This window comes from Seriola dumerili, unplaced genomic scaffold (genome assembly GCF_002260705.1).
Source record: "Seriola dumerili isolate Sdu_G_001 unplaced genomic scaffold, Sdu_1.0 BDQW01000533.1, whole genome shotgun sequence".
Lineage (NCBI taxonomy): Eukaryota > Metazoa > Chordata > Actinopteri > Carangiformes > Carangidae > Seriola > Seriola dumerili.
In genome coordinates, this window is record NW_019174788.1 from 1799250 (window position 1) to 1871338 (window position 72089).

A 72089-nucleotide genomic window follows, 5' to 3' on the forward strand; every position below is an offset into this window, starting at 1 on the left:
GAAACGTTATGACCATAATCAGCTTCTTCTGCTCTGTCAGTGTTCCCCTTTTTACTGACTGGTGAACAAACACACACACTATTGTCTATAGGGAGCTTATATAATCAAGAGGAACAGGGGCTGCTGATATGAGCTCAACAAATGGTGACAGTGTGGTGTTTATGAGCCAAAGGGTTTTGGATCTAATCCAATGGGTTGTTTGTGGTACAAAAGCAATTGTAATTGTTATGCCATCATAGCATGCAATGTGTCTGGATCTACTGGTGATCGAGCTGTTTGTGTTCTAGTTGATGTCACTGGACACACAGTAAAGTGATAGCTGCTGTCTCTTTCTCTTTACACTAGTAAGTAATCTCTTCATCATGGGCACATAGTCATAGACGATAGACAGACATGTATAAACCTACACTAAAGCAGAAGCTCTCCAACTAAAGCACCAACAATAACTGAGCTGACCTTTTCTATGTGCATCCCCATGAAGATGAGAGGGGTATTTGTTGTTAGTGACAAGGTCACTTTAGGCAATGACGTTGAAAGGCATTTTTGTAACAGGAGAGGCATACATTTTTGCTCTCCTTTTATCCACAGACGACTAATGCACTTTAACAAGAGTAATTACAACCTCAGTGACGGGATATTTTAAGTGTGAATGCTTTCCTTTGTCTTCGTTTGTTATTAGATCTATATTTACAGTATGCTTTATTTTTATACAGTTCATAACAAAACAACACTGCTCATTTGGAAAGGATGAATACAAAAATCTCAAATTTTGAGTGTCGGAACTGTATATTTACCCAGGTGTGTATTACACACCCCCAACTGCCGTTGCTGCTACCACTTAGCCTCAGGCATTACTTTCAACAAGCCATCTTACACATGGCAATGCAAATTGACATGACTTCTCGTTTTCTTTTGTTTTGTAAGCTGGAAAATTTCCCCATTTCACAGCACTCAGAGGACAACTTCTGCTTTTTCCGTCTTACTTTTCTTTTTTTCCTTTGTACAGGTTCCCTCTGAGTGTATGCTGAGGGGCTTTGGCCGTTGAATAATGTAGTGTGGAGCCTGCGGCAGGGCAGTATCGCTCAAGTACAGCCCATAGACACATACACACAGGGACAGAAACACTCACAGCATGCATATGAACAGAAACATGCACACACATGTGCTCCCACACATGCGGACACTTTCGTAAGAGATGATACTGCCACTGTGTGCAGGAGAATGGAGGCTGTGCATTTGTGTTTATAAACAACAGGCTTCCTCAAAATAATAACTTGGTTTAACCAGCAGGAGGAAACAAAAAAGAGGAAACCTCTGAGAGGCACTGGATGATCTGTCCTCATTGTTGCATGTAAACAACTTGTACTAAGAATAATCCTATACCTGTGAGCTTTTATTTAACAAGAAAAAATGGATTCTAACACTGTTGTTGTTAAACTGTTCTGTTATTTTGTAGTTTTGTTTGCTAAACCTTCCCAGAGGCCACTCTTCAGTCTAACATGAAGATAAGTTTGAGTGTGCGTCCACTGAGGATGTTCTATATGAATTTCATAGTGCACCTATTTTCTCTCTCTCACTCTCTCTCTCTCTCGCTCTCTTGCTCTCTCGCTTCTTTTTTTAGCAAAGAAGAGATGTGACCTCTAAGATCAACTGAACTAAGCTTCATGGGATAATTGCTTATTTTCATTGTCCCTAAGGATAAAAATTGGTCCACTTCTGTTCATTCAGCGATGAAGATTGCAGACCCACAGGTTAGACTAATTCAATAACTCACTGCAGCAGAGGGCTGGTGAAAATGAAGGCAAACTTGACTTAAGACTATTAGAAAATTGATTCATATTAGATCTCACTGCAATTATTTGGGAGCACTGGTGTGCCTGCTGTGCGAATTTTTTTTTTCTTGTCTTCTGTGACACTGCAACTGGACAGGACTACTGTATGTGAGGTGTAAGAGGACCGCCAAATATCCTCCATAGTATAGACTACTCTTACATTACTGTTACTTCACTTAAAGCTAGTTAAGCCGTTACGCAAGTTGTTACACATGGTTGTGGTGGAAAAGCTGGTAGTGGAATCATATTTAATGTTAAATCATGGTTTCCATGTCTGTCACTGTGAGGGTCCCTGTGATGTAAATTTCTGACTGCACATGTGCTAGTGTTTCGTGTACCGTGTATTTCCCATTCTTGGTCCTAATCTTGTTAAGCAGTCACACACGGTTTCACACAGCTTTTTCATGCCGCTCAACCAAATCTCAGTGTGCCCAGCTCCTAATATTTGCATAACAGTAGTGGACTAACTCTAATCCTCATTTTCTTTTGCCAGTTTTCTGAAAATTCGTTTTAAAATTTAACCTAATTTCCTCTGGAAGTGTGACTTTATGCCTTTGAAAAAACAGTCTCAACTCAAGGCCCTTTTAGTGTTCCGGAGCTTTCAATCATATCACATGATCTTTGTTAGCAGATGGACTTTACCGAGTTGATATGTTTTAAGGACTTCAATGACTATATTCATGTTGGCTTAAAAGTTGTGACTTGAAGTTCATTCTTGAACTTGAGATTGTTTTTTCAGCTGTTGTTTCCAAGCTCAGGGAGTTTTGAGTTGAACTTAATGCTTGCTAACGTAATACTAAACTAATGCCGTTTTGAATTTGACAGCTTATTATGAGAGCTGTTGTTGCTTAAAATGTTTGCGTTAGTGCAGTCCCATTTGCTGCTGTTCGTATTTGTCTGGCAAACCACTGGTTGACTGAAACACCTCCAGTTCACTGAGCTTGACATTTCAACTATCCACACTGCAATAACACTGCTAACCGCAGAGGAATTCATCTGCAACTTTACACAACCTTGTCTACGTTTATTTAGTGCCTTGCTCCACCCATTAATGTGTGTCTCAGCAACGTTTTTGTAGATACTGTTCGTGAATGCATGGTGCTCACAGCGATTGCCAGTGGCCCACAGGAAGTACTTGAATCAATGTAATATGTCATTGTGCTCAGAATAACTAGCCTGCCATACATTTCTGTTTTTAATAAATAATAAATGTCTTCTGTCAGCTGAAAAAATAAATTAGCTGTGATCAATCTGGACAGATTGCATATATTATGTATATATTTAGGCAGGAGCTGTAAACACTACATAAGACTCAAGGATGATGCTCTCTGATGGTAAAATTTGGCTTTATTACAAAGCAACCTCAGTTGTTTCATGTAGTTTGGGGTGTCAAGTGTCTTTTTTCTGATACCAGTGCAGTGACTTGCCATTTTGTCTCATTTCAAGATAATTTCTGAAAAATGCCTGAAATGAGATACACACTGCACAAAATTATGAATGAATTATATCAACACAGTGGCAGGAATTTTCTCTTGTTTTAATCAAAATCAGGGTTTTTAGTGTTGTAAAATTAAAGATGAAAGCTCTAAAGCTACTGCTAAGTAAAACTGATTACGCTGGTTCTTTTTAGTCAGGACACACAGAAGCAGTGTTGTCCCAAAGGGACACTGGCTGCCTGTTTACACTCCCAAAGTATGAAAAATACTGTATGGTGTTGGTGGTAAAAATAATTGAGTCCTCCCTAACAAACACCTTTCATGTGTCACTAACTGTAGTGCTGGGTCACTTACTACAGGGAATCCTCTAAACTGTTATTGTAATTTGAGGCCCACAGATTTGAGTTTTGTTGGTTTATTAAAATGAAGGATCATGCAATAATCTGTTTTTTTCTTATCGTCAACAAATCCCATTTGAAGACCTAAGCCAGCAACGTGTTGGATTGTTTCGCAATACATTTCGACTTCAATAACAAGTCTGTGGCACTCAGACCCAAACCCATTCGTTCCGTTTGAGGATGTAAGGCATTAAAAAGCAGGTTAGTTGTATTTTTTTAAAATGGCTAGGTGATTTCTTAAATCCCCTGGATACTGTAGGTTTTAGCAAATGTTATTCAAAAAGTAGTAAATATTTATTGGGAACTTTCAGCAGTGGATTTGTACACTATATGTATCACATAGGATGACATTGATTATAGTATATTATTATAGTTGGGTGGATTTTCTTCTTATGTGATTGTTAGTGATGAGAAAAATATGTAACATTACCAGACTTATCCTTTAAGAATAGCGTGTACTGTCAGGGAAAAGGGGATATTGCTCTGCTACTGTGTCCTGCTGTATGTCAGTAGTCATGTTTGTACCTGGAAGTGAAGGTCTTCTTCTTGATCTGCGAGGACAGTTGCATGCTGTGAGACATCTGGGACGACTGCTCCTCCTGCTCTCGCCGCATCACCATCCTGGTTTCCATAGTAACCCCCCAACCGGCACCTGTGGAAGGAGGGGAAGCTAGGAGTGGAGGATGCAGAGGTATGTAGGAGGCAGTGTGATACAGAGTCTATGAGAGTCAGTCAGACACTGATCACTCTGTAGCCCCGGCCACAAGCATAAAGACATTATCTTACTAAGCAGTCGACAGACACTCGTATCCGGAGCAACTGAAAGCTGTATGTTTCATATTGAGTGCAGATGAGTTGCCAAATTAATGGCCACTTTACACTGAAGATGCTTAGGCCTTGGTAAGAGGCACAACTATTTATTTTGTGCTTTGTATTCAGAAAAGAACTTAGAGCTACATTTCTGCTTCTTTGCTCAGTTGAGAAGGCTAAGTAATGACTGTTCCACATCGTCAGGGTGCAGAATTGTAAAATCATTCTCCAGCCTCATCTCCAGAGAATTACAATTGAGCCAAAGGGTGTACTAAGTGTATGCAAAGTGTTAACTGCGCCATTTTGCTCTCTGGTAAATTAGTGCTATCTAAAGGGACACCAGTCTTCTCATATCTAAAGAGTCTTGGGACTAGCAATTGAAGTGCATATAAAGGCAGAGCAGGGTCCCATTAAAACAAAACAAACAAATATAATGTTTCTGAATCAATTTCATTCAGTATTACATCCTGGATCAAAAAAATCACGCATCAAACTTATGTCAGCCTCCTGATTTCCATTTGCAAAGTGCCAAACACACCTGCCACAAGTGGTAGGTCACTTATGCACTTTATAGAGAAAAATTGGCAAAATTCAATAGTCAACATTAAAAAACAAAACAAAAAACAGATGCAGTCTTTTACAACAAATTATTTTCATTGTTAACTGATTATCTTCTCAAGTAATCAATTTTTGTTTTTGTCTATAAAAGTTTAAAAAAAATAGTGAAAATTGCAATCCCATTTTCCAAGATCCCATGGTGACATCTTCATGTCTGGTTTTGTCCGACCAACACTCCAAAACTAAAAGATATTCAGTTTACTATCATAAAAGACCAGCAAGTATTTGAATTTGAGAAGCTTCAATCAGTATATATTTTTTTGACTTTCAATTATCAGAATTGTTGCCGATTAATTTTTGATTGATTGACTAATTCTCAGCTTTAATATTATCCCACAATGTCACCTCCTTTTATGTCAGCAGCCATTCTTTTTGCACAGATGACTTTTTCACATTTAGGATGTGTATGCTATTTCAGTATGAAGTGGCTCAAGTCATATTACCTACTTTGTGTTTATGTCATGGTTTTTTTTTCTTTGGAGTCTAGTATGGTCTTCGGTGCAGGTGTGGAGATAAGGCGTGTTTTCAGTCTCACGTTAAATGAATCACCCTTTTGTGAGCCACTGAAGTACTAATAATTCATCAGTTGAGGTCCGCCATGCTGCTGCCCACACCCTGCCCATCATTAATCATGTGGCTGCTCTGGGGAAGTGAATGCAGAATGCGCCCAACAAACAGAATCAGGTCACACCTGAGTGATAGCTTCATTCACCCACTCCCAATAGCAACCACCTGTGTTAGCGCCACAAACAAGTGTAATGTGTTATTCCTTCTCATCTCCTTCAATTACATTGTGGAAAACAACAGCAAGTTAGCTTAACAGGCTAGTGGGCCAGCTGATTCCTCTGTTGCTTTTTTTTTTCTTCTTTTTTTTTTTTTGGCTCAATGTTGTGCAAGGGGAGAGGTTTGTTTGAATACTGTTAGTAGAAGGTCGAAAACTGGCACATTAAAATTGATCAGTCTCCATGGGTATAGGCCAGATCCTGGGCCCCTGCAGGGAGGAGAGCAAAAGCAAAGCAGTGTTCTTTTCTACACATGGTGTAGCTTTCAGTCTCTGGAGTGAAGTGAGAGCTCAGTCTATTGGTCTGTGATATTTAAAAAAAAAAAAAAAAAACACAGTATCAACAGAAGAAAGGAGAAAAAATATTTACTGTTCTACTCATTGAAGGGGAAAACATTGTCTGAACATGACATGAGCTTGCTTCTTGCCGTCCCCAGAGGGTAATTAAAAGCCACATCCACTGAGGCCATCAAAGGACCGAGAGCATTAAGAAGTTGAGCTAGCTGGCGAAACAATGAGAAATGAAGCATCTCTGACAACACAAAGACAGACAAATAATTCACAGTATCATGTCGATGTACTGTAGTGGCAAAGTGTGTGTATTTTATCCAAGCTTAGTGTTGTGGTTTTGTATTTCATTGAGGGTTATCTCGTTCTTTAATGCCTCAGTAACTTGTAAGTGATGAAAGGCAACAAAAAGCTGTATGCCATTTGTGCTAGATCTAGATAAAGACTGAGTAAAGTAAATCCCACTCACGCTTTCTTTAAAGAAGCAACTGAAGTCCTCTGCGGGTCAAAGATCTGTAGGGCGGAAATATCCCACTTCCTTTTCTGTCTGCCTGTCTATCTCTCTCCTTGAAGATATTGTTCAGTCTCTCCTCTCTGTATTACCTGTCACTGTCTGTCTCTCTGTCTGCGTCTACCTCTCTCTCTCCATGTCTCTCTTAATGAAGCCATGAGGGTGACCCTGAACACAAAGTGTCCTTCAGTGCCAAGTATGTGGAAATCACTGCTCTCTCATTCTTAAGTTGGTAAATATAGACCAATGACACCTCCCCTGTGTGTGTGTGCGCACACACACACACACTCACACACACACATTCAACACCACACTCGGTCCTACAGTCCTACACGGAGCGACATAACCACCACAGGCACACACACACACACACAGACACAGATCATTGCCATCAGCAAGATCGATTTACAGACAGCTCCACAGACAAGCAGCTCGGAGGATAACACAATAGCTCCCTGTACAGTGAGGGAGACTGGAGCGAGTGGCCTCCACAGCTGAAAGGAACAGCTGGAAGAATAACTGGCTGCGGTGGAACTACACATGTCGGCTCAATAACTGTCACCAAAAGAAATATATATTTATGTCAGCCCTCTGCACTATCCCACCTGGGTACAAATGTTAAAAAATTAAAGGCTGAAAAGTGACAAGTGGGAAGACGGAGGAGAGAGAGGGCTGAAGAGAGAGAGAGGGAAGATGCAGAGAGAAAAGAAGAAAGAGATGAAGATAATGGAAAACAAATGGAAAGAAGCAAGTCAGCTGTTCAGTAGATGTAGGAGATATTTTGAGAGTGAGACTCAAACCATCTGGTTCCCCCTCATTAAAAGTCTGACCCTTGACTCTGTTTTTAAAAGGCAAGAGGTTAATAATGGTTGAGGCAACACCTGAGACTTCCTGTCTTTCATTCTACTTCCATTTTTTTCATTTTCCTCTCTCCTCCTTTACCTTCTGCCCTCCTATACCTTATCCATCATTTCAATGTGGCTCCTCTATGCAACATGATCTGTTCCTAATGCTATCTTTGGTATAAATATATTGTTATATAATTTATATATAGATATGCTGTTTTAAGGCCATGCTAGCGGCATAGCTTTAGGCATAGCAGTGTAGGTCTTTCATCCAGACTTAAATATCTCAACGGTTATTGGGTGGATTGTAGTGAAAATTTCCGCAGATATTCATGGTCCCCAGAGGTTGAATCTCTCTCACTTTGGTGATTGACTTTTCCTCTAGCAACACAATGATGTTGAATTGTGGTTTTGGGTGAAATGTCTGAACAGATATTGAATGTGTTTTTGTCCAATTGTCATGATACATGTATATTATTTTATATAAATATATATATATATATATATATATAGATATATATACATTGAACTCTGGTCATCCTCAGGCGTTTCCTCTAATGCCAACATCAGGTCAAAATTTCAATTTATCCAACACTTTGACCAAATGCCTGCAAAATTAATAACACTCCCATCAGCCTCAGCTGTGCTACTTAATGATAGTATGCTAACACACTAAACTAAGATGGTGAACAAGGTAAACATTACAAATACTTGACATCAGTATGGTAGTATTGTCACTGTGAGCATGTTTGCACGCTCCTATGTAAGTGAGTGCAGTACTTTTTGTGTCTAATTTACATATAATGCTCCGGTTTTTATATCCTCCACTTCACTTTATATTGCTGCTTAATTACTGTNTATATATATATATACATACATATATATACATACATTGAACTCTGGTCATCCTCAGGCGTTTCCTCTAATGCCAACATCAGGTCAAAATTTCAATTTATTCAACACTTTGACCAAATGCCTGCAAAATTAATAACACTCCCATCAGCCTCAGCTGTGCTACTTAATGATAGTATGCTAACACACTAAACTAAGATGGTGAACAAGGTAAACATTACAAATACTTGACATCAGTATGGTAGTATTGTCACTGTGAGCATGTTTGCACGCTCCTATGTAAGTGAGTGCAGTACTTTTTGTGTCTAATCTACATATAATGCTCCGGTTTTTATATCCTCCACTTCACTTTATATTGCTGCTTAATTACTGTACATTGGCTCAGGGTATAGTGTAGTGTTTCTCAGTATTGATTTCATTAGTTGTTGTTGTAGTAGTTGTATTTGATTTGACTGGAACTGTTCTTTGTACCATCACATTTTTTCGTATACCCCTTGTTCTTGTTCCCCCATCTCCTTTTACAGTGATCTTTGATTAGTTCTTTGAAATTGTACTCTTTTCTGTCTCACAGGGTGCTCAGTCTGGCAGAGTTCATTAGAGCTGTGTGTGTTTAGGCGAAATCTATTCAGTCCCCCTGAAAAGTTTTCTTTTTACAGCAAACAAAAACTTAATAATATAATATCACTGTGGTTTTGGTTGCATGATTTTGAGTTTGTGTGCTGAAAGGTTGTTTTTTTATTCTTTAGTAATTTTAAGGAAGCCCACATTTTATTATAATTACATGTTGTCATGGTTGCATGATTTTATCTGTGTGTGTGTGTGTGTGTGTGTGTGTGTGTGTGTGTGTGTGTGTGTGTGTGTGTGTGTGTGTGTGTGTGTGTGTGTGTGTGTGTGTGTCCCCAGTAGTGCTGCCTGACTGGGACTAGAAGCACACAGGGGCTGCAAGGAAATGGGCATCATTCAAGGCCACAGCATTGTATGGAAGGATGGGGGGTTATTTATAAGCCTTTAGTGGCCACACCTGCCTCTGGAATATCAGAACACAATACAAGCTAGTGTTGCCAGGCCTTCTCTTCTCATCATACACCAGCAGTGACTGTCAGACTAAGAATAACTACTGGGACAAAGCAGCTGAGGTCCACCTTTTATTAGTTCCTCTTCATTTGGAAGACTCCTCAGTTTGCCAGTCCCCCAGAAACATTTCATGTCATACTGTCCTTTTATTTCCTACAGTGGAAGGCGGGATCACTGTTGTGTTCTCTTGAAAGCTCTGAGAGAATAGAACGTTTTTAACACTTTTACCCTGTAGTTTCTGAAGTACTGCTATGCTTCAACCAGTGGCCCTTCTTCCAGTTTAGCACCTGATTTATTTAGACCACATATGCAAATCAATTTCCCAGAGCACCTGAAGCAGAAAATATGTAATGAGTTTGTACATGTACCAGGTGCAACATGTATGGCAAGCCAACAAGGAATAAATATTTGCTGCGCACCCAGAGCAACTCATCTTGTTTTATCAATCATTAATGCTTATTCACAATTCATGCTCGCTCTGTGCTTTTACTTGCATAAATTATGATTTAAAGCAGCAGAGTCAGTGTGACTGTGTGGCAGACATTTGTTCCTTGTTGGATGTTCCTGCATTTTATGTGCACCTCACAGATGCAAAGTATATCATACCTTTAATATATGGTTCACTGTGGAGACTGTGATATCCCAGCTGTATTTGATGCCGCATTCAAGCCGCTTTGCAGGACACGAGTGACCAAGGGTAGAACAAGATCAACCATAGACAATCTGTAGCTGATTGTATTGCTTTTAATATAACTGCTAATTTAGATTTGTTTAATCTTGAGCTGTTGACATCTGTTGGTTTAATGCAGTGTTTGCAGGCAGTCTTGTCAGTTTAGTGAGAGCAAGTTGTGATGATAAATGTTAGATCTCATAGCATTTAAAATCCCCACACATCTTATGTGTTATTATGACTTGGAGGTATGTCTTTTTTTTTCATCAGTTTGCAGCTCATGCTTACAGTAAATCTGGAATGACGTGAGCTAGAGGCCAGCAAATGAAGGGACACCATCAGATATTTCTTTATTGTAGACATCTTCATGTTTTGACAATCACTATGATTTACATATGTAATAATATATGTCTCAGTTTTTAATCTGTCATTTCTATCAAGCATGCCCTCTGACATTTTAGTTTCTCTCATGTCATCTTCCCTACCTATTGTGCCTTTGAGCAAATAGCACAGCAGCCATGGAGCTCTTAGACTGGCATTATACTGTATATACTATGTGCAATAAAACATTTTTCGCCTAGGAGAAAAGTCTATGCAGTATTGGCATTCTCAGACTGGACACTCCTCTCAGTGGTCATCAGCCATCTGTCAGTTTCAAGACTGAAGCGATGATTGTTCCACAGGGAGTTGTCTTGGTGAAAACAAAATATTACTAAACTTTCTTTTCATCTTCCCACCTACCAGTGATTGGGCCCAGAATAGACCTTAATGGACAACAAAGTCTCCGCGATGATCCATCATTTCCTGGCCAGCCTTGACAGCTGTTTTTCGTGCCTTTTTCTAATCAAGGACCCATTAAGGCCTCATTAGAATGCAAGTGAGGAAAGGGAGGGGGTGGTGTGATTGCGTCCAATTACATGCAGACTTCAATTCATCAAGTGATTTGGTCTGGGAGAGAGGTGCCTGTTCAATGGGGAAAGGGCTGCTTGTTGTGATTCACTTATGCCACGTCAAAGTGGGGAAAAAACAATGAAGTTTATCAGTTAGATGCTCCTCAACTTCACATTGCTTGTCATATGTGAGCCAAACAAAGAAGCTCTCTCTGCTCTCTCATTTTATATCCAGTATCACTTAAGTGGCATAACAGAAATGCATAAATGATGCTAAATTAAGTTTAATTAAACAGCTGGCTGTTTCCATCCTTCCATTCCATTTCAACCAATCAGATCTTAGAAGGTGAGATTAAGAATAGGGACATTATTTTCCTCCATAGCTAGCTAGCTATCTGCTAGCTAATCTTCTGTACGGATTATAAAGTAACCATGAAAGTGGATGATATTGACAAAGCTGTACAACTTGTTGTCAGTCCTCATACAGAAATAATAACTCTTAAATAGACACTTTTGGCTGGACTGCAACGGCCCTATAAATGTCTGTCTCTGACTGACTGAGCGATGAGGTTACACCATTGGTCAGCCGAATGCTGCATGACAGTGATAAAGTCATTTTTGGTGGTTGTTCTTTCAAAACGATTTGGTGAAAAAAAAAATGATTGATTGATTGCGAGTCAAATTGGTTCAGTCAGATTATCTTATCAAGTATTTCTACAGTGGATCCGTAGCACAAAAGATATTAGACACATCACAGTCATGCTGAGCCTCATTTTGTTTGAACTTTTTTCTGTTTCTGTATCTTCCCTCAGACTTGCATGAACCAACTGATTGTTCTTACCCTTTCTAATGACATTGCCTTTCAACTTCTTGACTAACTAGCTACTCATGTGAACCCTCACAGTGGAAACAGGACAGTCCTTTGTCATTCTCTCAATAGTGGCACATTTTCTTTATCTGAATGAGAAAGTCATAAAGTCATTTCATGGTTCCATATCAAAGAGATCAAAGTACAGAATCGTTTGTAGTCGATGCAGATTTCATTGGACCCAGTTAACTCTATGCACCTTATCAAAAAAGATACATTTAGAAAAAAAGATGGCGTGCATGTTGGTTGATAGATTTATAACAAAGAGACTCAATTTATCCTTAAGTTCTCTCAGGATCTTCAAACTATTTCTAATGTGGGTATTGTTTCTTCAAAGGATGTTTTTTCCTTTGCTATTCTACTTTACGAGTGTCTCTCCATGCTGGTACTTTGCCTTAAATATGGATAGAGTATAATAGATTAGGCAATCATAACTGCTTATATCCTGAAATAGCCTTCTGAAAGCCTGCTTTGGAGTTGAAACCTGAAAAGAAGCCATTAAATGTTAATGTGAATCTCTACCAATGCACTGCATAGACAAAAAGTCGAGGGCATACATTTCAAGGACACACTGCAGTGTGTGCCTTTTTTTTTTTAATCTGAGGTGAAGGAAAATAATCAAAGTATACATTTCTGGATTTCGTGCCAACATTTAACTTTGCTGGCAGTGATTGAAATGAGCATTTCCCTCTATAAGGGTCAACCCTGGTTGCCTCCCTTGTGCTCTCAGTACTATAAATTACTTAAGTGGCCAAGACTCTCAGTCCATCAATATATTCATTGATCCAGGACAGAAACACACCCCTCAGCTTTGATTGAAATTCTATTTGTGCTGAAGTGTTGTTTTCCCCCGAACTACTATTCCCCATTCAAAGCTCTATCATGCCTGTAGCAGTCAAGAGGGTTCGCCCTGCGATCTCCCAGTAGATCTTCTCAGGACTTGGAGAGTGAAAAGATGAGAGAGACAACCTTCTGGCAGACAGAGAGAAAAGAACCTGTCAGTGCTGCCAGCCAAGTACAGAGTGTTTTTTTTTTTTTACACCTGTCCAAAGAGGAGCCAGATGGGAAGATGGAGGAAAAGATCACAATGAAAAGTTGGACAACATGCCCTGTGCCATATCCTCCCTTTCCAAACATGCCAGAGACCGGAAAGCCCCCTCTCCACAAAAAAACACTCTCTCCTTTTGCCTGCAGTGTGTTGTCAGAATGATTGTTGTTTCCTTTGTTCAAGCCTCTTAGCTGTTTTACAACATGTTTGAATCTCTTGGAGGTAGTTGTCCCAAATATTTTTGGACTGGATCTCACCCAATTCCTTTGGCTCTCTACCTCCTACTTACTCCCACTCACAGGAGCCACTTCACATATTCATTTCATTGTCGTTTTTTTCCCTGTTAGTCGCAGCAGTGAACTTTGCTGGTGCGTTGCCAGTTCCACCTCTCTCGCCTCATTTTAAATCAACTTTTACAATGCCTACCATTCTCTCTCCACTTCTATCAGCCCTGTTTGTCACTACAAGCACAGAGATCACTCATATGTTTAGGGCAGCATATTTGACTCAGAAGCATCATGTTTATTGACATGCTTGAACTTTGAAAAGGGTCACAGAATGCCTGAGGGCTAGAAAATATAACATGCAACATGCTTATACTGATTTATACCTGTTTGCACAGAAGAAGATTCAGTAGCAGCCCCCAACAACAAAAACTAAAATTAGACTTTTGATATTTTTGCATTGAAAACAAACAGTATGTAAACTATACTGTATAAATACATAGTGATTGTCAGACCCCTGAAAATCATGCTGGATGATATGTATCATATGTGTAGCTGCCAGTGTAATTATGATTAGATAAGATTGAATAACTTTTTCCCTGTTACCTGTATATGGGTCAGGCTTTTACTGCAAAATACTCCATTGGGGTATCTGGTAGCAGTTGCATAATCTATCACACAATGGGTACTAGAAAAGGGATCCACCCAAGGCTTATAATATCCCTTGGAAAACATCACATGGATTCAGATAGCTACACTGTTTCCCTCTCTGTGTTGAACAGTTAAATGAGAGGCTCACTTCCTCGTTTATCTGCTTAGAAAAGGGAGGCAAAGAAAGTGAAGGACCAATTTTAAATTATAGGAAAACCCCCTGCTGGGATATAAAAGCTAATCTGTGTTTTCGGGAATTACAACCCAGTTTCAAAATTGAGTCATTTTTCCTTGAAATAACATACACTGTACAAGATAATCTCAAGGCGCAGTTCACACAAAAGCACAAGAAAACATGTTTTATTACTCTTTCTAACCATTTATCCATCCACATAAAAATACTTAGTCTGTCTCAGTAAATTAACTACAGACTGTACAATATCCTACAGGGGTAGAAATGGCGCTCCAATGCCACCTTAAACATTTAAACAGCTAATGGCCAAACAAAGACAAAGCTTCGTGGGGTTCATCCCTTGACTGAAAACACACATTACTTAGCAACAGGCTATAGAGTTGTACTTTGGATTCTTTGTGCAATCCACCTCTCTTCTTTATCGTCTCAGACAGTGAATGTCTACAGTATATAGCAAGGATCGTTGCCGTTTTGAATACAGCACTTTAATATGTTATAGCCTGCAGGTTCAAGTTTATTATTCTGGCATATTTTATTCACTTCACCCGGAGACTGAGTAACCAGTGTCAGTAGCTAAGATTATTTTAGTCGGCCAGTAGGATGGCTTTTGTGCCACTGCTAATAAGTCAGTTGGAAATAAGATTCAAAATCCTTTTTAGTACCTCCCTCAACCAAGCCAGTGAATACACAGAACAGTGTTGATGTTTCTGATTGCTGAATTTTTCAGAACATCATTTCTGGACGAGATATTAATTCAGATGTGATTCAGCAATATAACTCAAAAGTTATATTAAAATACAATGATATGTAATTTTTTTTTGGAGTGTTTTAATATATTATCATCTAATGTAAGTCAACCCCTGCAGCATGAATTTTCCAGCATAAACATTCAGTGCTGTTAAAAGTCACAATCTTCAAATGCAGAATAAAATAAAGTTACAACTTTGCATTCGTTCACTTACATTCATTCAGAAGACACTCTTATCCACAGTACAAACACACGATACATCTGCACTGGACAAAATGTCCATATGTGACTTATCACACTGTTTCAACACACCAGATTTTATTATTACTTTACAGCCATGTATAAGAGATTGTGTTCAGGCTATTAAAAACCTAGATGTTATCAGTGTGGGGTAGGTTGCACCATGACCCCACCTTGTAATATATTTTTACATGCTGTATTTTCTTACTCTGAAAGAACAGCAAACAATGAGCAGAACAAAACAAGTTCATGAACTTGAACATGAGTTAGAAAAAATATACATGTTACAATCTTTTTTTTTTTATGTACAGATGAAATTAATTTATGCATTTCATACATTACTGATAATACTGACATATGTTGGTGAGCGCACAAAAATAATATTCCTTTCTAGTAGAAATTCAGTCATTTTAGTCCCATTTCAAGAAGCTTAAAGCGTGACAGTGGGTGTTGGACTGTGTCTGATGCTTTGTTCAGCTACAAGGCAATCAGATTTGTTTTCATATCTAATCTTTAAGGCTGACTGTCCACATTGTAATTTAAAAGTGACCAGATTGGGTTTGTGTATTTAGGGAGTGTAATAAGTTGCAATAATGTGTTGTCATGGTGATGGCTCACAATGCGCATGCTGACTATCTTTTCTATTTTTTTTATGAATAACGCAAGAAGCCTCTTCCTTTCGTCCAGCTGCTGGTGTGCAGGGTTTTTTTTTTTGTGGAACAAAACTAGGTCAAAACCGAGTATATGGCTGGATCGCATGGTAGGCTAATTGCAGTCTGCCTAGTGTCATCCGGTTTCAGCCCTTTATCTGTTTGCTTATCTCCTATACTCTCTGTACTCACGTACAGTATTTTAATACAGCCCAGTTGCCAATAAAGCTGCTCTCATTTATGTGTTTTCTTTGTTTGAAATAGTGACTGAAACGTGTAGTTCAGACTAAATGTTGAACAGTCACTTCCAAGCTGCTGCTCTGCACACAGTCCTGATTTTTATAGCTGCCCCATCGTCTGACAGAATTACCAAACACAGAAGTTAAAGACTTTAAACTGCAACAGTGGCTTTGCTGTGATTTGGGCTGTATTTACTTGTAAAATGATTGCTCAGACAGAAACTTAGTAGCTCATTAATGTTAGCTGCCGTGCAGTAAGCATGGACAGTTATGCCTGTGGAGGGAAAGGCTGACTTCACAATCATGCGGCAATTCCAAAAAGTTGGTAGATATGTCGCTAGGTGCTTTTAGTTTTTGTTCTCGCCAAATCATTTTTGAAAGAGCAACGACTAATGGTGAAACTCCAACACTTGGCTGGCCGACCAAAGGTGTAATTTTATCACTCTACTTATCGGCCCTGCTGTTGTGGTCCAGCCAAAAAGTGGCAACCAGCTTTAAAAACTGATTTGAGCAGCCCTGTCAAATTGCACTGATATACTACTCATTTGCAACAGCAAATATGTTTTGAAGTAAACGTATGTATCACAAAGTAATTAACGGATTATGTTTGTATTACTGTAATGAGGAAATGTTCATTTACACATTTTGCAAGTTGCAAATATGTTGATACTATATGAATTGCTGTTCCTATCCACCCCAAACACCTCCTGGTGATTCTACAACCGTTAATAAACGCAGTGCTTCTTTCATTAAAAAATTAAAGAAGCATGAAGAATATTCATTAAAAAATGAAAGAAGCGCTGCCTCTGAACGCAATCTAGCCAGCGATTATGTTGCCACCTCAAGGTAATTGGGAACAAGTAGTTTAGAAAGAAAGGAACATAATTTGTTGGGGAGAGGGTTGGATTTGAGTGGTCAGACTAATCTAATTTTAGGACGATAATTTCAGCTGCATTTTAAACATCTTACTATACTGTAGAAAAATGACCGGTGTCATGTCACTGTCACAAACAAGTCAGATTGTAGCTGTCTGAACAGAGCTTGAAACTTTCATGACAATGTAAAAAATATTGCTTTGAAATTACTGATACTTTGAACTTTATACAGTAGCTGGTGTATTCCCTTTGCTGCCTATGATACATTTGAACACAAGGCCATCACTAATTTACACCATAACCACATGACAACAAGAGGATAAGTTCTGGGAATTGGGTTTTTAAAATTCAAAATCTGTGGTTAAATTGTCAAACGATGACTTCACAAAGTAAACAAGGACTTAAAAAGTATGTATATACCATGCATTCTTCAAATATAAACCCACAATGTCAAGACCATCCACACTTATATTTTAACATTTTACATTTGTGGAATAATAAATAAATTTAGCAATGAAATGTATTGAACGGTCCAGAGGAGGTTGTTAGGTGTGATCTAGTACAGGATACTTTTATGTCTTCACTTGAGAGGAGAGTTTATAAGTGTGTACCTGTCATTGTGTGGCTCAGTTCTGTAGTCCCTAAAGCACCCATCCCATCAACTTCAACTTCCTATGTTAAAAAGGTTGCTGCAATAAAAACATCTCTACCGATATTTGTTGACCCAAAATCAGAAAAAGCAAGTTTTAAGATTATAAATCTGTGATCTTTCCTCTCTTCTGCTTTGTCTTAATGTCTTTCACCTTGCTCCTCCTTTTTGGGACCAGTCCATGCAGGTTCAAGGACAGTTTGTCCTTCTGTATTCACAGCTGTCTTTTAGATGCAGCTGCAAGAGTTATTGCAGGTATCCAGTTTTGTTTGTAACCTGATTCAAATATGGCATCACTAGACGGTGTGTTCTGACACTGCTGTTGGAAATAATTAACAACTGGTTGAGATGGGAAATAATGCGCGTTGCTGTACGTCTGGGTTGGCGTGTTTTCAGTGCTATCATCACACCCAGAGTCTGACCAGAGCTCAGAGCTGTCGAAGCTCTGCAATGACGCTAACGTTGGTCCTTCCTTGTTATAGTCTATGAGGTCTGATAAAAGAGGTTTTCTCTCTGGGTTAAGAGATGATACTATGTCATCTGTGCTGCTCTCTAACTGAAGAGTGAGCGAAGGCAACATTAGTTGTCCGTTGGTATCGCGCACTGTGTGTAACAGTAGCGGCATGGCTGGATTGCTCTCACAAGCATCCAGATGAGGTGAAGCTTGTTTTCCATATAACATCAGATTTGGAGTCGTTCCACCTTTATCCCAGAGTTCTTCACTGGAAAGCAAGGGTGGGTTTCGGGTTCCTCTGTCTTCAGTGGTAGCCTGCTGAAAGTCTTCCTTCTCTTCAGCGGGGACATGGACAACTACTGCACTGTAGATTTCAGACGACTGGGCGCTCGTATTCTGGGGATTAGGGGATGAACTGTGTGCACCTGTGCCCACAGAGGAGACTGTGCTACCTTCCCAGTCTTGAGAGGGGATGTCCTGGGGGGCATAACCTCCAGGCCTAACTGAAGTCTCACTTTGCTTCACTAGGATTTTGGCGTAGAGTGTTTGTTCACTTGGACCATTGCTGACCACCGCTTTGGAAATAGTGATAGGGCTGGATGGAGATTGCAGTACTTTACCCGGGGTGCCAGAAATGGTTTTCTGTTTTAAAGATAAGGAAGACAGACCCATGACAGTTAAATAAGTGCTTGACAACAGCTTTTTAAAATTTGATTAGAATAGTCTATACAGAAAATTTAAATGTGGAAACTCCTACATGATAGAAGTTGAACAAGGGACTTCAACCACAATATATTTGTTATCACTGAAACCCTCATGAGGCACTGAACACTCCTTCAGTTTACAACAACATCCACATTGTTTTAGTGTGTTAAAATTACTTTCATGTTGCTTCCTCTCATGAACAGAACACAGAACATGTGCACAGTAGTTAATGTGCCAGCTTGATTTTCCAGTAAGACAACAATTCCTTGTTTTAACCCAGACGCACCAACGGAAACTGAAGAAGTCTTACCAATGACTTTGGTATTTTATTATGCTTTCCGCCCTTCACATAATTGCACATCCAATAGGCCAACATCGCGACCACGGCCGCCAGAAGAGCAGCACCTGTGATGAGCCATGACAAAAGCATCTGATGATCACCTGAGGGAGAAGAGCATTTGTGTCATGTACTAATGTGAGGGGAAAAAAACGGCAGATGTGTAAAATCAGATACCCTCAAGTGCTTTCAAACATTTGGAAATTTCTCATCATGAAACACAAGCTTAGGCATGTTTTCAGGGAGCAGCACTGCAACATACCTGTGATGTAGGGCTGTTGAAATGTACCAGTACATACAGTATTAGTGCTTCTGGGAAGTAATTGTTGGTTAACCGGAACTTATCTCTTTAAGTATCTTGTCATCTACAGTCAATATTTACAGGTGTAACAGTTCAGAATAACAACGAGTCATGTGATGGTGAGAAGAGTGTCACCTTTGCAAGGAGTGCATAATAAGGACTGTGTAATCTTATCTCTTGTCACATCAGTATGACAACAAGAGAGGAAGGAGGGGACACATTTTTTTTGGAAAGGTTAATTTCATGTTGCTGCAAACAAAAGTATTTTAGAGGGATGTATGTAGCATCTTTCTAGTTGCAACCGGTGGGCTTGACGTGTTATACTGTGACTGTGAGGCTTGGTACAGATGCAGACATCTAAAAAGGGACTGATTTATAAACAACACTGTCTTGATTTCTTCCCAAACACTGCATTGTTTCCCAGTGGCTGCAATCACTTGAGGCGATGAGCACAAACTACTTCAAGTAAAATGGCATTTTCTCCACAGCAGGTGGGTCCTTGAAAACTTTTTGTAAACATTATAAGGATACCTCTGCTCCTTTCAGTTTCAAGTTTTTATAAACATACATGAAGTTGGTTAACGACTTAATTTATGCATTTATTTGTAAGTAATTTTCGTTTATGAACAAATACATCTTGTGCCCCTGGGGGGGGGGGGGCATACACAAATGACCAAATTTGCAGTTGACAGCAGATTTTACTTTCAAAACCTATTTACTGGCTGGCCAGTTGAAAATGGCTTTTATCGCTGCCATTGAACTTTTACAATATATATCTCAGCCATATACAATGTCAAGAAAAATAAATACCTTTGGTTTGTGAAAATTAAATCTTACTTCAACTCTAACATCATCACACAGGCTGTGCTGTGAAGCTGGAGAGATGTGGCGGTGGTGCATTTGCGACAATAAAAAAAGAAAAAAGAAAAGAAATTTGAAGGTGTGGCGGCTATGATTTAGCAGTGGTGGGCTGCCACTGCTAGATGAATGTAGAGGAAACTTTGGAATATTGGGCATATCATATGCTGAAAACGGCACTTAGCAATTATTATTCAATATTTATGAGATGATCAATAGTTTGTTCTTCTATATGTGTGAGAAAAAGAGAAGAGGTTGTGGTCAGTACTGTTCTTACCTAGCAATGTGACACAGAATGGGGCTTTCTCACTCACATTGCGACCCCATTCAGAAGACGGCTTGTAGACAACATGGCCGCAGTACTTTGATTGGTTTTTCCCCAAGTTGATGTCAAACTGGCCGGTTGTGACATCACTGAGCTGGAGACACAGTGGGTCACATGGATTCTAACTGATTGATTCAGTCCATTGAAGGTTGCACAGGTCAGACAAACAAGAAAACTCAGAAAAAAAATTCAGAAACATTTCAGCTCAATAAGAACAAACAAAACCTGGGGGCAGATGGATAAGAGAAAGTAACTCAATAACCTCACAGTTTAAAGGCTGAATCCTTTGATTGTTTACTATTATAAATGAACTCAAGTCACATTGATAATTTGTAGGCCTGATCTTACTGCTGTGTAAATATGCACTTAGTGCCCACTTTATTAGGTACAGGTTTACAGTGCAATGCAGTGCAATACAACAGTTCTACCATAAGTTATACCTTTTTTTTTAAATGCAGTTTAAAATGTTCAGTTTTTGTTGTTAAAAATTGCTTCATATTGAGATGTGTTAGTATTTCTTTTCCTTTCCATTCACATACAAGCAGTGGGTGGACTCACCTGCAGTTCAGCCCATTCTGGTTCAGTGATTTTTAAGTCATAATAGATTACAGCTTTGGAGGGCCTGTTTCTGCTGCTACTGATGATTTCTGCAATGGAGACCCCATTTGGCCCCATGGGCAGGGTGACCTTAACGGACATGGATGACTCTGTTGTATATGTAGTCAAGGTGGGTGCACCCAAAATAGCTACGAAGACAAAGAAAGGTGAATGAATAAATGTTGCAGCAGAATACATCTGGCTTGGAGGAAACCAAGAAATGCTTGAATGATGATGGAGATTCTTACTATCTGCTATAGGTTTAAACCTCATGGGAGTTTGGCCAAGCAAGCGACCGTTAACGAACACCTGAGCATTGTAATGCACGTCGGGAGCTGCTGGAGTTTCTGCAGTCAGGTCACAGGTCAGAGCAGTAATGTTCTGACAGCCCTCTGTTATCCGGTACTGCTGGTCCACGTCGCTGTAATGAGCGCAGTATAGTGTGATCAGTCAGTTCACTGGTACCCATTTGACAGAGCTGTCTATTCATTAGTTTGAGTCAATGATTTCCAAAAAAAATAAACATTATTATTAAAGGATAGGCCCACAAATTTTCAAGTCTGTCTTAAAACAGTCTGAGTCATCGCCATATCATTCTTATTGAGGTGAAGTGCAGGGATAGTAACACAGACAGAATTTCTTACTAAAAGTAAAGTAACTTGGGAAGATATCCACTTTATTTGACTAACCCAGACTGCTGAAGCCTCATATTGGCTTCAGATAAGCTATTGAATTCATTTTTACACAGAACGAGGACTGTAGATTTTTTTCACTCACACTGGGAGAGTTGAATCTTTTAATCGTCAGTCTGGAGAGGAGGAATAATTAGAGCAAGTAAAACCTCTCTGTGTTCATATGGGCACTTCACTATTGTTTAAGACACTTGAAAAATTTTGAGCCTGTCCTCTTAAACAAAGACACTGGCATGAAATTCTGACAACCTCCATCTGGCAGCAGAAGCTGTTCGACAGTGAAATAATGACACAAAGATCTTCCTGACCCATTCATCATTTGAACACATAGTGCCCTTTTGAAGATCACAACATTATTGACAGCATTTTTGTTTTAACCAGGAACTAATATTGAGCGGGCATAGTTAAACTTCCTCTGCAGCTGATTTGATGCAGGAAGTCATCCCAGAATTTTTTGGTGACAGTCGCTGGGGGAAAAGTCACAAAGATAGGGGTGGCACTTGACATTTGTCTGGGAGCCTGTGTCGCGAGTAATTAGACGAGATGGCATTTCCACTTTGTTGAGGCTGTTTGTAGAGACAGAGTGAAAAGAAGAAAGAAAAAAGTTCTACATGGAAGCCAGGAAAGTGCACAGTATGAGTGCTCCATCTCCATTCAGTGAGGAGAGCAGTCCATGCTAAGGACTGGGAACAAGCTAGCTATCCTTGAACCATGTGGTACACTAAAGACCTAAGCCAACAATGTGTTAAATATGTTAGTCCATCTCTCAATACTGTGTGACTTCCCCAGACTGACTGTGGCTCTCAACCACAAGCCCATTTTACCTACTGGGCACATTTGTCATGTTTTTAAACCAGCAGGACTCTGTAGTTTTTAGGAAACAGTGTTAAACAGTCGTGGATTTTCTGTGCTAGTGAGTGTTTATGATCCATTGTGTCTATACACATTTTATTCCTGATTGGATACAAACAGACCAGAGTTATACTCCCAATTTGTTAGTCCACAGATTTTACAGCGCTTTAATATGGACACTGACACTGAGTGTTTACCCTGCAAACACGTTTCCTGCTTTGACCCACTTCTCCATATGGATCCATAAGGGCAGTGGAAGTAAAGGTATAATAATCACAATAATGACAGTAATCACTCATCTATCGTCCTGGGTCTTACTTCCAGAGCAGGACACTGTAGAGCACCTTTTCCCCTTGGGTGGCAGGCTGCACGGGGTTCCAGTGGAGTACATTGTAAAAGTTCTTGGAGACAAAATGCACTGTCCCATTTCCAGTTGAAAGACAAGCTGGAAGAAAAAACATAGCAAAAGAGAAAAAAATATAATTTTATGATAGATACTAATGCTGTGCCCTTCTTCTCATTCAGCGTGGTTCATAAATCAAAATCTGTCACTTTTGTAGTTTTTGATACTTTTTATGAAACTGCTAGTAAGGACACTATTCTGTACAGTAACAAGAGCCGCAGACAGCCTTTAGTACTCAGATTACATCTTGCCTTTATCTACGTTGCAGCCCAGATTTCTAACCTCAATGCATACCTTAAAATCGTTATACCTCAGCATCCACTCTCCGCCCATCTCCCAATGTATGATGATTATGATAGCATGATTTTCACACTCTAGCTGCTAAAGCCTGAGTGATCCAGGACCACAGGGAGATTATGCAAGATGGACTTTGTTTCTGCTGGTAGTTGACACTCAAAACTGCGCTTTGTTCCTTAACTTTGCCGGCCATATCTTTTACACAAGGAAATAATTGCCATCTTTCCAGCTGGCGTACAGGAAAGGGATGCGGAACACAATCCTTTAGTGCGAGAAGTAATGTCTATCGTATAGCTAGAGTGATTCATACATAAAACACCTTTTCATGATGTCATCCCATATACACATAGCTGGTAGTTTACCAACCCAGAGCATATTACAGTTTAAATATCATAGTCCATGTAGTTTATTGAAGATGTGAAGGACACAAGGCTAAATTCAAAATTAGCATTTTTATAATGTGCAATTTGATAGTCAATATTTCATCAACCAGACAATAAAATGAAATAGCATTTTCCATCGATCACTATCAGTTAAAGCTGAAGTCCTCATTGTGTTGTGGGACTCTCCTTCATTTCAAACGAGAGGGAATCACTCTGTCAAATGTATTACTTGGCTTTATTGCTTTAGAGTTATTTATTTCTTCTATTAGGTCTACTTTGTAGAAATGGTAGCCTATTAAATGTTTGACTGCCGGTAATCAACATCTGTAAATTAAACAAAGATCCATATTAGCTCCTCTGTACTCACCATCGCTGAACAGCAGGAGGATGATGACTTTCACAGACTGCATCTTCATTAGGCATGTGGGTAACAGAAAATACCACAATCCTACTTTCTATTAGCAGCCGCTATGTTGTGAACTCTAAACTAAAGCAATAAATATACACACCACAACAAAAATAACTGAAACAAAAAAACACGTAAACTCCTTAAACACCACAATCCACCCAAACAAAACCAGAGTCAATGTCAAAAAGGCTATAAAATACAAAAATTATACTGGGTTTCAGTACATTTCCAAGCCTCCGCTTCTCAACCATCTCTGATGTGCCCTGGGAAAGGAGTGGCTTGACACAGGTGTGCAGGTGTACTTTGGCATATGTTATCACTTTGTTCCTGTTTTTCTGTTACTCTATGTTCCGCCCACTTGCATTCTTTCTCCAGACTCTCGACTTCCTTGATTCACCTTCCTTCTTCTCCCTTTCCTCTCTCTCTCTCTCTCTCTCTCTCTCTCTCTCTCCTTTCTCGTCTTTCAGGTAATTTCTGGTTTCAGCGTTTTACTGGAAATGATCTTGCAGAAGACAGAAAGTGAAAGAACATGGTGACACACTGAATAACTTAAGGTGTGTACCTGTTTTACAGACCATTGAGTAAATACAGGCTGAAACAACAGACAGACACTATATGATACAACAAGCCCTTAATTTCTGTTAGTAGGTTATAGCAGCCGTCACACCATCGAATGGCACGGAATCCAATATTTGTACTGTCCTGAAGTACAAAGAGGATAGGAACCCATTATGTTTGTTATAATCAAGTTGAATTTTTGGTTCTGATCGCCGGTTCCATTTCAGATCCCATTCCTGTTTAGAAAAATACCTGCATTTGTTATGTTCTGATGATAAAGAATCTCTTTTAGAACTGTTTTTGTCCTTATTTTTTTCTTTATTAACAAAGACTAATGTTGAAAACATGTAGGTAATGTTAGCAGCTTCTTTATAGGTGGCGCTGACTGTTGCTTTTTCTAGTTAAATTTCACTGGTGGTAAATTACATTAGCTGTAGCTAATTAATGATAATTCCACAACAGCTCCGCTGAAACTTGAGTGTGTTGGTTAATGTGCTCTCTCCAAGCCGTTGGCTGCACTATGCCTAAGATTGTTTATGAATGAAACAAGCACTTATGTTTATAACCAACTAAACTGCAACAGAAAATGCATTGTGTAGGAAAAGACACATCACGCTGTAGTTGTCTATTTTAAACATCTTATTAGATCCCTTGTTTGGATCTGGTCTAAAACCAGTTGTATTTAAAGTTAAAGCAACATCAAAATTTCACATATTCTCCAGTAACAAATTTGCATAAAATGCTTGTACTCTTGATATGTAATGTGTTGTCATGGCAGCACATAAAAGCAAACAGCTGTCAAGGTCACAACAAAAATTGCATTATAGCTGCTTCATTGAAATGGCATTAGCCACAAGCAATGTGAGAGACACTGCAACCACATGCAGGAAATGAACACACCCCAAATTCATCACCACGGATATCTTACCATAACAAACTTTCCCCGTGTCAATCAAACAAACAAACATGATAACAGCAAACAGTAGTGGTTGTACAGGTGGGATATTTCTCTGTCAAATAAATGTTAAGGTTACGTAGGAGAGACACAGACATTTTAACTTGTCCCAGCAGGAAATCGACAGGCTGTTGTTGGTCTCTGTCTCATTAAAGCAACATGGTAAAACAGATCCAGCTTTTCTATACATATGATCAAATACAAAGGTTCACCCTGATCACTGAATCATCTGTGTGGGTGACAGTATGGATGAGGGAGCGACATGACTTGGAGCCTGATGGTTATTGTTATTGAATTGTTATTGCTGTAACTGTAAACTGTTAATGTGCAGAATTTATTCTTCTTATGGCAGTTACCAGTCTCAGATTACTACCTCTCCCCAGACTAGGGGAAGGCCAGACCCTTATTTGCATGAAATCTAGTTACACATGCTACTACTACTCCAAATAAAGTGAGGATAGGCTACTTTAGAAAAAAAATAATGCCATGAATAGTAATTTATTCATCAGTTAACTTCATACAAAGTGCAGTAAACAAAAAAACAAAATCAAGTCAATATTTGCTGTGACAACCCTTTGCCTTTAAAACAGCACCAGTTCTCCTTTAGGCACACTTGCACACAGTTTTTCAAGGTACTTGGCAGGTAGATTATTGGAAGCACCTTGGGGGGAACTGCGGATTTAGACTGTCTCAGTGTCTTCTGCCACTTCATGTCATCCCAGACTGACTCCATGATGTTAAGATCAAGGCTCTGTGGGGGCCAGACCATCAACTGCAGGACTCCTTGTTCCTCTTGTCGCTGAACGTAGTTTTCTGTGACTGTATGTTTGAGGTCATTGTCTTGCTGCAGAACAAATTTGGTACTGATAAGATTCTTATTCATCATGCAATACCATCAGGGAGGCATCTGAATATCTTAAAGTGCCACAGTGATGCAGCTATTGTTGATGTTATTACATACATGGTAGGTGTAAACAGGTATATTGTTGAAAGAAGGAAGTGAATTTACTTCTTGATGCAGTGACGCAATTCATGATGTTTGAACTCTTGATAATGAGAGGTATTTGCATAAATACCTGATGTTGCCAAATATAACATCCATTCACTCAGCTGTCAGTTTATAATCGACACCTGTAGTTAAAACTAGTACAGTCTAACACAAATTCAAGTTTGTGGTAATTTTGGAGGCTGCAGTTTGAGGTGCTGTTGAATTGTATTACATTATGAGGACAGATATGTCTATTATTCTGTCCTCCTTGCATTATAGAGGGCAGGCTACATAACAGAATCACCTCTCTGTGTAAGGCAATAAAATGGCACCACAAACTACATCCTCCAAAATGATCATGCAGTTGAATCAACAGTTCTCTGTTTCAACAGTTTCAATGTACTGGTTCAGCTGTGGGTCAAAAACCCAACATGTTTAAACACTTTATAAAAAAAACAAACATGAAAAAACAAAAAACATTAACATGTCTGTATTAAGAGAAGACATGTGCAGTACAGATAGTTACAAAAGTGTATTACCAGCAGGCTCATTCACCTTTACTGCAGATCCTGCCGTGGTTGGCAGGATGATGTCCTTGATTTAAAGTAGATGCCTACTAGCTTGTGGCATGTTGTTTTGGATGAGAATGTAAAGCTATTGACTAAATTAAATGTTTAATTGGTTTAACCCAGAACACTAACTCTCCCATGGGTAAACAAACTAATGCTATTAAAATATTTTGTGCCTCTTCAGCTTCAGATCTCAACACTTACTGTTTACGTCTTTGGTAAAGAGTGAATTAAAATCAAATTTACAAAAAAATTTAGTTGGAGTCTGAACTCTTGGGTGTTTTAAAATGAATATCAGCCTGTGTCAAACACCCTGTTTGGCCCTCAGGGGACGCTTTTTTTGTACTTTGTTGAAAAAGCAATACTTCAATCATTTTACTCAACCTGCAACCCTCACCCTTTCCCTGCCTTAATACAATTAGAGGAATTATATTTTGTGGTGGAAGCTAAATTAGGGCAGCGGTCTGCTCATAAATTATGCATGCTCTCAGAATCTGCTCATTTGTAAAATCACAACTTGGAGAAGTGAATGTGATTGTGTGGTTTTCTGCTCTTTTTGTGCGCTCTCTTGCTGCACTCTTAATTGCTCTCAGAGAGGAGACGTTGATGCACTGTAGAAATAGATTGAAAAAAAAATCTATTCCAAACTTCTTATTTCTTTTTTTTCCTCTGGCAAAAATCTATCCCTGGTAAATTTAGACAGATTCCTACTCATGGCAGCCGTTTTTCCATACAAGTCTGTTCAACAACTCTCCATAATACTGCAAAAGTATTAAGATAATCATTTTCGTTGTAAAAGTCGCCTTACTTGGATGTCTTTGAAAAGACTGTGTAAGATATCTTTGAGCCTTGACAGTGTCCTTAAAGTTGGATTACATTTATTTACAGTTTGCGAGTTAAATACTGCTTATCTTAAGAGTGGTGGAAAGTAACTAAGTACATTTACTCAAGCACTCTACTAAAATACAATGTTGAGGTACTTGTACTTACCTGAGTACTTCCATTTTACTCTTTTTTTTTTTTATACCTGGACTTTACTACATTTAGGAGGCAGATACTGTAGTTTTTACTCCACTGCATTTATTTGTGATCTTTAGTTACTAGTTACTTTGCAGATTCTTCAAATTAATAATACAAATCTTATCAAAAAATAAGTTATGATATATTATTATAGGTTAAGATAAGACTTGATTGATCCCCTCAGGCAAATTTACAAACTACCCAGCTGTATATAAAGTAATTAAAATCAGTCACTCCTGCAACATTAAAGGGATGTGCACTCTGACGTAGGTCAGAATGAGCACTTTTACTTTTGATGATTTGAGTATATTTTGATTCTAAAATGTTTGCACTTTTACTTAAATAATTATTTATAATATGAATTTGTGACTTTTACTCATAACATAATGTGTCTATGCTGTGATGTTGCTACTTTTACTTTAAGTTAAAGATCTGAGTCTTCCACGACTCTAACCTAAATAGTTTGAGTCGTTGATTATTTACTGGGACTGTTTGTGTGTCCTTCCTGCGTTGCTATCCAAATGAGAAAAGGTAAAGAAAAGAAAGAAAAGTGTCCAAAGCAATTTGTTATAACTCATTATTAGACCGCTGCATTTCCAGAACGGCTGAAATATAGTGTGCCCATAATTTCCCGTCTAAAGTGACATTAAGAACGGAAAAGGAAAAATCAATCTCATCTCAGACTGAATGACAGACTTTCAGTTCTGCCTTTTCTGAAATTGCCTTTGTAAGAATAACATGTATAGCACAGATTGATTTGTTCCACCAAAGCAAAAATAATCTACTAAAAAAAGTGATCTCATTAAAATCCTTATTGATTTCTATCTTTTCCTAATATTGCATGTGCTGATCTATGTGTACACAATCTGTTCATCATCAGGTGTTGTCTGTTTCCAGTGGGTTATGGTCAGTGACACCTTATTATAGACACCAACATCCTGGCAGTGATTTGCTTTGATGGTTCATTTTAATTAGGTGGTTGTTTGACTACCCTACTGTAACCAGTGTTATTACAATATGCCACCTGGCTGCAAAATGATAAAAAGCCCTGCCTCCCGGCTTTAGATGGAACTTGCCGCACTGTTTTTGACATGAGATGTTGAGTACGTGGTGTGGACAATGTTAGAGTCCACTTCATTGTCTGTATAAACCTAGTGCAGTGTGTGCTTAATGCTGAGAAATAAGAAAAAGAGTAGATAACAAACATGAATTTAAGAACTGTCGACAATCTCCGGATGATTGTGTGACCCAGTCTGAGATCGCTGAGCAACCACAGCCTCATCAGGTCTCATCAGGTGCCTTTTCCTTAATTTCCCCATGATGATTGCTTAGGACCATCTATCTACCAGTACACACTAGATCAGTTATTTGGGTTGTAAAGCAGAAAAACAACACCACATGATGTGAGATATTGATATTAATAAGATTGACCGCCACCGTACGTTTTTTGTTATTGACCAACAACCAACCAATTAATCCTCTCACCATGACTTCTCAGTCCTTACAGTGTCACAGTTCCCTTTGAAGCTCAAAGTAGCTTCAGTTGGAAAGAAAAAAAACACAATAATCAATGAAATATATGCTTTGCTCCTCAGCTCGACACGATTTCTAGTGCAGCACCTTGTTTTCACATTACACTTCAGTGAATTTTTTTTCATGCGAGAGCCTTTCTATTTCCCCTTGTCGCCAAATGAATTCACAGTGGAGTCATCCCTGAGAGGAGGGAAGGCTTTGATGTTGTTGGACACAAACTGAGGAGATGAGATGTATTTCTGTAGGCTCTTGCACTTCAAGAACATCATCAATGAATCATCCTTGTACTGTCACTGCAAATCAAATGTATCTTGCATCTCTCACCTCGCCAGCCTGTTTGAGTCACAAGGACTGAGCGAAAGCTTTTGATCTAATCCGGTAAACACAGGTTGGACTGGGCAGGTTCTGCCTCCGGATCCGGTCTCAGGGTGACGAGAATCCATGTAATCGATTTTCTATTTGAAATCTGTAGTACAACAGAAACATTCTACAGGATCCCCAATATTACATCTTTAGATTTTCTGTTGCTTTTTGGAGCTGGTTTAATTTCAGTTTGACACATATTTCTTTACCTTGAAGCATAATACTCAAAGAAAAAGAGATTTTTATTAGAAGGGAAATGAGGAATTAAGAGGCGGATTAAAAACTGGTGGAGTAGAAAATGATGATGCATTGAGCATCAGTGAGCATCATCCTGTATCTATCAGCAGTGTCGTTTGTGTACTGTGTGACAAACACAGAAGGCTGAATACGTTTTTAGTGAATGCATTGCTTTCTTTGCAAGGCGATGTTAATGGTTTGTAAGAGCCAAGTATAGAGTAACTGTGCTACAGTCCATTGCTGTAATGTGCTCTTTCTCTATGCTTCTTGCATTCTGCCTTTTGAAAAAGATTTTAACCATTAACGCCTCAGAGAGGACCATTTGCAGTGGGCTATGAAAAGATGAATGGGTGAATCAAAGAGACACACAGTATTCTGCATTCACAGTAGTATTTTACCTAACCCTGAACCTTTTACTTTTTAACTGCCACCTGCTTTTGTTTTATTTCAAGTAGGGCTGATACTAACAGTTATTTCAATTATTGATTCGTTTGCCAATTATTGTTCAATTTCAACCTTTTGGGGTTGTTGCCATTGTCTTATTAGTTGTTAACAGTTTTACCAAAGAGTGATTGCCCGCGAAACTTTTAATGTTTTTTTTTATTTTTTGTAACTGTTCAAATAATGGAATATTTCAATAACATCAATAAAAATCCAGAAAGTGAAATCACATTTGGTTAGCCATACTTTCCTTTCTTCTTTCCTATCCCTTTAATCATCTCATGACCCTTCAGATGTATCTTGTGACCTTTTGGATGGACTTGACCCCATGTTGCGAACCACTGCACTAAACTACCATACTGTATATAAAGTATTCAAAACTAGCTCCACCTCACCCAGCTACATTGATGCATTCAAATTAGCAATCAAATAATGTATATATGTATATGTATATATAATAATATAATAGTTACAGGGAGCTCCTTGGGTACTTGTGATACTTTAAATACATTCTGCTGATAGTACTTTTACTGAAATATCATTTTGAAATCTTTCATGTTTAGTATTGTGAGTATTTTTATGTGTAGCTACCTTCACTTAAGTAAAGGATCTGAATGCTTCGTGTACCACTGATGAAAGCTCATGAAAACCTGACAGACGAACAAGTTTTCTTTCATAGTGTCTGAGGCAAGTCATCACTGACAGGCTGATGGGTCACAAACAGACAAGTAGACCAACAGAGAGACGGTTTACAGACAGGCAGAATGAGAACAAGATAAAAATACAAATCTAAAGATAGGCGGGAAATAGATGAGCTGCCCTACACAGACAGGTAAACATACACTCCCTTAAAGACAATCCAGGGATTTAAATCAAGGTGAGAACCCTTCACACCATAGATGTTCATGCTCCCATTAAAAAAAAAACAAAAAAAAAAAACTGCACAACCAGCCTTTTCCTAAATAAAACTGATTGAAATTATACTCCTTTTTTACTTTTGCATGAATGCCTTTTTAAATACATAGAGCTCCTACAGCATTTGTGGCTCATTGGGGGCATATTGCATAATTAACCACAGCAGGGAGGATTATAAAGAGGCAAGAATGTATGTGTTCTGATCAAGTATAGCACCAAATAGCTTGATTCTTCTGAACAGCATGCTCGCTAAAGGCCACATAGCAGTGTTGTGAGATGTGCCCTTTTCATAAATTAATGAAGAATGATTTTTTTCTTTTTTTTAATATAAAACTCATCTACCATGTGTCTTAGGGCTAAGACCCTTTGTTTGATTAGTAATGTGATTTGTGTGTTGCACACCTGACCTTATGCCATGGTATTATCCAAGTTCATCAATTAACACAACACCAGATCATTATAATTTTAGCAGGGGGTGGAGGGGTTTATGAGGGCACTGAGTCACAACCTGAGAAACTGACTGATGGAACAGCAGCATTAATGGATGAGGAAGGACTGCATCAATGTAATATATAGACTATGACACCAGCACATCTGTGTTTCTTATTCTAACATGGGATCGTTGATGTGTTCCCGAGTTCTTTATATGAATTATTCCCCTATCTGTTGAATACTGCATTACACACCACCACACATCCCTGATCACCACTAGTTATGAATGAGAGTAATCACTTATGCTATGATGGAAAATACTTGTTTCAGATCAGCTGGCAGGGTTCCATTTAAAAAGCATATCAAGATATATGATTAAGATAATTTGGTTAATTAGTTCCAAATCACTGCAGATAATAGCCATGCCACAAGATGTTGTTATACAACTAAACCAGTGGTTTCCATCTGTCCTCTCAAAACAAAGCAATGTGTTGTTTGTCTTGTCTTTCTTGTTTCATTTAGATCATTTAAAACACCCAGTATACAATGAAATAAGCAAAGATTAGAAGAACATCTAAAAAACTATTTTGAGTATCAGAAATCTTCTGGAGACCCCTCGGAGATGATGCTTTGTGTGGTTCAGGACACTTAGGTTGACAAACATTGGAATGAATTCAAAGTTTTTTTGTTTTCCTTGGCCGCGGTAGAAGTCTCTGCAACTAAAATGTTATCGGGTTGCATCATTACGGTGCCTTTTTTGTGAGTCACACAGCAGATAGAATAACACAACTCACCATTTGTTCATGGGTACATCTTAAGAAAACACCAATGTTTATTTCACTGGTGCAAAATGTTGTTCAACTGGTCTCAGAGAAAAAGGGCTGAGGTCAGAGCATAGACACACCGGATAAGTCCATGTCCCTGGAGCAAGCTGCTGCCAAAATTAAACAATGACTTGACAGCCTCCTGGCAGGCTGTGTTTAGCTTGCCAAAATGGGTATATTTTTGTTGTAACAAAAATACAGAGAATGAAAAGGGCAGCTCACAGGAAGTGGTGGCGCGCTCTGCCCAGTGGTGCCACTATCAGCAGTGCAAGATGTGACTACACCAAGGAGGCGGCCCTCTAGAGGACCAGCTAATGCCTCCTATCCATTCAATCACAAGATAGCATTATTGCATCAGTGAGAGAAGGCTCAAATGACTTGCTCAACTCCTGTGTTTGATTCTTCACCAATAAAACAACCTTTTCAACCTCCATCAAAGGTGAAGAATAAGACCTGTGTAAGACAGTTGTTCAATTTGCGCTTACAGCACCTTATAGAAAGTCTGAAATTGATTCATGGTGGCCAAATAGAAAAGAAAATGCACCAGAGCCCATGACACATTCAGTATGTTAGGCCACAGATTCTGCCTGAAACAAAACGCTTACATCTTGCAGCAGTTGGTGTCTTTATCTTCCATGATGTGACATATTTCAGGGATCAGATTTCAGATTTGAAACGCTGCATGTGGGCAGAACATATTTACGAGGGAGATTTAAATCACATCTTTGAAATACGTCTGGATAACTCAAAAGTGGATGTTGTTAGGCACATCTGGTGTGATGGCTGGAGCTGTAAAAGACCTCCACTCAAAATTCCCTCATCACTGATGTTAGATCAGGAGGTGGTGGATGAGGAAGAAATTAATCAATTGGTGAACAATCATCCTTTTTTGGAAATGTGAAAAGTTTTTGCTTGCTGATGTCCAAGCATAAAAGTCCTCCTATGATGATGCTCTGCTGACTACAAGGAGGGAGAAAATGGTTTTGGGTCATTGAGCTTAAACCTGTTTTCTCATTTTAAATTGCTGTGGCTCAGCTAAATGTAAATGTACTGCAGTTCTGAATGCATGTTAGAGCAAACTTTAATGTGTAAAGGCCTTGAATAAATCATCGATTATGAGAGTGCAGCCAATATCCAGCAAACTTAGCTATGAGGGTTTTAATGCCAGCCTTGTCATTTTTAACTTGACATTAGTGAGTGATGTGGATCTGCAGCGGCCACCTTGGAGAGCTGAGGATGATACAGGCTAGTGACAGTTTACCGCAGGCCCCATGCCTCACCCGCGGTTGACAACCATTATCCATCATTCTTCCAGGGGAAGCAGGCATATTGGACATTTCATGCGTGGATAAAAGACAAAACACATCAGAACAGAAAAATGCGTAAATGAATGCAAGTCCCCTCTGGGCTTCTCTATGGATCCACAAATCAAAATGTGACAATTCAGAGGCACAAACCGATCCCTACCCTCTAGCCTGTGTGATATTTTACTGATCTGCACTTCACCTTGGGTATTGAATTATAAAGGAGTCATAAATGTGTCCTCCAAAAGGAATAAGGTGTCCTTCAAGTCACAAGTCCATTTGTCCATATTATTGGATTTTCAGAGAAGCCTCTAGACTCACGTGGTTGGCTTTCTCTTCATCACAAGTCAGCATTGTCTGTTGTTATATTTCTGGCTATTTGTCTGGATCTGCAGTAGAGACTTATTTCTCAAAACATCTGGCATGGCTACAAATAATGATACAACCGCCAATTTTTTTTTATTTTTTTATCAACCCTGACCCTAAAGAACATATGTTTTAATCACTGTCCTGCTGAGAGCGCTTGGGGAAATATGACAGCTCTTAGATAAACTACTACTCCAGATGATTCAGTGTTGATGCAGTAATCTTTCAGAATAACATCGCTAACACCAACAAATACAGTTTCTTACATTTCAATATGTGCAGTTAATTGTTTTAGTGCTTCTTTTGTTCAGTTACTAAAAGTAGTGGTGGGGGAAAAAACCTTTTGACATAAAAATGATTCTGAATCATCCAAAAATAGTTTTATGTGCAAAGCTATTAACTCTATTTTGGCAGAACAGAGAAGATGGAGCTTTGTCACAAGAGCACAGTGCAGCACGCATTCATTTAAAGTTTGCATAAATGCATAATAAGTTCAGACACATTTTGGATTTAATACCTTAATGACTAGCTTTGCAAGCAATTGTGAATACTTTGAAAGCCATTATCCTAATATTAGCAAAGTGGAGCACCAAACTCCAGCAGTAATGCTAACCAAAAAGCTGGAAAATCAATGCACACTGCCCCACTTCACAAACCTTTCAGCCAAAAAGAAAAACTGTCCATAGCCCATTCATAGTAAAAGACCTGCATATAGCAGAGTTAGCGTGGGACATAAGATTAGAAACAGCACAGCTGAGAGCTCTTTTTTCCCCCTCTTGCTTTGCAACAAGTTCACCAATTTGTGTTTTTGCAAAACATATTAAGCCATTGTGGTGGTCCGTATATTACAGTTTGATTTGATTATTCAGCCAAAGTCTGTAACAAGTTTCTACATTATTGCAGTTATCTAAAAAAAAAAGTTCCCTATACACCTACACACACACTATACACTGTTTTTTGCTTTGGTTTGTCAGACATGGACTTTAATAAAGACCAGTTATCTTAAGGGCCAGTTATGTTTCCTATTGCGAGTCAGTGGAGTAAAAACATGAGTGAATGGTCTGGGACACTGCACTAGAGTAAGAGTCTGAAAATAGTGCCCGTTTTCCATTTATTGAATGGGGGGCAGTGAACCACATGGAGACATTGTGAAACATTCCTACAGTTCTCTGCAGGTCCTGTTGGTGTGTTTCCGTCAACCCTGGGGTGGAAACTGTTTCCCAGTGGCAAATATCATTAAAAACATTATCCGCGCTCAAAACATTGATCTTGCTCACTCACTGCACATCAGTGTTAATAAAAGCATCAATGACACGCCGAAAATATAGATGAAATGTCACTCTGTGTCAGTTAGACATCTCTGATGTGTACGCCTTGAGTAAATCTTTGATTTTTAGAGGTCAGTTACAGATTTCTGTCACTACACTTCCTGTTTTTGTTTTTTTTACCATGTTGACTTTAAAAAAAGGACTAAGTCATCACAAAGGAGAGCTCCTTGCACAAAATGAATGACTGTTACAGCACCTCCTTTTTCTATTTCCCAGCTTCAACCTAGGTTTACCACCGTGACTAAAACAAATTGTAAAACACTATGGTTGCGTTGTGCTACACAGGCCTTTTTTCCACAATGTCAGCTTTATGATTGTGGGTAGTTTGTTAGTCTGTGAAGCAGCTTGAAATCTAGAAGGTTTTCACATCATGACACTGAAGAGGCAGACTGCGGTTTGTTTCATCCCTTTAGCAACAGCCTTGTGAGTCTTCACTTCAACTTTTTTTTTTGTTTAGAAGAGAGCTCGCGTGTCCTTGTTTGCAGAGCATCGTATCCTCAATTAAACTACACTCACTAAGCCTTTCAGCACCAGGATTATTCTGCATGGTAGTGACATTTTGTGTGTGGCTAAAGTCCCGTGGGTTTCTCTAACATTTAGAAAGCTGCTTACCCATTCTGACAGCATGGGAGACTTTAAGCCAAAGCACATAACACCATCCTTCAAAATCGGTCAACGCTGAAATGAAATTAAACGAAAGATACAGAATAGAACAAAAGGTTCCAACTGGCTGATGAGAGAAGATGGTTAAATGAAAGTAATCCATTTCTGAACCAGCGACAGTGGCCGCTCAGTGAAACTGGGATTAAGAAAGAGAGACCGCGATGTAAAGACAGATAGGTGGAGAGGTGAAGCGATAAGAATGTTGTTTATCCATTTCAGCCTGTCTCTGCCAAACAAGACAAGAATTCAAGATGTCATATGTAGTACCATTAGCTCATACTGCATGACAAGAAGCAAAAAGCAATGAAGGTGTTATGAAGGAATGATGATGTTGTCACTCTCTTGATGAGTATTTGTGAAAATCTTTACTTGGGGGTCTAAGATAACTAAAATTTGATTTGTGTTTTTGGCACTATACTTTAATTAGACATCACATTACAGTTTAGACGGATAGAAAATAAAGGATGAGGCATTTTGTGATGTATAAAACTGAAAATTGTAAGATTTTAGGAAATTATGGCAGTTTCTCTTCATATTTATTTTTTTCAAGACCTAATTTTCACCTACTGTTCGAACTTTTTGGGGGATTGATTTAAATTTAAAAAAAAAAAAGTCATTGTGTACAATGAATATTTGCGGTTGAACTTCCGGATACTTCTCATGAAATCTTAAATTCCTTAGAGACATTATTGTAATTAAGTCTGCAACTAATGATTATTTTCATTATGGATTAATCTGCCAATAATTTTTTTGATTAATCGTTAGTCTATAAAATGTCAGAAAAAAAAAAAAAAAAAAAGATTTACAATTTCCCACAGCTCAAGTTGAGAATCCAAAACTCAAAAAATATTCAGTTTACTGTCATCAGCATCAGATCCTCACAGGAAACGGATCCACAAATGTTTGGCATTTCTTCTGGGAAAAAAAAAAAAAGACTAAAGTGACTATTTGAGATTCATTTTCTGTTGCTCAATTAATTGATTGACTAATTTGTTGCAGCGCTATTTATAATAGATCAAGATTTTAAAGGAGGTATAAGATCTCAGGAGAATAAACCATTTGAACTGGCATTGACATCAAGTATACTCTCCATGTATGTGTTGAATTCTTGATTCTCTGTCGTGTTTGTAAGCTGAGACAATCAGGGTTTCACCCCTGTATGTCCAGATATATTCAGCAAAACATCCTGTTGAAGCTCAGCCTGCAGGTGAATGTGGGGCAAAACATTCAGAGGAGCAGCAGTGGGATTTGGATCTTACTGTGGAGGGACTTCATTAGTTGCCTAACTACAGCTGTGAACATTATTGCACTTATTATTTTAGATTATGTAGATGGCTCACAACAAAGCAAAAATAAATGGCTCATTAATCATTTCATTGTTTTCTAGATCTGTGTGGTTATGAATCATTAAGCCCAATACCGTTGAGTGTAATATTTCTCTCTCTGACATTTATAGACTGATATGTTACCATATGACTAAAGTCTCAAAGTCTACTGTGTTCCTGGTGTTGCTGCTCTTTTACAGTCTGCATGACTAATGTGTTTTATAAGCTATAATGCAGTCTGGCTGACAGTGGACTTCAGATAGTTAAATAATGAATCAATACACAGTACATTGTTTAGTCTTTGCATGGAGTTTACTACACATGGTAACATCAAATGTGTATAAAGCCATAGATTTCATCCACTCTAAACTCAATTACAATAATTTTTCTAATGCCACATAGACGATCGTGTCGCACATTAGTGTGTTTTTTTCTTTTTGCTATGCACAATGTTTGTTTTTATGTTGAAACATAATTTCAAAAGTTAACAATGTGTTAGGAAACAGTCAATCTTCCTTAATAATGCAAGATCATTATATTCCCTCTAAAATGTTTCTAATAGCAGTTTAGCTCGTTACTGAATAGCTGCCACACAGTAAGGTCACTCCCACAGTCAGTGCAGTGAAAACTCTGTATTATCTTGCAAAATAACAAATATCTAATTTTGAATTTACTTTACCAAATAACAAGTGCTTTCACAAATGTGTGAATATAAACTTTGACCTCACTCACTTTGATCAATAAAATTAATTTCATTTTAATGTTATTAGGCTTACTTTTTAGATTAGTTTTTATTTTTATTTTTAAAGGAGTGCTGACTGAGAGTTCCCAGAATAGTCATTGTCCTATGTAAGTATTGTATTACAAATAACCATTCATTTACTGCAAATCTGAGGATTGATTTCAGTAATTGTGATTAAAGCCAACCTAGAAAGGAAGAAAATACTGATGTTTTTACCTCCTACTTCAGTTGCTGTCAGATCCCTTGGTGCCATGTTGTTTTATTTTTTTCTTTCATCTTCCCTTTCTCATCCCTAAAAGTCCGTTATCCTCTTTAGGTACCCTTGGCTCCTTGCCTTCCCGCTCTTTCTCACCCCTACTCTGTTTTGCCATTCTCTAAAGATTTGATTAATTCATGGGTGAGAGGAGAGACGCAGAGCACACATTAGCAAGTCACCAGGAGTTCACTTTGAAGAGAAGAAACGCATATATCCATGACCTCCAGCAATGATCTGTGGCTGCTTTGGCTCAGTCCAATCTGAAGAGAGGTTTCCTTGGGTTTTATTTTCATGTGTCTAATCTGAAAGTCTGAGGGGGGAAAAAAGTTTAAAAACCATTGCATAAAATTTTCATAGAAGATTATCTATTTCCATAAGAAAATTTGAGTTCAAATTGAACATGCAATTGCCCGCATGAAGTCCCTTTCTCCAAAATGCCCTTGAATGGAAGTATTTTGTGCACAGGTAGACCAAACTCCATCTTGGAGCTTTATCCTTTAGGGAAGAGGTCATTAAGTATGTAAACTTTATTTATATAGCCATTTTTAAAACAGTAGTTATATTTTTTTTTTTTACAAGAACAAAACAACACCAATAAAAAAAAAAGAAAAAAAAAGATAGTATAATGTTTATATACTGTGTACACACGTACACAGTTGTTTTCATCCTTTCTTGTTTTGATAGATATTAAAAAGTATATTTTACATGGTAATATGCCTTTTGATATTGTTCATTGAAATGTGCTCCCTTGCTGGAGGAAAATGACTAAAGCCCTCTCAGAAATAAATCAAGAAATGGCAGGGTAAGTTCTCTCACAGAAAAAGAAAGGTATAATCCTCAGGTAAATGCTTTTCTGAGTGCTACACTTTCAATTCTCCCTGTTAATTACTCCAGGATAATCAAACTCTAACCACTCGCATAGAGGAAACCAGTAGAAGGCAGGGTGGTTGTAAACATTTAATCAGTCTCTTCCTCTCTCCATTTGACTCCGACTCAATGTTTTGAGGCCACGGAGCCTCTCCGTATTCTTGCATAAATTAATTTCTTAATTGTGATTGTGAAGTTTCCGACTGTGGTCTCGCCAACTTGGAAAAGCAGTTGATGCAACCCTGTCTCCTAGAAATTATGTTTATATGCTACTAAACTGGTTCTTCAATTACATTGTTGGGTCAAATGTAATCGCTGGCAGGATTATGGTCAGAGGTGGCACCGTTTTTTCTCTGTCACCACATGGGTGACAACCTCAGCAGTAGGCATTATGTTTTCATGTCCGTCCCATTCTCATGAATGTGATATCTCAGTAACGCCTTGAGGGGATTTCTTCAAATTTGGTACGAACGTTCATTTGGACTCAAGGATGAACTGATTTAGATTTTGGTGGTCAAACGTCAAGGTCACTGTGACCTTACAAATGTTTTTGGCCATAACTCACAAATTCATACATTAATCATGAGAAAATTTAACACAAATGTCTAATAAGATGAAATGATGAAGTGATGACATTTTATATCCAAATGGTCAAAGGTCAACTTCACGGTGACATCGTAATGTTCTGCAAAAACACTTCGGTCCATTATTCAACGCTGTAACTCAGGAACAGACGGGAAGGTTATGACTGCTTGGTGGAGGCGAGGTGGTAATTCTGGTTTTGTGACTGAAGTGTGACATTTATGTTCCAAACTGGAGTCACAAGGAGGCGATCGGTGGTGGATGGAGGTTTACTGTCTGTATCTCCACTGTCTAATAATGCTAAAAATATCCAAGCAAGCTTTAAATGTTTGGGCAGACTGACAGACAACAGTAAAGACAGACTGACATAGATAGATTTAAGAAATAAGTTTAACCATTAAAATTCAACATGAATAATTTAATTAATTTAATTCATCACACATAAGCAATTCAGGGATCATAAATGAATATTCTTTTATTTCCTGGGTGCTGTTGCAGTGACCTTGGCACAAATGTGTGTTGAAAACGTTGTCGCCCTGAAGATTTAAAGTTATGATAAATACCTCAGAGTACAGTGGGTGTGTTAGCTGTATGCAGAAAACTTCTATGTAAATTTAGACTTCATCTTTCATGAGGGCTCTGAGCCATACAAATATGATATGCCTTGCTCAAGGTTATCTCTCCCTTTTCAAACAGCCATTGTCTGTTCTTACCATCTAGAAGTAGGCAAGGGCAGCACTCCCTGTTTCTGAATGTCAGAGAAGCTTTCTTGCCACTGTACCACTGTAATCTTTGTTGCATCTTCTGCTCCTTTAAAACCTGAATATGCTCAGTAATTTTTTTGTGCAAAGCAATCACATAAGTAAGTACGCACACAAGATAAAACATGATGAATTGACTGTCACAGACATTTATCTTTCAATTTATTCTCAAACTCTTGAAATGTTTTATAAAAACTTGCTCAGATGGAAACATCCATTGCATCAATGAACAGGAAAAGTGTGTATGTTTGTCATTACTTGCAGGTTATTCAGCAGATTGCAGGACAAATAGATTCTAGTAGTTTTACAACAACATATATCAATATCATCACATTATGCATTGTATTAAAAGGCATTGCACATTGTTGCACTATTTTTGTTAAATATACTGTCAAACAGCCTCCAGCAAAATATGCAACATGGGAAATAAAAAAAAAAAAAAAAATCAGTGTCAAAAAATCAGTCAGTGTTTTTAGTTTCTGTTTTGTAAAACAAACCTTTACGACTGGCATTTCATTAAGGACTGACTGAATTAGGGCTGCCATCAGAAGATGTGTCTTTTCAGACTCTGTTCAAATTCAGTCTGTAAATGACCCAGAAATACTCCACTCCAAACACTGGAAACAGACTGGTGCCAGACTTTTTTTTTCTTTTTTGATTATTAATTATTATTATTTAAAGGTTGAGAATGTACAGGGCCACGATTGCACAGGAGCGCTGCCTCCTTTCTCTGTAAAGAGGGCAAAAAACTCAGATAAGATGTGACAGGCTGATAGCTGCTGGCTGTGGCTGCCTTGGAAAGCAAGACAAGCTCTGTTTGTCTGATGAGAAATGCTGTGGAGGAAGACAGACGGCACTGGGAGATAGTGGTGGAGAAAGGAAGGGAGAGAGTGAGAGAATGAGGTAGGGGACAAGCAGGGTGGTACAAAATGAAACGGTAAAGTATTGGACTATGTGGCGTGACCTTTTGCAAATAGATTTTTTGTAAACTCGCTCCGTCTTTCTGGAGAAATGAAAGGTAATGACTGCAGCATTCTGATTATGGTGTTTTTTTTATTTGTAGAGACGGAGCAAAGCTCATGCAGTACTCGCACACATAAATATGCCCTGAAACACATGCACACACTCGCATTATATGCCGTGCATGTAGGCCAATTTTCAAAGGAAAGGTCAAGGCTGACAATGATTTGAAACCCTTTTTTGCGATCTGCCGACCACAAAACACATGACATTAGTAAGGAATGAAGGAGGAAAGGAAGCAGGGAAGGAAGACAGAAAGATTTGTGCAACAAGTTAGGACGTAAATGAATGGATGAATATTTTATTACCTTTATGTGTACATATGGTTAGTTGCATGCTCCTGATATGTCATAAATAAATCTCATTTCGTCATCCTGAGATTCAGAAGAGGGAGTAAGAAAGTTTAGCCAGACGGAGACTGAGGATTTGAAAACCAAAGGAAGAGTGAGTGTACATGGGAGTGAGTCTGTAAAATAGACAGAAAAAGTGGCAGTGAAATTAAGAGAATGATGGCTCTAGCTGACATGAGACAGACAGCCATTGGTTAAAAGGAGACCTAAGGAGATGCAAATAGACCTGACAATACATGGGTGACGGCTGTCAATCCATCCGACATGTCCCGCAGGTTAAATCCTTATGACAGACAATCCATAATTACCGCTTTCTGCATCTACAGCAACTCTTACGAATTCCTCCATAGATGACAGAAGGTACCTTCAGGTATTCACTTGTCAAATGACACTTTTTGACAGGTCATATTACAGAGCCTCCATGCTGTAATACTGGCATATTCAGTGTGCAGCAGTATGAAATCACACAGTATTTACATCCATTGATACACAGGTTGAAATGTGTTTCCATGCATTGTCCACTCGAGTGAACTGAACAACTTATTCATTTCGGATAGCCTATACTGTAAAACCAACTTTTAGCAGGCTCTGCTACACTAAATAATTATTTAATCTTGACCTTGCCAGCTTTTATGGAGCTTTCAATCGTATGATATGTGATCTGTTCCCCAGTAAAACTCAGCCCTTCATTGACTTCTTGCCCATGAGTTCCAACACCACAGTTTAAACACCTACATTTCCATGACAACTGCACAAACACCATCTGCTGATCATTTGATATGATTGGAAGCTACTAATTGAACTTTGTGGTGAAATAGTTTTCTCAGTTTTAAAATATCATCTGTAACAAGAAGATGATTTTTACTTAAGGGTTAAATCTAAACTAGCTAACTAATAGTCAGTCCTGTCTATTATGTTCTCAATTAATAAATTATTTACTCAATTTTCTCTTTTGCCCAACAAATCATCAGGCTCGCAGTGAATAATTCATGTAAGGGGGCGGTTTGGTTTGCCCTAGTTAGCATTTGCTTTGCTGACACCTGCTGGTGCATCCAAAACAAAAAAACTATGAGATGCAAGGTCCTCCACCAAACCTCTGGCACTCTTTCATCCCCAGTCAAATACATTAGCTGTGTACTCGCTCCATCTCTTTGCTCCTCTCCCGGAGTTTCAAGACCGTAACTTCCCACTGACAGATTCCCCCATGCTCTGCTGCCTTTTGTTGTTATCTGATTAGCTGGAGCGAGAGACCAACCGGGATTCATTTCACTGCTGTCTGTCCTAATTTCATTCCAGGCTGTTTCCCAAACAATGCCTAGAATCTTAAGCTTCTCCTTGTACGTCTCCTGCTAACAACACTGAAGATTGTGTGTTGAATTTGTGGAGGAGATACAGTATCTGTAGCTTTTAATTTATGCTCTGTGTCGGACATGCAGGCACCATTGACAACGCATTTTCATTTAACTGTGATACTGATGCTGCGGTGAGGGGAAATGTCATCTTTGATGAATGTGGCTGACATTCTCTTTGAATGAAAAGCAGAGGAGCACACACTGATTCAGGATTCAGTTTTTACAGCATGTGTCATGTGGGTTATTTGGTTATATGTTGTGATGAATGATATGGTATACAAACAGAGGGTGACAAATTAAAGTTAAAACCAACATAAAATGTCTTAGTAATGTGCAACTTGTGGTGGATTTAGTAAGGCCACCACAAGTTGCCAGAACAGCTTTAATGCACCTTTGCATTGATTTACAAGTGGATAGGGGCATTGTCATCCTGTCTCTCCACTCTTTTTGTGTGTGTGTGTATGTGTTTTTAACGGCCAAGCAACTGTACACTGTTCACTGTAGCCTGTTACATTTCTGTTAGTTAGTCTGTCTTATACTTTTAGTATGGCAACCTGGAAAACCATTGTGTGGTCACTTGAGGAGGTGCAGATATGTCTCTGTTCGTTTTCCCCTTTGACAGCTTCCATTGTTTATGTATGTGTTGAAGATGACATTACATTAGCCTTGTTGCTATAGTAATGATACCTCATTGAGGGGGTATTATCTGCGGTGGAAAAAGAAGTACTTGATACCACAAGCGAGTAGGGTTGAATCGGGTTGAGTCAGAACAATGTGGTGGAAAAACGTTATTAATTTGTCACCTGTTTGTACATCTTGAAATAAATGATGTCTATTTAAGCTCAACAGAAGCGTAAACTTTTCTAGTGGTAGATTTGGAACCTGAAAAATGACAGAAAATCAATTCAAACAAATAGTTGCAAGATGGAATGTGTTTATTTTTGTATTACCAGTTATATTTATTGTATAGTCTGTAAGACATCAGAAAACAGATATACTGTAGGTGATGGCATCAAATAGCTTCTTTTGTCCGGCCAACAGTCCAGAACATAAAGATATTCACATCAACATTTATTCAACACATCAAATGTCAAAAAATTGTATTAAACATTCAAACATATTTGCAGATTGTGTTTTTTTCAGTATGAATCCTTACTACTGAAATGTTTGCAGCAAGAGAGTTTATATCTTCATATATATTTTAAAAAAGCAGCAGTAAATGTGGTGTGTCGAGGTAATGTTCCTGTCTGTTGCAGGAGGGTTTCTTTAAGTGCCTCGCAGCTTGTTCCAGTGGATGGGTGCAATTGCTGGTGTTAGTGACTGTAATTGCTTGCACTCTGCATGCTTTATTGGATGGTAATGTTCAGGTAATAAACTTTTTTTTGTGCCATTTCCTGTCTTTGTTGGCAGAGCTTTTCAACTCAGACAATTTAGACGCAGTTTATTAGGAACACCTACATAAAACTAGTCTAATACAACAGTGTTGAAATGAATCCTCCTACATGAAGATAATGATGTTCAGTTTTTGTTGAAACTGTTTTACAGAGGTGTTGATTGACTTGTATGATTGTTTTGCAGGCTGTGGTTTGTGGTGCTGTTGAACTGTATTGCGTTGCACAGAAAAAATGTGTTATTTAGCCTACCTCATTAATATTAATGGGGTGGATCAAATCATAGAAGTGAGTGTACATCACCAATCTGTTTAGCCTAGCCCCATTTTGAACTATCTGTCCAGTTTACGACCAAATGAGGCTTTGAATAACCAAAGTTTTACCACAGTAGCATGTGATGTGTTCACTAACTCAACCAAACCCCAGTGTACCCCCAAGGATTTCTTTCAGCGGCGGTGCTGTTGTGCGCACGTCGACAAGTGCTTACACTGGACCCGAAATTACGGGCATCAGTGGAGGAATAGCTTAAAACAACTTTAGAATCGCTGTGGAGTTATGGGCCCTGCTGCTCGGTGCATATGGGGGAAACACTGCACCCTCCTGTGTCTATTTTGAGAACTGGGCTGTCTATTCCCAAACGATGGCCATCTGTTTTGGTAGAAATGGCTTGGTTTCTGCCATGATTGTTAAGGCAGGGACACACATTACGACTCTTGAGACGATTACGAAAATGATTTGGGAATGACAACTGATCAGACCTAGTTGCACCCAGTTTGTTCCAGTCTGAATCAGTTGGTGTTGACTGTAAAATGTCATAGTGTGTGATATATAAAATTCTGTCTATTCCAGACGTGCCGGTAAATAAACAAAAAAGAAGAATGGGTAGCAGTGTGTTGTCTAGTGTAGTTGAACATTAAAAAATTCTGGCAAACTTGGTGGAAACAAAAAAGGTAAAATCTGTGTGAGTTTGCGAAGACAAAAGTCATTTGAGGCACAATTTAAGTAAGTTTACAGTCCATGGAGAGCTTTCACCCATTCACATAATAACTGTGAAGTCCAGTGATGGTATGGCATGTGCATTCTGTGAAAGATATGAAATGCCATTTCATATATCTGAAGGAGTTAAGCTACTGTGACTGCTGTAATAAAAACTGTCAAGCTGTGAAACCTCTGATTTAGGACATTTAGATGCACTTGATGGGGCTTCTCAAACTGATAAGTTTGCTGTAGTTGTGTCCCTGTGGGGCAATAATCACAGCTTATTTTCTGTGCATAATTGGCCCAGAAACAATTCTTACAATCCCCATCTGACTGCAAACAAACCCCATGAATGGAAATGAGCTCTTATGGGTTGTAGGAGTGAGTCGCAAAGGCCTTTGAAGAGTCTTTTTTGAGCTCTAATAATTTAGCCCAATAGGGAGGCATCCATGTGGATAGAGTGGTATGCCTCACACTGAGCTGGGGTCTATGAGGCTTTAGAGAGATAATTGAGAATTATTACTTACAAAGCTCTTTGGATTAAACCATAGATTGTATGTGACTGAGGGTATGATTGTGTGACTAAGCTCTCATCTATCTCTTGATGTATTCTGCTTCATTCACCTTTGTTGGAATTTAAATGAATATGTCCAGACGGGAGCCCCAACGTCTGACATATAAACACAATGTAAGTTGAAAGAAAGCAGAAAACAACACTGTCATCAACCAAACAGCAGTACGCTTTCCATTTCACGTTGATTCGTCTGTGGGATTCAAATAAGCGGGAGCACACGTCGAGTGGGCTTGATGGTTCAATCAGTGCAAGTTAATTACAGTCTCAGCTGGGAACAGCCGCAGACAGAGGAGATCACCTCAGCGCAGATTGTGGAGCACAGTTTTAGGGTCTCCTGAAGGGCGCATTATGTGAGCTGCGAGAGGGGAACAAGACTTATGTGGCAGTGATGGTGTGTTGAAAAAAGCAGCAGGCAAAAACAAAGCTCCTCATTAGTTATTTCCAACTGCAGGGCATAACTGGCAAGTGGCACAATGTGAAAAACAGAATCAAAGGCACATAAAATGGCGAACATCAATAAACAAGTCCTCTGTGTGACCAATGAAGAAGTAATTAAATTGTGTTGACAAAGTGTGCTTGGTCAAAAGAGATGACTGAGAAGCCTGCAAAGTCACTTTCATCTGTATGGTGTCAGTTAAGAAAAGCACAGAAAAAAATGGTTAATTAGTTCCTCCTTGGCTGTGGCATTCAGCTGCATATTTCTGAAAAAAGTTCTTTGATTCTCCTCATATTTGTGCTCTCAGTTTCTTCGCAGCTCAAAGCAGCAGGAAATTTCTAATAAGAACAAATAAATGGTTTGAAACAAACAAAAAGGGGTTAGATCAACTGTATGAAAATACTGGCTGAAAGCATAAAAGGCAGGTGACATTTTAACTCCTCTTGGGTGCAGCCATAACGAATCTAAATGTTAACTGCTTGTAATTGGCTGCACTGTTCTGCACACAAGAGTATGGTGTGTTATTCCTGTCATTTTCCACAGAGGACAAGCCCTACTGTGCAGTTTTGGATGGGCTTCAAAAAGTCTGGCATTAATGAGTTTGATGATATCCGATAAAACCAATGTTGGCCCGAGCAAATGCTAGTATCAGCATATATAAATTAATAGGAGAGCACCAGATGGTCCCATAATTTGATTAAGAGCCTGTCACAGCTCCCCTCTGTTTATGATTTGACAGGGTTTTGGTTCAGGTGCATTGGTATCAACGTTTTCTTTTTTGTTTGTTGTATGAGGAGAATTTTATCTCCTGAAATTTTCCAAATATGTAAGAAATTCACACGTTTGTGCACTAGTGTAAACTTTAGAACAATATGTACCTCATGACCTTTTTGTTATCACTTTGAATGGTGAGAAAATCACCTTTAAAAATGTATGATGCACAGAGACAGCAAAACGCAAAATTCTTGGTAAAGAAAATAAAGTAGGGCTGAAACTATTCTTTATTTTGTCTATAAAATATCAGGTAAATTGTGAAAAATGCCTGTTACCTTCTCACAATTAAGTGATGTGTTAAAATTGCTCAACAACAGTCCAAAACCCCAAATATTCAGTTTACCATCATGTATGACAAAGAAAAGGATCAAATTTTCACATTTGAGAAGTTGGAACCAGCAAATATTTGGGATTTTTATCTAATAAATATGATTATTCAATTATCAAAATAGTTGTGGTCAATGAATCAACTTATCTTGTTATACAGTAAAAGAGTGTTTAGCAGTGTCCTGGCGATCAACCAATCTCCATGCTGAATGAAACACATTTTAAAAACATCAACAGTCATTGGTATTGCATAAAAATCATACAAAAGAACAGCTGGGGTTGCCTTTACTGCACAGTGGTTTTTCTATAACTAAATGCATACAGCTTGAAATCCCTGCTGGCTCTCCACGCACGCCCGAAGAACAGCATCAGAGTGCTTTGACAGAGGCCCACTCGGCCCTTTTGGGAGAGCTCTGCCGCTTTAAAGTCCTCGATCATAGGGAGGATTTCACCACCATCAAAGCACTCTGAATCAGCGGCTGGGGCTGCTACTATGTCAAGATGACACCACTCAAAGCACTGCAGGGCACAACATGAGCAACACACAGTATTGATGTTTTTGCTTCATACTGCGAGAAAAAGTAGTTCAGCCAGACTTGGAGCTGTAAGCTGCCTCCAAAGTGCAGCCCACCCCCCTCCCACCCCACTCTTCTCCAGGTCTTATCAGATGTCCTTGTGTGGAATTAGGAATTTTGAGAAAAACAAACTTCACTCAATTGTGGAGAGTTTGGAATTAGACACCAGAGAATTTGAAGGGTTTAATGAAAAGTCAAACAGTGTGATCTGCTAATTACGGATGTTTAACCAAGATAAGGCAACGCTATTAAGGCTGCTGTTCAGTCACGTGTGAACGTTTTCTGTCAGACTAGATTTCCTTCATCATTTTTAAAGCACTTATGGATTAGTGAGGTACAGTATATTGATGCACGGAGAGAGTGTGGATGTGTGACAAAGAGTGATGGTGTGTGTTAAGGGCTCTACTAGTATGCACGTCATGCGGGGCCTCACTTGAACTCGCTGTATGTGACACGTTTCTCTGCTTCCAGGGAGCTACTGACTCATGGTTTGACTAACCAGGAGGACTGAGTGTGAGCTCTGCAATTGGTTGGCATCAACAAGGGCATTATGGGCTCATTAAATCCCCAGATGGTGGGGGCACAGGAGCAGTGAAGTGAATAGCATTATTACCCAGCAGGGTGAGCCATGGACCAAATGGTGTCCTGGTCTGGCTCCGGACCACCAATCCACATCGTACCACTTCTAGCTGTGAGCTCATCTGCCAAATGGTTTATCCCGGAGGATAAACTTTTTATTGCTATGAAGAGATGAAAACCACAGTTTTTGCTTTGAAGTCTAGACTGAGCAATTTGACCATTTTTATTAAAAGCTTTCATACTTACTTATACGGTATTTTTATGTGGTGAACTCAATGTAAAAGCAAGCACATCAGCAACACATGTAGCTACTGCAAACATTTAACAGCTATTTGCATTTGTACTGCATCCTCAGCAGTTGGTTGAGATCAGTCAGAGGGGATTTATAGTTGAAGCCTGCCGCCAACATGCACCCCCCCCCCGCCCCCCAAAAAAAACATTTTAATACTGATTAATTTTTAGGAATGCATTAGTTTGTCAATTATTTTCTTGATTAATTAATATCCTGATGTTTAAGGTGAGATCTTCAAATATCATTCTTGTTTTGTCTGCCCGATATTCCGTTTGCAAACAGAGAAGATAAAAACCAGAAAATATTCACATTCAAGGAGCTGAAACCAATTCCCTTTCTTCTTATCGGCCTCTCTCAGTCGTCGTTTCTTTGCAGCAATTCGACCATGAAGGCCTGATTCACGCAGTCTCCTTTGGACAGCTGGTCTTAAGATGTGTCTGCTAGTTGAACTCTGAAGCATTCATGTAGGCTGTAATCTGAGGTGCTGTTAATTGGCAACCTCGGAGGCTGGTAACTTTAATGAACTTATCCTCTGCAGCAGAGGTAAGTTTTAGTCTTCCTTTCCTGGGTCAGATTGAGAGTCAGTTTCATCATAGCGTTTGACTGTTTTTGCGGCTGCACTTTATATACATTCAAATTTTCCACATTGACTGACCTTCATGTCTTAAAGTAATGATGGACTGTCGTTTCTCTTTACTTAGTTGAGCAGTTCTTGACATAATATGGATTAGTAGTTATGGCTATTTACTGTATACCAACACTACCACGACACCACACAACTTATTGTCTCAAACGCATTAAGAAGGCAAGAAATTCCACTAATTAACATTCCAGGTGACCGCCTCATGAAGCTCATTAAGTTAATGCCAATATTGTGCAAAGCTGTCGTCAAGGTAAGAGGCGGCTACTTTGAAGAATCTAAAATATGAATATATAAAGAAAAACCTAGGAATGGATAGGTGTGTCTAAACTAACCTGGTGCCGATACAGAACGAGGCCTATATTTTCAGCAGTGGTATCATATGAGACTGCCTTTAACCTCATGTGCCATGTATAAATTCAAACAAAAACAAAAAAAGTCCAAACAACAGTCTTAAAATAGTAATTAATAAAATGATGTAAGATAATACTACTCATCTCATCAGGAAACAACATGACAAGTAAAAAATCCTCAATAGAAAGATGCAAAGCCTTTCAACAGCTGAGGAAGATACTCTTGTATTTAAGCAGAATACCTCTGCAAGTAATTTCAAATATCTCACAGAAAAGGTTATGGGCTCATCTGTGAAGGTCAACCACAGGCACAGAGAGTTGAACATGCACAGTACATGCAGCCGCTTGCCCTGCATTAATAAAGCAATTACTCCATGAAATAAAATTTCACCAACTGGCTCACATGCCTAAGCCTTAATTTTAACTTAAACATAAATCTAATGTTGACTATAAACCTATTCCTAACCTCTTGGTGAAGACCGGCCATAATGATCTCATGCGGCGCACAGATGTCCTCACCTTGAAAGTGAGAAACCCGAAATGGTCATTATTGCAAAGATACAAGAATAGAACACACACACACACACACACACACACACACACACACACACACAACAGTGTGAGAGAATTCGCAAACAGATGTAGCGACCGATCAGACTGCTTAAAAAAGAAAGCAGTTCCAACAGTGCAGATGGCCCTGGCAGGGACAGAATATCATCCAGAAACCCTGCTGTTTCTCCCAGCATAACTTACCTCCCACTTGACACCACCCTCATATGGAACAAATTGAGTTGTTCTCGATCAATGGAGCATGGACTGTGAACATGAACATGACTGCTTTATGTCAGATTTCAGATTTAAAAGGTAAAAATAAAAATGTCCCCAGAACAGTCACATGTCCTTGACATGTGTCTCCACTGCCAAGAGTTTGATCAAAGCTGCACAAAAGTAAGAAAAATTTTGCATGTTTGGCCTTCACTCTGAGCAAAATCTTATTAGCAAGGGTCCTATTTATTAAATGGATCCAGCTCATCACAATTCTGCACCAAAGAAAATCAGAGCCCTTTTCGTGAGGAGAAAATAGGAAGATGTCTAAAAAAACAGCGTCTACTTTAGGTACAGGAGAGACTCATAAAGCAGAGAGAAAAATGTTTGGCTTCCTTATTATCTGTGGCAAGCAGAGAGCTGGGGAAAACTGAGAGGTTTATGAGTAATAGGATGAAGAATAGAGCTGTGGGCCCTGCCCCTGTGATTAGTTTATATTTGCCAGGCTTTAAATGTGTCAGTGCGTCCATTTTTTTGCGTCTCACTATCACCGTTCCACACTGGCACCATTGCGTTTTTAATGGACTCAGATACCCAGAGGAAATTAGTTTCATACAGACAAATTTAATCAATCACATGAAAATACAGTGATTTCTCCTTTGAGCATAACCAAAGGCTTACCACTCTCCTGCTAGCGCAACTATGGGTGATGCTGGTTCTGCAAATGCACTGGGGCCCCATGGCCTCGAGGGTGCAGACAAATACTCACTGCTCCTTCCATCACATCATAGCAGTACCTCCTGCTCATCTATCTAAAAGCCTAACAACAAATTTATAAATAGAATATGAATTGTTTCGGTCAATTCCTCCTTTGGTTTTGAAGTGAATTTACGTACTAGAACTGTTTTGTTAAAATTATAATTTGCTAATGCAGTAGCCTTTTAAAATTACATCACAACTCGAAAGTCTGTGCAATGGGGAGAACATATGGCTAGCATTTACATTTTTTGTAGCATGACCTATAAAATATGTTCCATTTGTTTGTATTTCATACTTTTACTTAAAGCTGCTTTGAATGATTGATTGATTGATTTATTTTTTTTTGGCCACTTGGGGGCAGCAAAACAAGCTCTAAACAACACTTATAACCATATTAATATGTTAAATGTAAAAGTGTTAGCAAACCACTTCCTGTTGACACTTTTTTTTTATATATATACGATTTTAATCAGTGCAGCTTTAAAACGTCATTATGAGCAGGAAAAATGCAGTAAATAATGGTTCAGAATAACTGTTCAGAAGCTGTGTCAAAACTTTCTGTCAACAGTTTTCTGAGAAAATAAAAAAAAAAGAAAGTAGATATTTGAGATCATTTACAGCTTCCGATACATTCAACCTAAAATATTCTTTTTAGTTTTTGAAATTGAAGAAATAGGTTAGAATCCTTCAGATCTCATTTTTGTCGCTTGCATCTTCCTACACATCTATTTTACAGTGTAGAAGGAATCACTTGAGATGCTATATAATAAACAAAACTGTTTAAATTTTAGTGGAGTAATAATAATCTAAACTTTCATTGGAATTTAACACCACTCGCTGAAACATAGTTATTACAGGCAGGAGGCACAAGGCAAAGAGTGCCCAATTACTACAAATAACGCTTATTTAGATTATTAGACTCATGACTCATAGATCAGCATGTGCATATATCAGATGCTGCATATACAAACACTTATAAATACGACTTATCCCTCTGTAAATGAATAATTCATACACGTAAGCATGCTCCGAATATCTGTTACTTATTAATTATAGAAACATCTATTTCGGTTGCAAAGTGTTCTAAATAATTCCTAGATACATAAAGCATTACTGCAGTTTCATTGGGATCTCATTCCAATTATACCCAATTGCTGCTGCATCTTCATTCATACAATGTGTAACAGTAACAAAATGAGTCAGACTCTACAGCAGCTTTTTGCTGAGATAAAAATTAATCGGCTGCCTTTTATTTTTGCCTCAGGCATTAGGACTTTTTTTCAAAATTTTGTCACATGAATGTTTTTGAGATTTTTTCCACTTATTGCACTTGCATTAAAAAAGGCCATACATTGTTTCTCATAGTTGATCCAAAGTATTTCTCCTTGGTCTCTTCACCATGACTTGACAGTTTACTGAGAGGTTTTTTTGGATTGGTGTATCACTCTGAAGCTGCCTCGAGGTCTTTGTGTAGGTCGTTGTCCAGTATCATGCTCTGTTCTACCCAACAGTGTAACACCACCTACTATCGGCTATAATATTCTGTTGTCTAATATCTCTGTGACTGTCACATGCCCGCCTTCTATTGAAGCCATGGGCCACTCTGTTTTAGAAAGACATTTTTTCACGTCTGACTTCATGTCAAAACATTCCCTTGTTTTTCCATCACAGTATACAGCGTTGTTATGAAGACACGTCATTGACAGCTGCACTGTCAATATTTTCTCATTGTTTCGGTACGACCTCGACTACTGACAACTACTAAGCTTGGTGTCTTTTTGTGTCTTCTTTAAAGGAAGAATATAAAAATGTTCTTGCATGAGGCCCACTGTGTTAAAAAAAAACCTCCATCCATTAAACCAAGCTCTACAATAGCCTACATATCTAAGTCTCGCATTTTACCTTTTAGAGTCACATTGCTTTACTGGCATTTAGCATGGTTGTCATCTGTGAAGTGAAAACATCAGATTTGCACATGGGCAAAGAAATAAAAAAGTGTGTGTCCTTGTCATGGTTCAGTTATAAAATCCTAACACACTGCAGGGCTCCTGATCACGCTGTTTGCCGAGTTGGCGATCGCACTGCTGGATGACAGGAGAGGAAGGAGGACCAGAGTCTGCTCTGGTTCAGGGGCAGTTAAACCGACCTTGGTATAGCATTCTGCACCAGAGCAGAGAGTGTCAGAGCAGTGGGAGGAAATGCAGGTCAAGAAACTGGGTGTGCATCATGCTGTTCTGCCTTCCTCCACCTATCTCCCCATTTCCATTACAGTTAGGTGGGCAGTTAGATAAATCTGGTGCAACACTAGCTCTGGAAATTGCAGTCTGTCATGTTGTTATCTTGCATTCGTCTGTGTACAATAATGTGGCAAAAAAGCTAAATCTGATGCTTCAATGAAAACATGAGGTCTGACTGAGGAGCCATCTAGCTGTGTTGATCAATTCATTGGCTAATCGCTTATGGAAATGAGTTTTGAAAAGTCCTCATCCATGCCAGAGTCTTGTTCTTTTTTCAATAGTAAAACATTTACCACATTATTTTATTTACAGAATAACAGATTAGGTAAAAATATCACTAAACAACTGTTGATTGCAAACTGTGTGTAATTTTGGCGCTTTGTTATCGCTTTAAAATCACAGATAGGGCTAAATAGGAAGGCTGTATTCAAAGGTTGTAATTTTGAATTTAGAGTGGCATTAACAGACTGTGGTGTTGAATACATTTGTCTGGTTCAACTTAGTGTCCTTGATTTGCTGAAGAGGTTGTCTGTTCTGGGCTTTTGTTTGTGCCTTTGACTTAATTAATAAACACAATTAGAAACTAGTACTTTCATAGCACAAATGAATAATAATTCTGGGATCAGCCTTGATCAGAGACTGCAAAGAGAGTTGTCTTTTGCTTGGAATGTCCATTTCATCTTCATGAATTCATGCCTTGAGGCTGTAGATGGTCTGTTTTTTTGCCAACAGAGACCCCGTGAACCGGCAGTGATTCTGTTGCATGAGCTTGTATAGAGCACTGTGAGCAGCCTTTGAAGCTGCACATGATGGGAAACTTGCCGATGAGCTCTGCAGGCAACACTGGCAACATTCTTTTCCTTTCCTTTTTTTTTTCTGAGGTGGAAAAAAAGGTGTTTGAAAAAACTTTTTATCCCCAGAGTCAGAGTCCTCCTATGTGTGTTTTTATGCGCATGCATGTGTGTACACGTAGAGTGTATATTGGTGTATGAACCTTTCATGGAAGAGTGAGAAGACTGTTCATGTGAAAGGAGAAACAGCATCTTGTTGTATCCTCTGAAACTCTGAAAACTGAATGAATAATGAACTCATTTCTGACATGTGCTTTCACTCAGAACTTCACCTGCACACACAGTGAGAAACAAAGTATGACATATCGCTCTTATACATTGAATCAGGGCAGCTACTTACTCTTATTTCTTAGTGAAAACTGTCCATGATAATATCCCAGATCCAAAAATAACATTTAAAATGATAGATGATGATGGTACCAGCAAATTTTTGGCATAACAAGTATAGTAATGTAGTTGCAGATTGTATTACTTGTCGATTGACCAGCTTTATATTCACTAATCTTATGCATCATTAAAAAAAAGTAATATAAAGGAATAACACTATTATACTCATTTTGATTAATGGTTTTACTTTTAAAAAATTGGTCATTTTTGTCACTATAGTATAGATCTATAGTGCAACCAAGTGTGGTCTCTCTCTGTTGTTAGAATCTCAGTATTGATTTAAGCCTTGTTACCCATCCCGACTTATTTGTGTCCTTGCTTCTGTCATTTGAATCTCCTCCTCACTGCTCCAAGCAGCACTGAGCGAACTCAACTGACCTTAATGATGAAAGACTTCAATTGATTTCCAGGTCGCATGAGACCGGAGGTTGTGGGAGATATGAAATAAGAGAAATGAGATCCACATGATGTATAACTCTCTGCAGAGTGCTGAAAGTCCGTCTGGGAAACGCAGTTAATCACTAACACAGGGCGATGCAGCAAGGCAGAAAATGGGGGGAGAGGGAATGAATTACAACACTTCATTATGACATAACTCCTGGAATGCTTCAAATGCCCTGTCATGTCTTTTCCTTTTTTATTTTCAGCTTTGATATGGTAAGTGCTGATTGGGAGAAGAGTCACTAAAGCTAGTGGGCTGTTATACAGGATGCCTTCAGGAGAGAGTGTATCAGGGCCATTCTAGGCATATTTTAAAGGATCAGTATCAGATAAAACAAAGTTAGTCAAATGCAGGTCTTTTCTCTTCTCTGTTCTACTGTGTTGTACTGCTCTGCTCTGATTTACACACTCCAGAGTGGAGCATTTCCTCTTAAATGTGAGTGACTGAATTCTGACATCCAGGTTGGATACATGGATTCTGTAATCTCTGACTCTAATTCATTTTTTTTTTTTCACTGGCAAACAACAGCAATGTACAAAACATTCAGGTAGAAGCTTCTCATTTTTAGCCAGCGCTGACTGTCACTTTCACCAGTTAAAATGAGAAAAGTCGCTGGCGGCAGGTCATATCAGACTAAGTAATGCAAATTCAATGACTATTGTAATGACAGGACAAAATGAAAATGGTCGGGTTTGTGTGCTCTCTGAATGACAATCTACTGAGACAAAGAGCGTTTGTGAGGGAAGAACCTCTGCTCTGTAACACCGCACTTCAATTGCCAGTGGATTGAGTGTTTCTGGAAGAAAGTAATTTATCATACTGTAAACAGTAGCACTTCTCAAAACCATGGTTACAAAGCTTCACAGTACTTGATGGTTTGTCAATCTCAGGCATCAGAACCTCCCATATAAAGTTTGATATAATACTAATAATATAACTTAAACTTAATTGTTTCAAACCAGGATCTTCAGGTTTTGGATGCTTGTGAAAAATAAGTTGTGCCAAAGTCCTTTGGCTAACCGTTGCATATTTTCTGTTGCTGTGTGAGTATGGGCTCTGACTCGGCAGATACCCAATGTTAAGGACTCTGATTGGGATTGGGCCCAGAAAACTTGATTGGGATCTTCGTCACCTCCAGATGGTGCTGATCAGTTGTTAAAGTAATTAATCAGGGAAAAGTCGAACATTCACGGGTTCCAGATTCTCAAATAAAATGATTTTCTGCTTCTCTTTATGTCTTTGTAAATTGAATGCTTCTGGATTTTATACAAAACGAGACAAGATTGAAGATGTCACCCTGGGTTCTGTGCGCTTCTGACAGGCAATGGTTTGACACTATTTTTGACATCTGATCGACTAAATATATATATATATATAATATATATATTATAGTTATATTGAAAGTAACTGAGATATGAATTGATGATGAAAATATTAACTAGTTGCAGCCCTTCTTCAAAGACCTGTTAAAAGACAGTAAAAATCGTCCCTTACCTGCTGTATAACTCATGGATTACATTCCATAGACTAATGCTCCGAATGCACTGTAAAGTGTTTTTAATGGCAGTCTGAAGAATGAAGGAAATACTTGACATAAGCACTCAAAAATGATGATTAAGTCCTGTGTAGTGCTTCAAATTGATGTCATGGCTGACAGACACTCCAGCACTCAATCACATATTCTTTATTTGCCTCTTAATTGGAAGGAATGCAGTTTTTAATCCGACAAGCTGTCTTCTGTTGAGATGTTGCTGCTGACTGTGTATGCTCTAAATTCTGAATGACACTGCAAATATTGTAAATACCTGTTGACATGGTTTGTATGTAATAGAAACTGGCAGCTCATCTGCTGCTTTGCAGTCACTTGCTGCTGAAGTGAAAGCTTGTGCTCTCCTGTCGTACACCAGATGACACAGCAGCTACTTTGAAAAGCAGACAAGTTGTACCGATTAGCAAAGACATATGAACTTTGTCAAAACTTATTGGATGTAGAAATGTCCTCTCGTTTATTATAATTGATGGTGTGGCGACAAAGTTGCAATGTTGTCAGACTGCAGAATATTAAAGAAAATCTGTATGCTGTGTTAAAGCCAAAGACATAGCTGTAGTACACTCAGTTATCAGTTTATTAGGAACACCTAGGTAAAACTACTGCAGTGTAATACAACATGGAAGTTCATGGAAGTTACCACATTAAGTTTGTGTTGCGAATGTGTTGAGGTGGTGTTCGTTCAGCTGTATCATCATTATGGAGGCTGCGATTTGTGGTGCTCTTGAACTGCATTGCATTATACAAAGAGGTGTGTCACCTACCCCCATTGATTTTGAATGAATAATAGGAACACTTGTCAATGTAATATAATTTGTAAATGAGTTTTCAAAAATCTTCATCTATTCCAGTCTTTTTTGTTTTGTTGATGTTTTTTTCATTAGTAAAACAGCTAAAATATTTCATATTTATGTATCTGTTATAAAAATACATATACCAAAGTCTGAAGCATTTTTCCTCAAACTTGCTTCATGTTTCTTTTGGCGAGGTGCAGATCCTGTGCACGTATATCACTCAACAACAACAACAACAACAACAACAGACTGAGCTTGTGACAGCCCTGTTCTTATCAGGTGTCCTAACGCTGTGAGGCTGTTTCCTTAAAGCAAACAAACATGAACCACTGGAGGAGCAGATACATTAATCTACAGACATCACCTCCGGCAGGCATTCCCAATCCATCTGTTATGACAGGTTACATTGCTAATTACACCAGCAGACGCGCTGCATATGGCATTTTAATGACAATGTGACCATTCATCTACAGCCTGTCAGTCACGAAAATGCCTCTTGCTTTATTCACGAGAGTTTTACCACCGGGTTGTTTTTGCAGTTTGTCAATATTTGCCACAAACAGTCAATTCACTGACCTTAGGCTAAATTCAAAGTTTGCAGTTTCTGATGCAAAAATACTATAGTTGTGCTGTTGATGGTCCTATGACTGAAAGGTTTTTGCTACATTTTCCACATTTTAACTTTTATTTATGTCGCTCCGCCATGACTGAAGGGTACACGGCATGTGGGACAGTATGTCGTCATGCATCTGAGACTCTGTAGTCACATCGTCGTGAACACGATAACTCAACAACAATACATAGCAGAAACTCACAGTACTAGAAGATTATGAAAAGAGAGACATGTTGCCATGAAACATCTTTGCCATTTAATGAGCTAACTTGCTTAATTAGGAAGAAACAGATTTTTCTTTTGAAAACAATAACTCATGAACAATACACAGTCGAAACTTCATACTTACGCCACAGGTGCTCCATATGGAGAAAATGATCTGATTAGATTTTGGTGCACTGTGCTGTGTAAATTTGCATATTAATGAGGTTGTTTTGTTTTTTTACCTCTGTCTGTTAGCATTCATGATCACAAACTTCCAGTACTGTAACCATAGCCTGTTTTTCCATCATGGAGCTTATACATCTCACTAGTCTCTTCTGCTTCTTTTGGCAGTGTGTAGTTATTTTTTTTAATGCAAAATATACCAGAAGCTTTTAGATAATCTAAATAAAATTTTTGTCCTTTAAACTTTGTTGAGTCCTTCCAGTTTGGGATGAGTGCATGTTTGTTTTATTAAAGCAGATGAATCTTCACCTCAGTCTGAATGCACTCAACTTCAAAAGTCATCCTTGACTGTGAGTGTTTACCTTCTTTCAAAGGAGAGAGCACATTGTACCCTCAGTGAATCCAACAGTGGTTGTTATGTCTGTTAGAACAACAACCATTAGTTGATTAATCAGTTGACAGAAACTCATCAAAAACATTTTTAGCGATGAATTATTATAAAAGTAATTTATGAAGCAAAAATACCAAACATTCGCTGATTGCAGCTTCTGCAATGGGAATACATGTGACTTCTCCATATTTTAGATCATTATAATTTGAATATGTTTCGGTTTTGGTCAGAAAAAACAAGTAATTTGAAGATTTCACCTTCAGTGAAGTTTTACAGACTTATAGTATGAGTAAACAATAGATTCAGTTTTAATGAAAGCAACTCTTAGTTTCAGCCCTAATATCTATTCATTATGTGAAACGTTGGTGACAAAGATTCGAAAAAGGACAGCACATTGATTAAAAGAAAAAGGCAGTAAAGAGAGACCACACTGGAGAATAATGTGGGAGCAACAGGGACATCAGTATAGAAAAGGAAAAAGATGAGAAGAAGAGAGAAAAGTGAAATAGAAGACTATCAGAAAGAGATGAAGCCAAAAAATCAAAAGGCAAAAGTACAATCCAGCTGCTGCCCATGGGCCTCTTTCATCTTGTCCCTTGATGGTGAAGTTTTGGTGTTGGCAAACTCTCTTCCATTCAGCTTAATGTTTTCCCAGAAGTCAAATGTCCAGAGGAAATCAGAGCTTTGTAAAAAGAATCTGATTGCAGAGTAGCCATGTATTGCTCATTATGTTTGATTGCTATTCTGCAGTATGTTTCGTGCATGAAAAGTCTTTTTGCGACCTAGTTATTTATACTCAAAGAGCTTTCCTGATTGCAAATTGCTACCTAGCATTGCATGTGTGGTATTAACCTTTGGATAGGTCTGGCTTGGTTTGTGCCTTTGTCTTAGGCGACGTTTTTGAATAAATACTCATGTTGACATGTTTACATTTGTATTTTTGTATGTTAATCTGCAAAGATGAAGAAAAAGATCAAAGTAAAACTAGAAAACCAATCATATCAAAAGTAACATCATGTGATATAAATGACAGCTATGTCTGAAACAATTATGTTAATCAATTTCTTGATTGACAGAAAATTAATCAGCAGCTGTAGTGATAATTGATTAATTGTTTGAATACTTTTCAAGGACAAATGCCAAATTTTAGTATGTTTTGTATGTTCAACATTCTAAAATGTTACAACTTTGTGCTTTTCCTTGTCTTACCTTATTATAAATTGAATACCTTTTGGTTGGTCGCACTAAAAAATAAATTTTTAGATGTCAACTTTGACTGTAGCGAACTGTGATGGGCATTTATCATTTTTTTCAGATTTTTTTTTATAGAACAAATTATTAATCAATTAGCCAAGAAAAAATCGGCACACTAATCAATATTGAAAATACTTGTCAGTTACAGTCTTAAAAATAATAACAGCCAACGGCAAAAATCAACTAACAAGAAAGACAAAAAAAAAAAATCGACCAACAACAAATTGCAAACAGCCAACAAACGGCAGCAACCAACCAACCAATCAACAACAAACAGCAACCAGCCAAAAAAGTACCAACCAACAATAACAAGCCATAACAAAAAGCAACCAGCCAACTAACCTACCAACCAATCAACAGTGCTAAGCAGGATGATTGCTAGAAAACTTACATTAAGACCATTTTGGTCACAAGTAATACTCTTAACACACTTATGTAAAGCCTGGATAAAGGACAGTTAAAGAACAGGACAGTTACTAAGGAAAGGAAACAGGAAAGAAAAGGGGAAAGAGATAAGTACAGAATGTACCAGCCTAGTCTACCTGCACTGGACACCGCAATGTTTTCAAACGACTCCATTAATCATCATTTCATCCTTATAAAGGCCAGTGGGGATTGAAACATTGATCCTTGTGGTGAAGGTAAACACCCTTTGGGATGATTACAGCAGAGTGTGGACTCAATCACTCATCCCTGTTTTTTTTCAATCTTTGTAAGTTGGATCTCTATCATTATTGTGATGAAGGAGGGTTGTTGCCTTCACACTTTCTTCTAAGCCAGTACTCGCAAAAGCCAGCAATCTCCACACTATCACAGGTGATTGATGACATGTCAAGGTTAAAGCTGCTATCAATCTCCAACAGCCAAGAAGAAACAATATCAACACAAACATTAACTTTCAACTCAATTGCCCTCTCATAGCTTTTTGTCTTCGAGTTGACCGAAGTGTCGCGCCGTTCCTCCTCAGGCTCAGACAGGATTGTCTGTTTATTCATCATCACACACTTTTGTTCATCAGTTTCTCAGACAACACTGATTGGTGTTATGAAGCATTATAGTGAGAACAAGTGTGTTTTGAGTACTAAGCACAGGGCAGAAAGGGCAGAAAATTAAAAAAATTACCATATGTTCTACACAGTTAGGTTGCATTCAGAACAGCCACCTTCAGGCCTCTCTAGAGATGTTTGATTGGGTTCAAGTCAGGGCTCTGGCTGGGCCACTCAACATAGTGTTGTCCCTTAGCCACTTCTGAGTTGTATTGACTTAGTGCTTAGGGTCATTGCCCTCTTAGAGATGAACCTTGTAGTTCAGAGAAGTTAATGGGAAGTTTCCCTATTGCTCCTTTAAACAGTTGTACTGATCTGAGATGTATATATTTACTGTGTGTCCTTGAGTGCCTTGAAAAGCACCTATAATAAAATGTATTTTTTAAAATTTTTTATCTGTAAACAAAATGATGAATCTCACATTTCTTCTCAATACAGTATTCTAATCAGCAAGTTCATAAATACATAATTTATTATTTATTAAATTAGAAACTTTTGTTCCTCAGTTTGTCTGGTGCTGTAATTCAAACAGCTCGATTTTAATAACATTTGTGATACTGATGAAACTCTAATCAGTAGTTTATGATTCTCAAATTTACAGTGATAGGAGATGTTTCATTCTGCCAGAAGTAAGTAATTAAGCTGAAATAAAATTACTTATGCCAGCTGATAATGGCATGCATGCACGTCTCCACATTCAGTTTGAGTCATGTAATTCATGGGAATCTGAGAAATGATTTTCCATCACTTAAGATGATGTACAATTGAATACAGTTTAAGGTGCACTGTAGATGAAGTCAACCATTTCTTAAAGCTACTTACATTGGAATACACTCTTCAGTCCTACAGTCTCATACCTGTTGGCGCACCACTAGTCACTTCAGTGATTAAATTACTTGTGCTTATTGTTAGGGAACAGTATTAGAATTTGATTTGTTTATGTAGCTGTAATGAAATGTCTCTTGGCTCAAGGCACCATCTCATCTAAAGTAAAAAGCCCACGTCATGTGTCTTAAGCACCATTAAGCAGCTGACAGTGTCATGCCACAACATCAAAAAAATCAGGAAACCCCACCACCAACAAAGTTGTGCACACTGTACCTGTAACACATGTAGTTAGTCACATATGGTATAGTAGATTAGAGAACCCAAAACCCTGCAAGTTGAGAAAAATCCAGCAGTATATAGAGAGAAATTATATTGTTTAACAAACACTTATTAAAAGCTCTACTTTAAGTCAAACCCCAACAACTTACAATGTAAGAAGATGTAAAAATGTAAAAAGGAGCAAAAATGGTAAAATAAACCCACACAGGCTTTTAAAGAAACGCAAGATGAATGTTGAATAGTCAAGATTCTTCATCCTAAATCTGTTAAACTCACACTAAGAGTTGATATTTTCTATTGGATTCAGTTAAGTTTAAATCTATTTCATTTGAGGGCAAAATCAAGGACTATTGTAAAGAGGAGAGCTAATTTAAATTTAATCACAGTTTAAACACAATCACAGTTATTAATTGTTTCCAGTCCTTTAGAATACTTGAGATTTTCTTAATCTTCAGTCCTTTTAAAAATGTTTTCTTCAGTCTGAAGAAGTTCAAATAGGCCATTATCTCAACTTGAAAGTTTATTGAACTATTTTAGCGATACGGAGAACATTCACTACTAGTTCACCAATATTAAATCAACCACTCTATGAAGATTAGAGAGACACAGCAGTTAGTGAAGCAGAAAACAGTAGGAGACATTATGATTTGCAGTCAAATGGAGCATATAATTGCTTAATTGACTCAGCTAAATATCATTTTTGAGACTGTCCAGATCAACTTTCCTAGAAACAGAATTTGGGGTTCGTCTGTGCTAATAATAGGTAGAGGTGTATACACATGGCAGTGTTCTTTTTTAGCAACACAGTGAATTATTTTTGGGTCTAATGTGCAATTATAAATTGTAAATCAGCAGAATCATCTGCATATTTACCTAAGCAATCTGCTTTGTTGGTCTATGCGTGTTTTAATTAGAGGTAGGTGAATTCTACTGTATGATGTTAGTTGAATAGAAAATGTTAGTCAGCATAACTGGCATGACTCATACCCAGTGCTTTTAACAGGTCAGCAGCCTCATTAGTACCTAATTTTATGTCACCTAGATAGAAGACCAGAAAAGAAAAGTGAATTGGAAATTTAGCTTCCCTTGCTGTGAGGGGAACTTTCAGCTAAGGCTATATTATAACTTAAGCCATGCTGTTAAAACCTTTTCACTCCTACAAAGTAACACATAAAAGAAGCAGAATCTGTCAGAAAAAGGCGAAGAGCCTGCAGCTACGCTTGTGGCTCTGTGAGGTTGTACTTATGCACCTTAGACTTTAGCCCAAATGCTAACATCAGCATGCCAAATGCTCAAGCACTAAACACAAAATGCAGCTGAGGCTGATGAATGCCTTTAATTTTGCAGGTATAGTATTTGGCTGTAAACCAAAGCAGAGCTACAATTCAGTTGTCTAGTGGGTTGATGGAAAATGAATCAGCAACCATTTATCCAACTGATTATCATTAAAGTCATTTAGTCATGTAAAATATTTTCTGTTTGTAACTTCTCAAATATGAGGATTTGATGCTTTTCATTTGATTTTGAAAATGTGGTCAGACAAAAACAAGACATTTCAAACTGTCACCTCGGGATATGGAAAATTAAATTAGCATTTTTTCTTTTACTGCATTTTATAAACAAACTGATTAATCACAGAGCTAATTGGCAGACTAATCAATAATGAAAATAGTTGTTAGTAGCAGCCCTAAACCCAAGTATTGGATTAATTAAAATTTTGATCTGACAATGGCACTGGATAAAAAATGAAAATGATTACAATTCATCCCAACGGGGACATGAATATATGTACCAGAGTTAATGGCAGTCCATAATAGTTGAGACATTTCACTCCCAAACACAAATATGAACCTTGTAGTAGCCCTAGAGCAAAAGTCAGGGGAACCTTAACGTCATTTGGATGTGTCCTCTTTTGTATGTCTCTACAAAATTTTGTTCCAATCCATTCACTAGCTATTGAGATGTTTCAAAGTATAAGTCAAAGCTTTGAGCTGCTTAGATGAACAGTCAAGGGATCACCAGTCAGCCAGATTCATCCTCTGGGGGCCATGAATGTCTGTACAAAATGAAGAGACAAAGAATCCAATAGTTATTGAGCTATTTTAGTCTAGACCAAAGCAGTGTGACAGACACTACCATCCCTAAGGTGCTGCCGAAAATTATATTCTCTATCTCGATGTTTAACATGAGCCTGAAGTGAACCGAATATGTTGGAATAATAGGTGTGTTATGAGCTGAAGTTCATTTGCTTTGTAGTGGAATGTTCCAATATAAGCCTGTAGGTGCCATTACTCAAAGTCACTATGCTCATTCGATTACTCTTGTGTGACAGATGGGGCCTCTGTAATAAACAGGAGCTATTATTTATGGAAATGACTTCATGGGCAATTAGCAAGATGTGAGCGTGGGTTGATAGTCATCAAAATAATTTCATTTCTGATTCAGAGTAAACAATGATGTTTTTGCCTACCCCCCAAAAAATACATGACTTTGGAGTGTCATTGCAGGCTCTTTACAGACAACATGGATAATTAGACTTGTGTAGTGTGTGTGTGTGTGTGTGTGTGTGTGTGTGTGTGTGTCTGTGTGTGTGTCTGTGTGTGTGTGTGTGTTTTCAAAATTATATTGATCTGATAAAGGTCTTTGTAGAAACTATTTCCACCTGCACATCCATCTCTGACCTACAGGCCTGGAATATTAATCAAGTGCTTCATTCTAATCATTAAGGTGTCGGCTAAAGGGTGGAAAATTGGTACTCTTAAAAGCACAATAGGCTACTAAAATGTGATTATGTTGAGAGTATATGAAGATAAGTTGCTTTTGGCTTTTGCTTATAAAGCTGGCTTTGAGTTCAGATTGTGTGTCAGGAGGATAGACAGGTAAAATAATGGTTTCATGGTCAAGGTGAATTTAAGAGAAAACATTTTTGCAATCATGTGGGCTCCCAGCTTGAAAATCACTTTAAGTGTAGATTTTGCAGATAAGCTCAGATTCTAGGAAAACACAATGACTTATATTCTGATTTCATCTTTGAATCCAACATATCACTCTTCCTGTGATAGATCCAGAAGATGGAAAACTGCACAGAATTAATAATGAGCAAACGGCGGGACACCAAAATCCACACAGTAATGTAAAAGGGTGGGGTCATCACAAGTTAGCGAGCCATGTGTGGGACTGTAGCTACAGTGTAGTTTAGTCTAAGTGGACACAAAGATGCTTTAAATCTTGTCTGTGGGGGGGTGGGGGTGTTTTCAGAGAGATCCAGCTGGCTGCCTGCTTCTCTGAATGAGAACATGCTTTAAACATACTGAGGACTTCAGTCGCATGTAGTGTGGAGACCAACACCGCCAATGTTGTGATTCAACTCTAGTCCAGGTCTGATAATTACCATCTGCTTTTGCTGACTGAGTTTGGCCAAGATTAAGACACCCCTTCACTGTTAATATGTATACCCAGCTTCAGTTTACTGCCTGGTTACATTTAACAGGTCTTTATTGTAGCTTTCTTCTTGGCAGAAAACAGCCATTTAGCTCATCTTGAATTCAGTCAGTTATAAGGGACTGGTGACCAATTTTCATGCAAAAAGATATCAGAACTAGGATTGCAGATATTAGCTTTCATTGTGACTTAATCTGCTGATTATATTCTCAAAAAAATGTCTATGAAATGTCAAAAAGGTAAAAGCAATTATATAATGAATTCCAGTGCTAACAAATTTTATGGCAAAACATGAAAACTAAAGCTGTGAGTAATATTTACTTTAATTTTTTAAATATTCAATTATTCATCAATCATGATTAATTTATCAATCATTTAGTCTATAAAATCCCCTTTAGAATTTCTCATATAATATCTTATTTTTTTCAAAGATATTTAATTTACAACGAACAAACAGAAAAAAAGTAGCCAAGCTTCACATTTGAGGAGCTGTAACCACAGGATATCTGATATTTTTGGTTGAAAAATGTAATTATTGATTAATTATCAAAAATAGTTGCAGAGTAATTTCCTGCCAATCGACTAATTGTTTGATTAAAATTATCCACTGATCCACTAAGACACCTCCTTCCACATAATCCATATGCTCAGTTTGTTTTAAAATACTGTCATTTTTCTTCCTAGTTTTTAATATCTGTCATGTATGGGCACTTGACTGTAGTAAATAAAAACAAGTTGACCCGACTTGTTAAGACAGCAGGGAATATGGTAGCCTGTCAACATAAGCCATTAGATTACCTCCACAGCGCAGCTGTACAGGGAAACGCTCTGACAATCACCAGTGACAAAACACACCCCTCAGGTCGACGCTATAGGATACTCATAGCCAAGAAAAAGATTGACAAAGACTTGTTTATCCCAAGTGCAATTAAGTGAACAAACCCCCTCCACTTGAGGATGTGTTCCTGTGTTTGGATTCACTGGGCTTCACTGTGCAAACTGATGTATGTAAGAGTGGAAAGTTTCTCTATGCTATATACCACTAAATATAGTTCAAAGAAGGACAAGAGTGCCACACAATTGATTTTGGATGTTAGTTTTGGTAAATCCAAAAAAGTAGCACATCCAAATGTTAGTACACACAGACACAACAGCAGAAGCACATCAAATATGGTCAAATCAAAGTTCGTGAGTGAAAACCAAAAACAAGCAACATGAGCTCTGTCCTCCACTGGTAACCAGCTGTATGATCTGCTGTAGCTGCGATGTCCAGGGATTAGCCATAATGATCGAAAAATCATAGAAAAATATCAAACCACAGCTGTGATTTCAGATCCAAAGTGGAATAAACTCCCCATTACACTCAGGGTGTTATGATAATGATGAAGTGATTATGCCAACATTAAAAACCTATAATGTCTGTTTGGTGGATGGACAAGATAAGTTCATTATGTTGTTTTATTTTATGGAGCCGATGGTCCCTCTGCTCACCATCTCGCTGTGAAATCAAAGCACATGCCAGTGATTTAGTGGATCTAATTAATAAATGATATTCCACTGCAAAAGCTACAAAGCACACAAGCAAGCAATCCAAGCTGAACGTATTGCTCTACTGTTAATACAATAATCTCTCAACAAACATATTGTTAGAGATGGAGTGTAAAAGAGAAAACACTTAGAATAAATTAAATTACTATATAATAGAGCTCTGTTAACATCGTTGCATTATTTGCACATTGTAAACATATCCATTAACTGACGATTTTGATAATTGATTTTTCATTTAAGTCATTTTAAAAGCAAATATGACAAATATTTATGGTTGCAGCTTCTTAACAAGCAGAATATGCTCCCTTGTCTTGTCTTAAATTATTCTTTCTACTTCTGTCTGACTTTTTATTCAGCCTTCAGATTTTTAACAATTATTTGATCAATTGAAATAATTAAAATAATCATTAGTTGCAGCCCTAGTAATTCAATTAAAGTTATACTTTTTCATAAAGTCTGACCTGAGGATAGGGATGTTCTGAAATCATTTTTTCCTTCCTGATATCGATTCTCATACCTGAACTTGTGTATTGGCCAATACCAAGTACTGATTCGATACTATTGCATTAAAAAAAAAAAAAATTAAAGCTGTTTACGACTGACGCTGTTTGTGATATGATTTCAGTCATTGTATGGCATTGCTCAGGTAAAAGCCTTTGTAAAACATGAACAGATACATGAATGCCATAGAATCTTTACTTTTAATAAATCTTGAAATAAATAATAATTATGAAAAAAATAAATAAATAATGATATTTTGTATCTTGTATATTTAGTATTTAATTGTACATATTATATTTTATTTTATTATATTTATCTTCTCTCAACTATTTGGTTCTTGTGATTTGGCAATCTGTTTGTACTGTCCACTTTGCTGCTGTGACGCTGCAAATTTCCCCACTGTGAGACTAATAAATATCTTATATCTTATAACGCTTCCTACACTAGTTGTCCTAATACTAGTGCCGCCCCTCGAAATGAAACCTTGCGTACTGTACACGTTGGCTTTTCATTAGTGGGAATTTCCAGTGTAACATATTACTACATTACCGATGCTTTCCTAATGGCTGCACAGTGCAACTTCCTGTGTAAGCTACTGTTTTAGAGCAGCAAAGAAGAATTGATTTCCGGGAAAACTCCTGTTTTTTCCAGGTGTGAAACTGTAAAGTTTAATAATCAATTATGTGGTAACGAATCGGTAGATAGACTTGCATACTTGCTGATATCTCATACTCTATTTTAGGCAGTATTGGAAGGAAGTTTTTGACACTGACACTGTCACTAGTATCAGTGTCAAAAACTCCCTTCCATACTGTTACTACTGTCACTAGTATCAGTGTCAGAACAATTCTACCTGAGGACATGATACAGCAGCTCTGTGCTGTATTGTACTGCTGCTGCTACTGTTGTATTGTTATCTGTACTGGTGATGCAGCTGTGACTGAAACTAATCACCTACAGTTGTTGATCTGGAGAGAGCAGCTTATTAACAGTCACTTTATAATAGCCATTGTTCAAACTGTTCACTGGTTAAAAACATTTCTTAGCCTAATTAGTAATGTGACTGGCACTTTTTTTTTTTTTTTTGGAAAATAAGATAACAGGAAGGAAAAGTCCTTTGAGAAGCATGGTAACATGATTAATGTAAATGTATTTCTTTCATCATACTGCCACAGCAGTGAGGGAGTACAGACAGCTTGGAGGCTCAGTCTGAGTTGGCTACATGCCCGTTGCTTGTGGGCAGAGCCAGTGTGGTCCTGGCACCTGCCAACCTGCCAACTTCCTGGAGGAATTTGGGCCCTCTTGTAGTGGTAAAGTCGAGCACAGGGAAAAGGACTGACGCCATCATGTTTACATCCACTAGATATGTCTTTAAAAATTGAGAGATATCCTTTCCATGACATTATGGTGTGGATGCAGCTGTTCCAGTGGAGCTGTTTCGCATCCAAATGTAAGAACACTGTTGTTTTGAGAAGCTCTCAGGTGTAAATGTGTCTGGCTGTAAAGTAGAGCAGCAAATTGAAGAGAAAAATGATCAAATAAAAGCTAAAAACAAAGCATACAGAGGAAGAGACAGCTTTCTGAGGTTGAAAAGAGCTGGCTGAGACCACGTTCCTGAATTTGTCAGCTTCTGTGGTCGAGGGGGGTGGTCCAGTTTTTGGAGCAGAAAAGATAGAATTGTTTTGGGAACTCCTGCTTGAATTAGTGCTTATGTTTGGATTTATTGCTTGAGTGGTCTCAAACTTGAGTTGTGTGTCTCTTTGTTTTCTGTATACGTTTTCTTGTCCAGAGAGTTCAGCCGCTCCCATATTTTAACATATGTTTGTATCTCTGTGCACACATATAACATGTTATTTTGTCCAGTGTTTTCAAATATGTATTCATATAACATGACTGAGGTAGAAAACAACATTCAGTCAGTTCATTTGCATGTTGATTGACACCTTAGTTTGAATTCAATATCATGTAAACAGCTTTTGTATTCAAGATAGCATCAGATTCTGAGGATCTCCATCTCTTCGGAATCAAAACACGTATAATTGAGAGGCAGTCAGAATCATAAATGCAGGTTTCTGAATGACTGATTGGACTTGCTTCAAAAACACAAAAGCTTAACAAACATCCCTCCGCCTTCGAAACATAATGATTAAAGCAGAAACAATAGCGTCACAGGCAGAGCTGGCCCGAGTCTTTATGGTGCCCTAAGCAGAATTTGATTTGGCCAAGGGCGCAGATTTGGTCTCAACATTGGTAGGGACGCAACAACCACGCCACCACTTCAAAACAAAGAGATTGACTTTTAAATGCCGTTACTGAAACGGTTATTAACCTATAAGATCTGAATTTAAATTCATAAATGCCCATATGCAAATGTGATATATGTACATATATTGAATTTACATATATGAAATATATTTACATATGAAATCAAATAATATATGTATATACAGTATAGCTTATATATGCAAAATTACTTGTGAAATGTATGGTTAAATTTAATAAGAAATTACGAAGAAAATCATACATAAACATAGAATTTTAATGAGCATGTTTAGTTCCATTTTTTCATATATGACATATGAGTATTTCATGTGTTATAAACCTATATCTGTATATTGGTCATAATAATATATCCGCTTATAGATGACACATATGATAATATAACTCCTGATATTGAGAAATATATGTCATAAGTCATACTATAGTAAGGCATAAAAACTTCATTGTATAGTAAGGCATAAAAGCATCATAGTATAGTAAGGCATAAAAAATCATAGTATAGTAAGGCAAAAAAAGTGATAATATAAGAAGGCATAAAAAAGTCTTGGTGTATAGTAAGGCATCAGAGTCGGTAAATAACCAAATGTCCATGTCTTTGGATTGCGGGAGTAACCAGGGAGAACCCACGCAGACATAGGGAGAACATGCGAAGTCCACACAAAAAGGCCCCAGGCACAGGGTTCGAATCTGGTACCTTCTCAGTGTGAGGCGCAAGTTATAACCACTGTATCACCTTGCTGACCCATCAGAAAGTCAGTGTATTGTAAGGCATAAAATTGTCATTTTTATGACTGTTTGCCTTACTACTACTACTGCGTCATTTTCATAACTTTTTACACCTTAATATACTATGCCATTTTTATGAATTTTTATGCCTCACTATACTATGACATTTTTCTGCCTTACTATACTATGATGTTTTCATGATTTTTCACGCTTTACTAAAGTATGTTGTTTTTATACCTTTTTACACCTTACTATACTTTGTAATTTTTATGATTTTTTTCCCTTATTATAACACAATATTTTACTGCCTTACTATACTATGATGTTTTCATGATTTT

The 72089-nt window shown here is 38.1% G+C and overlaps 1 protein-coding gene across 2 annotated transcripts; it reads right to left on the reverse strand.

Annotated features, from left to right (window-relative positions):
* Positions 1-14754: 14754 nt before the first annotated feature.
* Positions 14755-24255, reverse strand: LOC111235828 (interleukin-22 receptor subunit alpha-1-like). 2 transcript variants are annotated; one of them, XM_022764392.1, is made up of 8 exons: positions 24228-24252; positions 23962-24042; positions 22830-22956; positions 21216-21388; positions 20929-21116; positions 20323-20464; positions 18860-18990; positions 14755-18486 (listed from the first exon to the last, which is right to left on the reverse strand). In XM_022764392.1, the coding sequence occupies exons 2-8, from the start codon at positions 24008-24010 to the stop codon at positions 17605-17607; spliced, it is 1692 nt and encodes a 563-aa protein (XP_022620113.1). In that variant the 5' UTR covers positions 24011-24042; positions 24228-24252; the 3' UTR covers positions 14755-17604. The 2 variants fall into 2 exon arrangements, with proteins under 2 accessions (XP_022620113.1, XP_022620114.1); XM_022764393.1 differs by having other exon boundaries at positions 18860-18954; positions 23962-24255.
* Positions 24256-72089: the final 47834 nt, after the last annotated feature.

What these genes read in the sequence shown, in the direction of transcription:
- LOC111235828 (XM_022764392.1), bottom strand. Translation starts at nt 24,010, where the DNA reads ATGAAGATGCAGTCTGTGAAAGTCATCATCCTCCTGCTGTTCAGCGAT. An exon ending in CAGAATGGGCTGAACTGCAG is followed by an intron (nt 20,465 to 20,928) that starts GTGAGTCCACCC and finishes CTGTGTCTCCAG; the next exon opens with CTCAGTGATGTCACAACCGG. An exon ending in ATTCTGTGTCACATTGCTAG is followed by an intron (nt 18,991 to 20,322) that starts GTAAGAACAGTA and finishes CTTCTCCCTCAG; the next exon opens with GTGATCATCAGATGCTTTTG.